Here is a 68666-nt window from a genome sequence, read left to right on the forward strand (position 1 = left end):
ATCAGATCCCCTGGGGCTAGAGTTGCAGGTGGTTGAGCTGGGAACTTAGCTCAGGCCCTCTGTAACAGCAGAAAGCATTCTTTACCACTAGAGCCATCTGTCTAGTCCCTGCCTCTACCTTTTGTTCAAGTGCTGGGATAATAGTTGTGTGTCAATGAGTCTGTACATATATCTTATTTACTATGTTTTTCTGGAATTTATGATCTTCCTGCCTCAATCTCCTGAATTCTGGGATAATAGGGGTTTGTTACCACACCTGGATACATGTTATTGTGAGCTTGGGAGTCAACTGAATTTCTCAAATAGTGCCCATGTCTTGTGTATAGCATAATTTCATATTCTGTATGAACATAGATGTTTTAGGTCAAACTTTAAGGTTTAGGATCCAGCTAATTAATTCCTAGATAATGTAGCTTGTTTAGATCAAGTTATATACTTTCTTTTTTGTTAAATTTTATTTATTTTTAACTTTTTTTTTTTTTCAGGCCCTTGCGTTTGTTAGGCAAGTGCTCTACCACTGAGCTAAATCCCCAACCCCTTTTTGGGTCTTTTTGAGACAGGGCCTCCCTATAACCCTAGCTAGCCTGTAACTCACTACATAGACCAGGCTGGCCTTGAACTCACAGAGATCTGCCTGCCTCTGCCTCCCAAGTGCTGGAATTAAAGGCATGTAGCCACTATACCCAGCTTGCTTTATTTATTTATTTATTTATTTATTTATTTATTTATACCTTATGTGTGTGTTTTGCCTGCATCTACGTAAGTGCACCTGTGTCATGCAATGCCCAGAGAGGCCAGAAGAGGGCATTGGACACCCTGGAATTGGAGTTACAGTTGTTAGCCACCATGTGGGTGCTGGGAATTGAACCCAGGTCTTCCGCAAGAACAGCCAGTGTTCTTAACCCTGAGCCATCTCTCCAGTCCCGGCACCTGCCATTTTGATAGGTGTGATTCTGCTGTTGTGGAAATGGTGCCTGTGGTGGGTGATACCGGCTCCCTCCCTCCAGACCCACAGCACAGGGTTTTCTGTTCCTTGGTGACAGCTGCTCCAACTTGTCTGACATGTGACCCAAGTCTAGGTATCACCTTCTGTTTTGAGGACACCCACTTACTCAGTTCCTCCACTGCTTCCCTGACCAAGCCACCCACAAAAAAATGCAGTCAGCTAGTGAGACTCATCCTTCTCTGTGCCAGGCCACGGTGGTTATCTATCCAGAGTCTTCTGCCTCCAGCTACTGTCAGAGCCCTGACATTCACCAAGGGGCACTGCATGCAGATGGAATACTTGGCACTTCCAAAACTCTTCAGCAGAAAGGTTGGTTACACAGCACAGACCCAGTTAACACCAGGTGTGCCTTGGAGTAGATGTCTCTTCAAAATCCAAGCAAAATCTGTGGGAATCAGGTTTGCCCTTTCCCCTTCTGCCTGAAATTTCTCATTTCATCATCACATTTGGCCAGCAAGGCAGGCATGGTTCCTCCTAAGTGTGGGGACCCCAGAGCCTTGCACATGCTCACTTATGCTCTACACTGAGTTACATCTCAGCTCTAGCCCTATTTTATAGATAAGAAAGTAAAGGCCCAAAGAAATGAACTGACTTCTGAAGGTTGTAGACATCTCCTGCACGAAGGTGGAAAGATAATCAATGCTACTGAGATCAACTGGCCTTTTTTGGCCAGGCTGCTGGGAAGCTCAGAGGTCTAGCTCAATCAAGGCTGGAATTAACCTTCAAACATTCTGCAGAGGCTTTGCCATCTCGTCTTTTCCCTCATTGCCTGTTATGGGGCTAGAGATTGCAAATCCTCCTTGAAAACCATCTCACATTCTCTTTTGGAAAAACGGGGGTGGCTAGTCTGCTGCGTGTCTTCGTCAATATCTCTACTATCTCTCTGCTCTGTGCCGGGCAGCTGGAAATAACATGAGCAGACTATTTGTTTTCTACATGGTTCAGCTAACAGGCAGCACTAGTTGGAGGGAATGAGGTTCCAGCTTGTCTCACCAGGAGTATTTGCCACATCTAGGATCCTGCTGGATCCCCCATGCCCAGTCAATCCTTCTGCCCTGCCTCAAGCTTCAGGTGTTGGCCTCTTCGCTGTTTCCTGTACCTGCAGTGTTGAACATTATCCATGTATCAGATTCTCCTCAGATTACCCAATCAGTGCGCCTGATCATGGCGCACAGATAAAAAAGCATTGTTAAATGGCCTCCTTGTGTGATCTCTGAATACTGTGTTTCCTCTTCCCTCCCCTGGAGCTCGGCTATGTCTTCTCACCCGTGCCTGATAGCACAGCCAGCTCCTGATTGGGCTCCTGCCTCACCTCAGTTCCTTTCTTCCTGCCTAGAATTCCTGCACTTTCTCATTTCATTTTCACTTACGGTAGGCTGAGCAGGCATTGGGGCAGTAGGGTGGCACACCAGTGCTCTGTGAACCTCAGGCCCTGGCCTGGGCCCCAGGCAGGTGTAAGAAGCAGGTGTCAGGCCCTGCAGGAGCAGGTGCACAGGAATTTCCCATTCTCCACTTTGCTGGGTGCAGTGTGACCAGCCAACCACCGAAAGGAGAATTTAGGAATTGCAGGTGGGGGACGTGTCACATGTGCTGGGTGAAATGACAGCTGTTTCCAGGAAGGCATCGGTAGCATGAAAGAAGGTGCCAGGCTCAGCCTGGCTGGAGAACTCTTGTGACAAGTCTGAGCTGGATGCCATGGGGGAACAGAGTGAGCAAAGACTGGGAGGCATGAGAGAGCTTACAGGGTGCTTACAGGGTGCTGACTGCCACTGGTGTTCCTGAGCACTGTGAGCAGGGGAGAGGTGGACAGGCGCGGGAGTGGGCCCACTACAGACCAACAAGAAGCCTGGACCCCCAAGTCAGAGATCACAGAGAGCTTAAATACGAGAGACATCTGTCACATCCACCATTACAGCCGGACGGCAGAGCTGCACCAGAGGCTGAGGTCCCTAAATAACAGCCTGGCGTTCCTAAAGCAGGGCCTCTTCAGTCACCTATCCCCATGTCCTCCCCTTCTAAGGTTCCGAGTGGATATGGGAGTAAATGGACATTCCATTCTCCCTACTTGCCTCACCCAGTCATGAGGACATGCAGGATCCAGCCAAGGAAACACAGGCCACTAGGGAAGCCCTGCCCATCCCCCCTTGCCTCCCCTATAGACAGCACTTAACAGCCTCCATTGGATCTGTGTGTTATTTTATTTTCTTTGCTTTGGTCTATACAAAAAAAAAGAAAACCAATAACCAACATAAAGCGATCATAAAACTCTCTGTTGGGTCTCTTCCTCCCGCCGCCCCCCACACCCATGTGCAGTGGGTCTAAAACAGGAAGGAGAAGAAAAAAGCCCCTCACCACACACCAGAGGGGTCAGCAAGAGCACTTCTGCAGATCAGCTGGGCCAGTGTGGGGCAGGGTTGGAGAGAGCTGTTCCTAGAGCTCCCCAGGGGAGAGGCAAAGCAGACTTAGCATCCTGGAGAGAGGTACCACTCCTGCAGGGGGCGCTGTCTCACAGAATCTCCATCTTCCATTCTCCTGGAAGGTCCCTCAACTTTTCAAGAGAAGCTTTGGATGTTGGGGCTTTGGGTCTTGAACCTTGGTCTTATATACCCTGAGAGGTCAGGGCATTCAGATGCTGGAGTTCAGTGAGAAAATCAGCCCCAGAAAAAATGGAAGCCCTGGAGACCCTGGAGATGGGCAGAGAGGGGTATTGTGGAGGGACACAGGCTGAGTCTAAAGCTTTAGTGGCCAGAGCCATAGGGACAGGGAGAGGGTGGCAAAAGCAGAAGACCATCCCAAGAAACCCTACGGAGGAACCCTCTGGAGCATGGGCTCAGCAGGAAGTCGAGGCTGGCTCCCACGGCTCAGGCACTTTTCTGTCTCATCCCACAGCCTGCTTGACAGCTTCCCAGGTAAGGAACAGTTCCTGTAGAGGGCACAGATACAGGGGTCAGGGGCTCAGCAGGCTGGCATCCCGCAGAAGCTCAGCTTCTACTATCCCAGAACAATGATGATCTTTCCTCAGAAGTAGCTGAAAGAGTAGGATATCAAAGGGGCAAGAAAATGGGGAGCCAAGCCCAGCAGTACAGGCCTGTCACCCCAGCTACTTAGGAACGTGGGCAGGAAGATTGCATGTTCAAGGCGTGCTTGGGCTCCCAACTGAGTTCAACAGCTTAGACAGTTTAGTGAGACCCCATCTCAAAATTAAAGGTAAAACAAGGGCTAGGGATGCAGCTTAGTGGTAGGGCACTTTGCCTAGCATCCACAAGACTCCATGTTCAACTCCCAGTGTCACAAAAAAAAAAAAAAAAAGAAAAGAAAAAGGTAGCACCAGGCACAGTGATGCACACCTATAACCCCAGCATTCAGGAGGCTAAGGTAGGGAGAAAGCCTCCTTACAATCTGAGGCTATCTTGGGCTATAGTGAGTCCTAGTCCAGTTCTGGCTACAAAGTAAAAAAAAAAAAATCCTGTCTCGATGATGATGATGCTGAGCATGGGTGCACGCCTCTAATCCCAGCACTTGATAGCAGAGGAAGGAGAATCTCTGCAGATTCAAGGCCAGCCTGGTGTACATAGGGAATTCCAAGCCAGCCAGGGCTACATAGTGAGACCCTGTCTCAAAACAAAACAAAACACAATAAAGCAAGCCAGAGCACGCTTATTTGAGGAAAATCAAAAACACAGGACTGGGGCTCAGCAGTTAAGAGCACGTACTACTCTTCCAGAGGACCTGAGTTCAGTTCCCAGCAACCATATCAGGCGGCTCACAACCACTTTATAACTCCAGCTCCTGATGAACCTGACACCTCTGGCTTCTGCAGGCACTTGCACTCACGTGCATAAACCTACATAGATACACACATATACATACAATTAAAATTTTTTTAAATTAAAAAAAAACAGGACTCTTACAGTCCTTCCTCAAAAAATGAGCCAAGTTTATAGCAGAGCATAGAAAGGCTCTATCAGAATATTCAGAGAGAAAGAAACAGAGACAGAGAGAGAACCAGGTGCCACTGCAGCCACAGCTATAGGCAGAGGGTGGGCTGCAAGGCAGGGAGGGGCCGTACTGAGGTGGAGCCGGCTAGGCCAACATGTGGTCCGCAGTAGGGTAGGGGGGCCTCAGGCCATCGCTGTAGGTGTCCATGGGGTAGTCTCCATCTATGTCCATGTGCATATCCAGGGGGTCGAGGGGTACATCGCTGGAGTACATGGGGCGGTAGGTGGCATCCATGTCTGAGGAGAAGAAGAACTTGTCCTGGGGTCTGCAGGCTACCCATGGTGGTAGGGAGGGGCAGGGCAGCCAGCCCATAGTCACCTCCTCCACCTCTACCCACTGCTAGCAACCTAACTCTCTCCCCATATACACACACTCCTACCATGGAGGGATCTAGACGGCAGCACAGGTTGAGACCACACAGTGGCTACCAGAGTGTCTGACCCTTCCTCTCACCTGCATAGCTCCCAGGCTCTGAGGTAGCAGAGCTCCTCATACTTACCATCTGCATAGGGTTCGTTGATGGGGATCATGCTCTGGGCCTGGGGAAGGACAGAGAGACATGGGAGGTATGAGAATACCCTTCTGGGCTGGCTCTCCTCCAAGGGCAGACAGGTACTCCCAAATAAGGGGTCAGGAGGTCCCTCAGAGAAGAGAATGCATGCATGTCCTCAGGCACCTCCCCAAGCCGAAGCAGCTCTGGGGAAGGAATGGAGGAAAGAGGACAGAGACAGGTTGTGGCTTGCTACACAGCACCAGTGTGCAACTTAGAACAAGACAAGCCTGGGTTAGGTGTAGCTCAGTGGCAAATACCCACCTAACATGCCCAAGGTCCTGGGTTCCATCCCCAGCACACACACACACACAAATGCCCATCCTTGCAGTACATGGTGGTACAAGCCTCAGTCACCATTCCTCTAATCCCAGCACTCAGAAGGCAGAGGCCAGGCTGGTGAAATAGCTCAGTGATCACTGAGCAGTCACTGCTGTTTCAGTGGATCTGGGTTCTATTCCCAGCACCCACATGGCAGCTAACAACCATCCATAACTCCAGTTCCAAGGGATCCGACACCCTCTTCTCACATACATGGAGGCAATACACTCATACACATAAAATAAAAATAATAAATAAAATATTTTTTAAAAAAAGGCAGAGGCAGCCAGGCGTGGTGGCGCACGCCTGTAGTCCCAGCACTTAGGAGGCAGAGGCAGGTGGATCTCTGTGAGTTCAAGGCCAGCCTGGTCTACATAGTGAGTTCTAGGACCACTGGGGCTACAAGGAGACCCTGTCTCAAAAAGACCAAAAAAAAAAAAAAAAGGCAGAGGCAGTGAATCTCTGTGAGTTTGAGGTGAGGCCAGCCTGGTCTACATAAAGAGTTCCAGGTTAGCCAGGGCTAGATAGTGAGGCCTTATCTCAAAAAAAAAAAAAAAAAAAAAAAAAAAAAAAACTAGCCATTAAACAGACACGGTAATAACCCATGTCTGTAATCCCAGCACCTAGGAGGTGGAAACAGGAAGATCATGAAGTTCAGACTGGGCAATATGAGAACCTGTTTAAAAAAACAATACACAAACCCTGAAAACTAATTAAGCCTCTCACAAAGAGCTGCCCTTGTGCAGTGTGCAGTGCACAGCCCAATATCGCCATTCAACCAGATACTCACAGCCTCCCAGGCAGCCGGGTCATGCTTGAAGAGGGAGTTGGTGAGTTCCACAGACACACGCTTACGATAATCTGGGTTCTTGTCCTCGGAGATGCGGAACAGGACAGCAGCAGCATAGGTTGCTGAATGGAGGGCAACGTTAAGTCCAAGTCAGAGGCTCCCTCTACTGGAGAGACAGGGCCAGCCTTCTCCTCCCATGCCCACTCACAACACGGCCCTCACCAGTGCCCTCATTGCGGGAGTGGAGCAGTTCCATGAGAGGGGCCGAGGCGCCCTCGGCATCAATGGCATCTGCCGCCTCCTTGTCTTGGGCCAGCTCGCACAGCACCCCGGCAGCCACACGCTGGATGTTCTCCACAGACGAGTACAGGAGCTGGGAGAGGGACATGGGTAGGTAGGGTGGGGCCGAGGAGTGAGGTAACCTGGGCAGCATACCCACAGTCCTGCGTAGCACTGTCCCATTTGGCTTATACTAGAAAAACGTGGACATCCCAGGAAAGCATAAAGAAAGGGGAAAATGCAGACCAGCCACACTTCCCTAATCAGACCCAGCCTCTTCCACAGTGGCAGGTTCCCAGTATCTTTATCACAGTCCAAGGATTATGACCCATAGATATTTTTATGCGTATGTGTGCATGTGAGTGGTGTATGTGTATATGTTTGAGCAGATGTGCATGTAGGTATGTGTACGTCAGAAGTTAAAGTTAGATGTTTTCCTCAATTGCTTCTTTACCTTATTTTGTTTATTTATTTTTTGAGACAGGGTATCCCACTGGACTTATTCCCCCCCTTGGCTAGTCTCCACTCATCCCAACACTGGGGTTACAAAAACACTGCTGCACCTAGCTTTTCCACATGAGCTCTGGGGATCCGAACGCAGGTCCTCATGGTTGCACAACAAATATTCTACTGACTGAGACATTTCCCCAGCCCCACTATGGATAGTCCTGAGTCCTCCTTTTTCCCCTGCCATGATAGAATAAGTCATTTTCCTGTATATTACTTCAAAAACTGTCCTAAAAACCTATGAGTTCAGCCGGGTGTGGTGGCACACATCTTTATTCCCAGCACTTGGGAGGCAGAGGCAGAGGCAGATGGATCTCTATGAGATCAAGGCCAGCCTGGTCTACACAGGGAGTTCTAGGCCAGCTGTGTCCACAGGAAGACCCATTCTCACAAACAAACAAACAAACAAATAACAAACATAGAAACTGTGAGTTCATATGGATAGGAGAAAAAAGACGCTAAGAAGTAAAATAAAGCAAAATAAAGTCAGTCACCATTGATGGTAGAATGGGACAAGGTCTTTACTCTGAAAACCTAATAAAAGGAAAAAATTTCAAAAATAAAAAAATTTGTATTGGGCTGGGGGAGTTCATTCCTCCAAGCACGCACAGGTCCTTGGTTCAATCGCCAGTGTCACAAAAGAAAAAATGTTCTTAAGCATCACTGCATATGGCAAGGTGACTTAATAAACCTTTTTTTTTTTCTTTTTGAGACAGGGTCTCCCTGCAGCCCCAGCTGTCCTGGAACTCACTACATAGACCAGGCTGGCCTTGAGCTCACAGAGATCTGCCTGCCTCTGCCTCCAGAGTGCTAGGATTAAAGGCGTGCGCCACCACCCAGTCTCAAACCATTCTTCTATTTGTTTTGAAAAGTAAGGTCTAGCTATCGGCCAAGACTGTCTTGCTGCCAATCCTCCAGTGTCAGGCTCAGCCTCAGCCTCTGCCCTGCCATTCCTTTTTTCTTAAGACAGGGCTTCATGTAGCCGAGGCTAGCCTTGAACTCACTGTGTAGTCCAGGCTGGCCCGGCACTGCCGATCCTCCTGTCTCCACTTCCAGAGTGTTGGAATTACAGGCATGTGCCACCACACCCAACTGTTTGTTTTGAAACCATTTCCTTATCATTGGAAGTGCTGTTTGTTTTTAAAAATTACATCTACAGTTGTTATCTCTGTGTTTAAATCTATGTCCATTTATTATTTAACCAAGAGAGTCTCAGATTTGAATTAGTGCGTCGAAGGATATGAATATTTCCTAGACTCTCTACAGATTGCAACAGGGGCTTCCAGACTGCCTTTCCCACCAGCGGAGCACAAGACTGCCCATTTCATTCAGCCCCCAAGGATCTTCCTTGGCCAATTTAACAGTGGGAAAAATGGGTTCTCATTGGGGGGTAAGTTTCACTTCTTTAAATCCCTGAGCTGAGCACTGTTTGCTCATGAGCCTCCTGGGGACCCACTTGTCGCCACAGTCCGCATTGCACTGCTGGCATGCACTGTGAATGAGCCCTTTCTGTCTGCTCTGGCACTTGCGCCTATTTTTCTAGTTTGTGCTTTTCAGATTGCTTCGTACATGCAGATGTTTTTAATGTCTGTGTGATGAATCTCAAGAGTGTTCTTTCTCATTTGTGATCTCCTCCCTCACATTTAAAAGAAAAACTTAATTTGCCATTTTTATTTTATGTGTATGAGTGTTTTGCCTGAAGGTATGTAAGTGCACCATGTGCATGCAATGCCTGCAAAAGCCAGAAGATGGTGTCAGATCCCCTAGAACTGGAGTTAAGGACGGTTGTGAGCTGCCATGTGGGTGCTGGGAATTGAACCCTTGTCATTGGAAGAACAGCAAGTGTTCTTAACTGCTGAGCCATCTCTCCAGCCCCCTCCCTCACTTCTAAGCTTGGAAAGTCATCCATCCACTCCCCTTCACAGAGCTAGCATGCCTGGCCCACATATCCCAGACTCCTCTTGGTAGTATCATCTAGGGATAGATCTCCTCTGCCCACCTGCCCCAGACTCACCTGTACAAACAGGGGAATGGTGTTGAGCCGGAAGATCTCCATGCGGTTCATCGGATCCCGGGCAAGGATGTGCAGAGCTCCGGTGCAGCCCTCCACGATCTCCTCCATCCTCACACCATCCTGCATGAGAGGAGGCATAAAGCATGGCAAAAGGTGGCCTTTGGACTCTCCCCCAACCATGACCATAACACAAATCACTGGTCCTTGGAGTTGGCACCAATCCCAACTTACCCCCTCCTATCCACACATACACTCTTAAGACATGCTGACCCCCAAAGGATGCCATCTCAGCTGCCACTAAGCTCACTCACCGTGTAAGGCTGTTGGGTACCTGCAGCCACATGGCGCTGGGCATCCTGATGGGCCTTGACCAGCAGCTGGACAAGGCGGGGAATAACCGCTGCCTCCTGCAGTGGGGCATGGTTGGCTGGGCACAGGGCCAGATTCCGGATCAGGCCGATGGTTGCCTGGCAAGGAAAGGGGGCAGCAATCAGGGGCATTCCTTGGACATCTAAGGATCCTAGAGCCCCAGCTTCAGGTATTTTATCGCCTATCATCCCTTCTGCATCCCAGGTTGGACATAGACATATTGGAAGATGTCCAGAGAATGAAACCACCCCAAGCCCAGGTCCCTGATTCCATAAGACCTGAGGATCCAGATGTCTGACTCTAACAGGGCCTTGCACATGTGAGGCAAGCCTTCTCCACGGAACCCCATCAGCCCAGGATGAAGGCTCTCTTTCTATTTTTCTCCTTTCTTTCTTCCTTTGTTTGTCTGTTTTTTGAGACAGGGTCTCACTATGTAGCACTGGCTAGCCTAGAACTCACTATGTAGATCAGGCTGGCCTCCAGCTCAAGAGATCTATCTTGCAAGTGCTGGGATTAAAAGTATGTGCCGCCATGCCTGCCCTTTCTTTTTTACTTTTCTTTCTTTCTCCTTTTTTCCTTTCTTTTTTCTTTCTTTCCTCCCTCCTATTTTTTAAAAAGATTTATTATTTTTATTAATTAAGTATATGTCTCTGTGTATGTATTGCATGTGTGAGTACAGATGCCCTCAGAGTCCAGAAGAGGGTGCTGGATCCCCTGGAAATGGAGTTACAGGTGGTTGTGAGCTACCTGACCTGGGAACTGGGAATTCAACTCAGGTCCTCAGGAAGAGTAGTACATGCTTTTAAACACTAAACCATTTCTCCAGTCCCTTTTTTTTTATTTGACAGTGTTTCATGTAGCCCAGGCTGGCCTCCAATTTGTTATGTAGCTGAGGTTGAACTTCTATTTTTATTTAATTTTGTTTTATATTTTTGAGACAGGATCTCCCTATAGCCCCAGCCAGGCTGACCTTGATTGCACAGAGATCCACCTGTCTCTGCTTCCTGAATGCTGGGATTCAAGGCATGCGCCACCACACCTGGCAGAGTTTATATTTTTAAATTTATTTATGTATTTAGTGTGTATGTGTGTGGGCATGAGTGTGCCACAGCACATGTGTGGAGGTCAGAGGACAACTTGGGTGAATCTGTTCCGTCCTTCTACCATGTGGGTCCAGGGGACCGAACCCAGATTCAGATTGTCAGGCTGGTCATCTCACCAGCCCTCTACCTCCCCCATCTTCCTTTTTATTTTTTTGAGACAGGGTCTAACATAACTTAGCCCTTGAACTTGCTATGTACCTGAATATGACCTTGAACTTGTGCTCCACCAATTGTGGACACTTGGTGTCATTCCTATCTGCACTGTTAAACTGCCTACATTTTAGCTAGATCAAGCTGCCCACAGCTGGCTTGTATACCCATTGACAAGATGTGACCAGATATCATTTTGCTTGGGTTCTTTTCTGTGTTTCTACAACCAGATAAGCAGGCAGACAGACAGATACACACACCCACATAATTCTGTCCATTTTGCCTGCCCTACTGCATTGGGAGACATCATTCACACCTCTTCCAGGCACCCCTGACAAGGCCCCTCACATTTCTGACTCCCTATGGCAGGAACAGAGTGTCCCCAGAATCCAATCTTTCGCTTATTATTCTGTACCTGTCTTGAGTTTCAGCAGGACAGATGGTCTTCTAGCAGTCACACTTTCTAACCTCCTTGCAGCTCAATGTGACCTAATGGCCAGGTTCTGGGGACTGAGCCACTGATGTTTCCCATTTTCTGGTGGCACCCATCTCTCCCCACTTCTCTAGGGCTAGGACACACGTGGTAATGTTACAGTCCAGCCACTTATGGGAGGGCAACAGTCCCCTCTAGACCCTCTGGTATAGGAATGTGCTCTATGAGCACCAGTGCTCCCTGGAGCTTGTGAGAAATGCAGAATCCCAGACCCACTGCAATGACACCATAGTGTAACAAGACCTTTGAAGATGCACAGGTAGGCAGAACTTTGAGAAGCTCTGCTCTGGCTCTGCAGGCATAGGACAGAAAGAATTTGGACATATAGTTCAGTTGGTAGAGTGCTTGCCTAGCATCATGAGGCCCCAGAATGGATGCCCAGCACTGCATAAACCAGGCATGGTAGTACACAGTGAATTCAAGGCTGGCCTGGACTACATGAGACCCCATTTGAAACAGGGTCTAGTGTTTCTTCGAAATCTGGATCTAGCTGGTTGAAGTGATACATGCCTGTAATCTCAGCACTCAAGAGCTAGAGGCAGGAGGACGGCAAGTTTAAGGCCAGCCTGGGCTACATGTCAAAAAAAAATATCTCAAAAAAACAGATAAAAGGTGTTGCACACCTTTAATCTCAACACTTAGGAGACAGAAGCAGGCATCTCTGTGAGTTCTAGGTCAGCCTGGTCTACATAGCAAGTTCCAGGCTAGTCAGGGCTACATAGTGAGACCCTGTCTCAAAACAACAACAACTACTACGACAAAAAGATAAAAAAAGAATCTGGGTCTCTAGAGTAGAGACAGTGTTGAAATGGAAACTGCTATATGAGAACTACACAAATTTCTGTTATCTGAGCCTACAGCAGTCCTGCAACCTTGCACAGCCCCCCACCCCAATCTAATCCTCACAGCAGTGGCCATGGCCAGTCGTGAGTACCTTGACCAGTGGCCACTGGTTGGGCTGGTTGAGCAATTTGACAATGGCTGGGATGCCGTAGTTGAGGCGCACAGAGTTCTGGGCCATCTCAGCCTCAGGATGGCGGCTGGTGAGGTGGCGCAGGGCACAGACAGCAGGCTCTGTGATATCATCCTTGTCACCAGCACGCAGGATGGCATGGATGAGCGCCTCCACACCACTGTTCTGTGTTACCAGTGTCTTGTTTTTGCTGTTGTTGCAGGTCAGGTTGGAGAGGGTGCCTGTGGCACAGGTAAGGACGTTGACATCATCCACACTCAGCTGGTTGACCAGGACCTTCAGCACACTCTCCAGGCCCTCCTAAGACAAGGACAGCATGGAAAGTAAGGGACACGCCAGCATCCAAACATCACCAGTAGGTCCAAGGGGAAGGAGATAGCCTGAAGAGCTCGGCTCTACCTTTATGAGACGGAATCTTCATCCCATGACCTGCCTGGGGGTTGGTGTTACTAGTCCCTGGAGCAGTAAGGCCATGAGGCTAGGAAAGTTTGGAGGCCTGTTCACAGATTCAGAGCTGCAGGCCTGCCTCTAAGCCTGTGCTTTTTCCTTTACCCCATCCATCAGCTCCCTGTTGGCTACAGGATGCCTCGGAGCCAAGAGGAAGTTTCTAAGGAGGCCACAGGTTTCAGTGGTCAGCTGGCCCACACACACTTCTAACCTTGCAGGGCCTTTGCCGTCCCACCAGGGCTCCCCAAGCTAAATCCACCCCCAAGAAAAAAATCCCAAATTCAGAAGTTTCCTTTCTCAGAAGGAGAGTCGTGTGGAATTCAGAAATTCAGAAGTTTCCTTTCTCGGAAGGAGAGTCGTGTGGGGCGCGTATTGGGTCATAAAGGCCCAAGGTTTTAGAGACACAGAATCCCAGCTCTCTTATTTACTGGCTCTGACATGGGCTTTTTCCTAACTCTCAGGGTCTCAGTTTCTTCCACAACAAATGGAGTTGCACATTCCCCCTTCAGGTTGCTGAAAGGATTAAGTGAGCTCACATCCACAGAGCCATGCAAAGTATCAGCCCATTGGAGGATGCTTAGTCCAGGATGTGGTGATGGGTAGGCACAGGGACAGTGGCCTGTTTGGTAGGAAGTTCTGGGGACTTGGCCTGAAGCTGCAGTTCCCTCTAGTTGAGTTTTGTGCCACTTGAGTCCCAGAGCTGTCTTATGCGACACTCCTGCTCCTGTCCCAAGGGCTTAGTCCCAAATTGTTCCATTGTTGCTACCTAAACCCCAGTTTAAAGATGTCAGCCCTTTCCTCTTCCCTTCCTGAACCCTTAGTAAGGTGGGAGCCTCCCATTGAAGATATTGATGACCTTTCAGGTCTTTCTAGCCTCAGCCACAATGGAGAAGAACTCATAGGCTCCAGAGGTCAGATGCCTGGATGGGAGGCTGACAACGTGGTTTAAAAGACTGGCCCAGGCCTGGACTCCTCTCTCACCTGCTTGGTGGCCACATCCGAGAGATTGCGCAGGGTCCACAGGCAGTTCTGCACCAGACGGGGGCTGTTGCTTGTCAGGTGCTTGCCCAGAGCCTGCATCCCACCTGGGGAGGGGAACAGAGTCTTGTCAACATCACGGGAGTCAGGCTGACTATACCTGGCTGCTAGGCAGGGGCTCCACCCTGATCCTCCTGATGCTACAGGTCACTCTTTTTTTGGTTTGTTTTGTTTTTGAGAAAGGGTCTCCCTGTAGCCCCAGCTGGCCTGGAACCCACCATGTGAGTGACCAGGCTAGCCTTGATCTCGTAGAGATCTGCCTGCCTCTGCCTTTCGAGAGCTGGGATCAAACACATGCACCACCACACCCAGCCCTTAAGATTTCTTTGTATTTATGTCTATGTGTGTGCAGGCACCATTGGAGGCCAGAGCAGGGCACTGGATCCCCAGGAGCTGGAGTTACAGGGGGTTGTGAACTGCCTAATGTTGTGCTGGGAACAGAACTATGGTCTTCTGGAAGAGCAGACAGCAAGCACTCTTAATTGCTGAGCCATCTCTCAGACCCCCACTGGCCACCATGAGGCTCTCACACTCACCAGCCTCCACGATGGCAGGCTTATTGCTGGGACACACGGAGAGCACCTTGAGCACACGGCTGGTGGTCCAGAGCAGTTTCTCATAGCTGTAGCTCCTCATGATCTGCACGAGCGCCTGGGGCCCCCCATTGGCCAGGATGATCAACTGTGGGGAGAGGGAGAGTAAGTGTGAGATGTCAGATGTGGGGTAGGTGTGATAGAGTTCTCATTATTAAGTTTCCATTAAAGCCTGAATAGCTTTTTTCACTATCAAATAAGCCAAAATCTTGAGAAAATGCTGGCAAAGATGTGACAGACATGAGTGAACTCAGCCATTACCACTGATGGTAGCGTAATGTACTATACTCCCTTTGGAAAGAGATCTGACCTGCTGAGTAAAAGTCTAGAAGTGCTAAAAACATTTAGCCCTGGCACATATGGTGGTGCACACCTGAAATCCCAGTAGTTGGGAGGCCAAGGTGAGATCAAGAGTTTGACCTCAGGGGGCTGGAGAGGTGGTTCAGTGGTTAAGATAACTACACACACCCACAGCTGGTGTGTACATTTATAAATATGCACATCAACGTGACAACAGCAGATACATGAGAACTAAATTTTATCATTCTTGCTTTTTTTCTCTCAATACTGGGGATTGAACTCAGGGCCTTCAGCATGTTAAGAAAATATTCTACCACTGAGTTACATCCCCAGCCCTATTTTTTTTCTTATCCTCAAAATACTAATTCTGGGGTTGGAAAGATGGTTCAGTGGTTAAGAGCACTGGTTGTTCTTGCAGAGGACCAGGTTTGATTCCCAGGATCCACATGGTGGCTAACAAAACTGTAACTCCAATTGTCATGTGTATGAGTGTTATTCCAGTTCCAGGGGAATCCACCGCCCTCTTCTGTCCTCCTTGGGCACTGCATGACATGGGTGCACTTACACACAGGCATAACACTCATACACATAAAATAGAAATACATTTTTTTAAAAATTTAAAAAAAAACTAATTCTGAGGAATTCAAAAATGGGACAAGTACCACATTCACCTACACACACAGATATGTCTTCTCAAAGCACTGGAGGCGGGCAGTGGCCTGAAGCCTCTGATACAGAGGTATGCTGCAGGCCTTGGCAGAGAGACCCACCTTGCTCTCCTGGTTGCCATAGGCCAGAAGCTGCAGGCAATCAGTGGTGATGGCCAAAAACTTAGGGTTGTTCTTGTTGAGCAGGGGAACCATCTTCTGCAGCCCATCTGCCAGGCGCACAGCCATCTTGGCACCCTCCTGGTAGAGCAGCAGGTTGTGCAGCGTGGTGATGGCGTAGAATAGAACAGACTCCACAGGGGAACTGAGGGTGGACAGGGCCAGGTTGAGTCAGCAACCAGGGCAGCTTGCCCCAAGTCAGCACCCCCATGTGAATATCCCTTTGCTCAAATCTCATCATTCTTTGAGCCCAACCCCCAGTCCCATATGCCTCTGTGTGTGTGTGTGTGTGTGTGTGTGTGTGTGTGTGTGTGTGTGTATGTAGGCCAAAAGACAACCTTGGGTGCCATCCTCAGGAACATTATCCATGTCCTTTGAGATAGAGTCTCTTACTGGCCCTGGAGTTCACCAATTAAGCTAGACTGGCTGGCCAGCAAGTCCCAGGGATCCTCCTGTCTCTGTCTCCTCAGTCTTCCCTGTCAGTGTGATTCTGCCTCTAGGCAATCTCAGGACACAACCTACATTATATCTTGACAATCAGCCTGCTGTTTATTCCTATCTCTGGGCTAGGCTGGCACAGCTGAGCTTCAGGATGGGTGTGGTGCTCAATATATATGTCTGGAAGCTCAGAAAAGGGAGGCAGGGAGGCCCCTAGCTCCCATGCTGAGGAAGGGCAAGTACCTGAGCATGCGGACCAGGGCAGGGATGCCTCCAGACTTGAAGATGGCCAGCAGCCCCTCGCGGTGGTGGGAGAGATTATGCAGGATGCTGGTGGTACAGCGGGCTGTGTCCAGGTCACTGGTGTTCTGCATGGTGCGCACCACGGCTGCCACCAGCTGGGGTGAGCCCATCAGGGCCCGGCGAGATGCCTCCTTCTTGGACAGCTGGTTCACAATCATAGCTGCCTTGGTTACCACCACCTGGAGGATAGATTCAAGACTTGAAAAGATGGGCCAGGCTTTATTACCATGGAGACAAGGGCACGGGACAGGACACCCTTCTGCAGAGCTCAGGTGACCCAAGTCAGATTTGAGACGCTCGTAGGGTCTAGATCAGGACCTCCTTCCCCCAGGGACATGTGACTTCATTCCCACCCCACTTCCAAGTCCTTCACAGACCGGGTCCTCATCGTTGAGCAACTTGGTGAGCTCAGGCAGGGCCCGGGTGGCCAGCTCAGCATCATCCTGGTAGTTGATGAGATGCACAATGGCGGACTTGAGCAGCTGGGACGGCTCAGCCAGTCGCTGCAGGTTGGTGGTCTGTCCTTCCACCTGGGTGGCCAACAACAGGGAGCTGTCCTCACCCGTCACACCTGGGCACATGGCCTCCCGTACCCGCTTGGCTCTGGCTGTTGTGGATATCTGGTATTCCAGGTCACCTGGAGGATGAATGACAAGGGGACTGAGCTACAGGGGAAGGGTTGAGGGGAGTCTGAGGGACAGAGTAAGCCATGCAGACAGGGCTCTGGGCTGCCTTGTGCCCCACCAAAGAACGGAGCATCACTCACAGTTCTACCCCTTACCAGGGAGATCGCCATTGCCTCTGTCTCCTCATTTATAGCCCAGGGCCCACCTAGTCCACTCAGCACAGGAATTGTTATGATAACTAAATAAAATCACAGTTGTGACTTGCTCTGGAGTCGCTTGCCTGACTGACATTATGAGAACATTATGAAAATGTCAGCAGCAATTTCTTTTCTTTTCTTTTTTTCATATAGTACTAGGGATTAAAGTTAGGGCCTCATACTTGCTAGGCAGGCACTCTACCACTGAGCTATGTTTCTAGGCATTTTTTTAAAAACTTTTTTTTTTAATGTGTATGAGTGTTATGCCTGCATGCGTGTAAGTGCACCCATGTCTTGCAATGCCTGAGGAGGTCAGAAGAGGGTGTTAAATCCCCTGGAACTGGAAATATGTTGTTAGCCACCATGTGGGCACTGGGAATCGAACCTGGGTCCCCTGCAAGAGTAGCCAGTGCTCTTAGCCGCTGAGCCATCTCTCCAGCCCTAAAACGTAATTTTTTTTTTTTAAGATAGGGTCTCACTAAGTTTCCCAGGTTGACTTTGAACTTGCTCTGTTACCCAGGCAAACCTTGAACTTGCAATCCTCCTGCCTCAGCCAACCAAGGAGCTGAAACCACAGGCCTTTGCTACCATGCCCAGCTCAGCAGTAATCAAGGTCAACTTGGGCTGGAGATGTAGCTCAATTGGCAGTGTTTGCCTAACATGCACAGAACAATCCCCAACACTGCAGAAAACTAGGCATGGTGGAACACTTACATAATTCCGGCACTTTGGGGATGAAGGTAAGAGGTTCAGAAGTTCAAGGTTTTCCTTGGCTACATATCAAATTCAAGACAGCCTGGGCTACATGAGACTTTGATTCAAAACAAAAACGGGGGCTAGAGAGATGACTCAGTGATTAAGAGTGCTTGCTGCTCTGTCATGAGGACAAGAGTTTGGATCCCTGTACCCATGTTGGGCAGCTCACAAATACCAGTAACTCTAGCTCCAAGGGATCTAATGCTCTCCTCTGGCCTCCACAGGCACCCTTATACACAGGTGTGAATACATTCACACAGATACATACACACATAAATAATAAAAGGAAACCGTGTGCCTTTAATCCCACTACTCAGGAATCAGAGGTAGGTGGATCTTGGCCAGTTCACAGCCAGTCCGGGCTACATATCACGTTCCAGGCCAGCTAGGGCCATATAGTAAGAACCTGCCTTTAAATAAATAAATATTTAAAACAAAGGAGAATAGCTAGTATAGTCTTTGGGGGGTAGTTCTGTGCCTGGCAGTAGATTAAGACCCTTCTTCTATTTTCTCATTTAATCTGACAGCAATGCCACAAAGCAGATGGATTACTTCTGCACTTTGCAGAACCCTCAGCACAGAGGTCATAAGGCAGCCAGACCCCAAGCCCTGCCCCTCCTCCTGTAACCATCAGGGTAGTCATAGGATCAGATGGGCTAAACGTTGTCCTTCTAGTTATACATTCACCCCCAACAAAGCAGCAACTTTCTCCCTGCATAGACAGGCAAAATCAGGCTTAAAGCACCAACCAAGATCCCACTCAGGGATCTTGACTCAGGACCGTGGCTTTCAGAAATTAGGAGCAGACAGAGACATCGGGTTCTACTTCAGGTAGGCATCCCATAATAAAGGCCCAGAAAGCCCTTCCCTGGCACATGTCCCAATGCCTCAGACGAGAGGCGGGCAGATGGTTGTCCTCTAATTAATGGGGCAAGAGGAGACGTCCACATGGCCTTCCCACCTGGATGCTATGTTCTTAGTTCTCAGTGGGCACGTGTACCCCCTACCCCCCACCAGGCACAGAAGCTTCTGTCTATGGGCAGGTAGGAAACGTGGAACATGAGGAATGGTTCATAGAGCTTCAGTCAGTTACAGCTCATCCTGCATATGTCCAGGCCCCAAAACTCATCGCCCTGGAGTATTCGGGGCCTTGGAAGCATCTGTGAATGACAGGTGTACCCCTGTCCCAGAAGGGAAGGGGCACCTGAACTAGTGGAGCATCCCTCTTTGTGAAAGAAACCCAGAACTGACTTAGCCACTCATCCTGTCCCCATGCATCTGTACATCACATGCTGGCCCAGTCTAGGCTTGAGCATTGCACCTCCTCCACCAGACTGGGGGCCCCCCGACTTTTCCATTACACATGAAGCTCCTGGAGTGGAAAAGGATGTGCCTTCCCATAATCCCCAGCTTCCCCGAGGGCAACAGTTAAGTCTTATTATGCTCCTAAGCTCCCGGAAGGCAAGAACTGCGGTTCGTCTTCTGACCAGTGGCACCCTAGGGCAGAGGTCTCTGCCTCCCTTCATACTCAGGGGTTCACAGACTGCAACTGTCCCTAGAGGAGCCACACCTCCCCCTTTGGACTTCCTGAGTTCCCAAGAGTGAGAATTCTGCCACTGCCTTCAAACCAGGGCACACACCCCCCCCCTTGACTCAACCTCCCTCCAAGTCCCAAACAGATTTTCTGCCCCATGGAAAAGCCCCCGGAGGTCCTGACCTTGGTTCTGGGGTGCCCCTTGTGTATAGGTGGTGGTCTTCTTGAGCGTGTACTGCCTCCCACAGGCCTCATCGTCCTCCAGGATGCCCTTGCTGCTGACTGAGGGCACACAGGTGTTGGCACCGGAGTGGATGCCTGAGTCGTAGGTATACGTCTGCTGCCACTCGGTCACCTTGATGGGTTGTTCAATCAGGTTCATCACCTCCATGATGGCTGCTGGGGACACAAAGCAAGGACATATTGTCAGCTGGCTGGATGAGTATCCCTAACCCCAGATTTCAACACAGCCCAGGCCCTTCTCCCCTCACTCCACCATAACTCCAAAGGCCTCAGAGTTGCAGACAGCAAGGTGAAGGGGTGGAGAAGGGGCCCGCCCACAAGAAGATGGCTTGGGCACTGTAGAGCTGAAGAGAGGCACGTCCAACTCTGGTGTGTGGGGACAGGAAAGAATCAGATGCCTCAGCTTGGTCTGGGCTCACTCCCATGGCCATCCCAACCCAACACTTCCAGTAGCAGAAGGTACACGGCCTCCAGCAGCTTCTGGGGCCCTGCAGACCTGCTCTGGCCTACACTGGGGCTCCCTGGGAAAAGCTACAGAGGCAGAGGCACCCAGCCAGCTACTGGATGAGGGACTGGGTGGAGTAAGGAAGCGGTCAGACAGGTTTCTCTGGGGCGCCCCTGGCTCCAGGCTCAAGAGTTCCTGAATCTCACTTTCCAGAAGGTCAAGCCCAATCAAGAGCTCCACTCTTTTCAGTGCTCAGCTTTCCCAGCATTCTGAGCATCACAGACCTGTTCAAATCTCAGTGGCTTATTCCCCAGCCAATTCCACACCCCTGTTGAGTGTCAGCGACAGTAAACCAGGTTCCACCACCTCTGTCACAGGTTGCTATGAGTACTGTGCTCAAGAAGGACCCACTATGGCACTGGTACACAGTAGATGCTCAGTGTTGAGGGCTAGGGTGTTGCCGTTGGTACTGTCTTGTCCCTTGGGTGCTTGCTTAGCTTCTTCTTCCTGGAACCCTGGCTAATGGTATGGAGTGGAGCAAGCCTCTGGGGTGGTCACTGCTATTCAGGAATCTCACCCTGCTCTGCTGAGAACTTGGAGCCACTTGAAGGATCATAAGCATCTGGACCTACTTTGAAGCTTCCCACTTGGTCTGTTTTGCCCCACTGTCCTGGGCACTGACCCTCAGACACAGCAGCCAGGGAGAGACAAGGGAAGCTCCAAGGGCCTACTACGTGCCCAAACCTCTCAGAAATGCCCACAAGACCCCTCACATAAGCTGCCAGCCCCATCGCAAATGCCTCCAGACCCCTCACAAACGCCTCCAGGCCCCTCACAAATGCCTCCAGACTCCTCACAAATGCCTCCAGACCCCTCACAAATGCCTCCAGACCCTTCACAAAAGCCTCCAGATCCCTGATAAATGTCTCCAGACCCCTCACAAATGCCTTGAGGCCCCTCACAGATGCCATCATCCTCACACATAGTTTTCAAAGCACATGCTCTGTTCTCCAATTTATAGATGTGGAAACTGGTTAGAAATGGGTCCAGAGAAGGAACCAAGCATAGGCAAGCATGATACCTAAGTCTGTGGCCTCTGCACTCCCAGTGTGGCCCCAGATACAAGCAGACCCCAGGCTAGTCCATTCATGAAACAGGGTGGCTCCCAGCATCACAAACAGGTTATTCCACCATGAAGGGGGACCTGTGAGAATAAGGGTGGGACAGCTGGTACACTGGGGTGCCACTGGGGTCTCTTCTGAGTGACAGCCACCTTCACGGAGCATGACAAGAGAGGGGCATGGTAGGACACACCTGTCAAGCCAGCTACCTAGGAGACTGGAGTGAGAAGATCAGGAGTTGGAAGCCAGTTTAGGCTACATGGAGGAGAGAGAGAGACAGAGAGAGAGAAAGAGACAGAGAGAGAGAGAGAGAGAGAGAGAGAGAGAGAGAGAGACCTTGACAAATGTTCTTCCTACCTTTCATAGGCCACATAGCCCCTCCCCTTCCACAAGTGAACTCCTAAAACAGACAGAGGCAGGAGCGGGACCAGCTCCCAGCTGCCTCTTTCCCCTACTCCCGTCACCCTGGTGACTCAGAGTTTCGTTTGGGGCTGATAAACAGAAGCAGGCCCAGGCTACTGACAGCAGGCTCTGTGCCACCAGTTGTGCACAGCTGCTCCCAGACACTTGCCAGGAGAAGCTATTTCAGGAGGGACCCACATCCCCACCCTCTCACAATCCCTCCCCCAGCCCTAGCAGCAGAGAAAGGCCAATGGCAGGAAATCAGGGGGTTGGAGGAGGCAGATTCGGGAAAATCCTGCCTGGAGCTTCCCCTGCCTCCCGCATCCTGCCCCCTGCCCCAAGGGTAGATCTCAAGAGAGAATCTAGAAGCTTGGGAGGAATAGGTGGGTCACAGAAGCCATCCCCAGAAGGGGAGGGAGGAAACTAGACCCCTAAGCACTAGAGAAGGTGAAGCCTGGTGGCACCCACCCTCCAGATACCCTGCCACGTGGAGTCCTTGAGGAGGCTGTGCACTGATCAGGGGTCAGGATGAGCTGTCAGTCAATAGCCCTGGTAGGCATCAACTCCCCAGTCTGACCAGAAATCTGCCTTCCAGAGAGACAGTGATCTAATTCTGGGGCCCAGTGAGACAGGAAGCAGGGGCTACACCAAATCACAGGACCAACCTCAGGTTAGCAGCAAATATTTGCAGTCAAGGCTGGCCACAGGAGAGGGGTTTGCTTGCAGGACAGTCCTCAGTTCCAGCTGCCCAGGCCTGGAGCCAAAGGAACCAGAGGGTTGGACAACTGCCCAGGGCAAGGCAAAGGTCAAAGGATATCAGGGGCCTGGCATCCAGTTGCTTTAATAGCCAGTGAATCTGAACCATGCTTATTCACAACTATTCTCCAAAGTGGGGAAACTGAGGCTCCACATTCTGGAAACGGTGGCACTCTACTCAAAACTGGATCTGCCTTACTGGAGAACCAGCACTTAGTCTACCATTGGAATTTAGGGGAAGCTGAGCCTTCTGGCCAAGGGGAGGAGGGGGGAGGGTGATATGACCGTGGGTGCTCACAGGTGGAGGAAGAACACCTGGAGGTACAGTGGTCACCTCAGGATCTGTTCTCAGCTCTGCCACACATACGCTGAGGGTCCCTGAGTGATTTCTTACCCTCTCTGCACTTCACCTACAGAAAGGCTGGCCCCATGATCTCAAAGAAGCACTGATGCCTCTGATTCTGAGATGAACAGGATTCCCATGTGAGTGAAGGGAAGACTGAGCACGGGCAGGGCCAGAGAGGGGACTCGCATCACAACTCTCCAAAGGCAATTATTCTTTTTTTTTTTCTCTCTCTCTCCCTGTAGCCCCAGCTGACCTGGAACTCACTATGTAGACCAGGCTGGCCTGGAACTCACAAAGATTCACCTGCCTCTGCCTCCCAAGTGTTGGGACTAAAGGCGTGCGCCACTACACCTGACAAAGACAACTATTCTTACAACAGCAAGACTGGTAGTCAGCCATCAGGTAGGATTGTCAATCAACTTCAACCCTCTCCCTGCCAACTCTGCAGGAAAACCTGGGAAATTCTTCCACAAGAAACAAAAGCACAGGTTTGGTCATTCCAAGGTGGAGGGACCACACCCAGTTTGGTCTCGGCCCTCTCCACCCTGGACGCAGAGCTAGACCTTCTGTAATGCCCATGAACAGAACCAGGGTGGAAGTGGAAGAGACAGTGTCGGGGCCTGGCCCAGGCACCAGGCCAGAGACAGAGACAGAGACAGGGCGGGTTTCCGAGTTGAATGGTGGGCCTTTGTTTAGCTGCAGGGCTCTGCTCCATTGTTGGCATCAGAGAGGAAGAAGCCAGCTTAGAGATCACAGGGTGGAGTGGGGGGCAGCTCAAGGACAGGAAGAGAGAAGACACAGGCCCTTAGAGGTATGCAAAGGACCCTTCCCTCACCACTTCCAGACTGGGGAAGAGCCAATGTCCTTCATGCCTGTCTCCCTTCTGAACAGCCAGTCAGGCCACAAACATCAGGCACCCTCAATCCAAACTGTCTTGCAGACTGATGTCCAGTTATGACTTTAAAAATAACTCCACCAGAGTGACAGCAGTCTCTGGCCCAGCCAGCACCTGCCAGGACAGTCAGCAACAGGCACAGCTGGGCTGCCAATGACAGTAAGACACCTGGAAACGAGGGCAGGAAGGAGAGGCTGCCCTGGACCCAGTTGCAGAAATGAGGCAAGGCTGGGCTCCCTTGAGGGGTCCCTGGAATCCTGTGCACATCCACAGCAAGCTCAGACCACACGAGGGGAAAGGTGAGTGGGCAACACAGGGTACAGTCTCCATTAGAATCTACCCCGCCAAAACACACACACAGACTGGCTGTGGGCCTTTTGACAAGACAAACCATTTCCTTAGCTACCATGTGGCCCCTTTCTTCAGACTGTGTGTGGAAGTCTTCTGTGGGCAGGAAAACCCCCATCAAGCATTCTCACATTATGGCAGAGGAGGGTTCAGCAAAGAGAGAGGAGCCAGGCCTGACTTTGGGGACTTGGGTACCAGGGCAAGACCTGGGGCATCCCTTGGTTCCCTTGGTTGACCACTTGGGTACAGGCTAGGAGGAAAGCTACCTCCAGCACCTAGGCTCCAGCCCCTACAGAGGCTGTGAGCAGACACAGTTGGAAAAATTGATGTCCAGTCTAGGGCATGAAGAGGTTGCTCCTGCAACAGGGGCAGCTGGCAAGCCAGGCTAAGGTGGTCCCCACAGAACAGCCCCTGGGGGATGGGGGGAGATGGACTTAGAAGGGCCACCTTCCAGCCCCAATTTTCCTTCTCCACTGCCTCTAGCTCCAACTAAGCAGTCCCAAGGACAGAAACAAACAGACTCATGGTAAAGACAGTCAGACTCATGTGCTTCCTAACAAGGCTTCATCTCTCAGACTGGAGGTTCTAGGATGGAACTCCCCCCAACCCCCACTGTGTTCCTGGGCAGACATAGTGGTCTCTACTGGCAGAGTGGTCCAGGAAGAGAGACTGGAATGGAAGCCATGCATGGCTAGTGCTGAGGATAGGAGAAGACACGGGAAGCTTCCAGAGGAAAACCCTCACTTCCAGCCTGGAGGAAAGCTCAGGCCAGGCTGTGGCTGAGAAGTGTCGTGGAGTGGAGGAGGCTCAGGCCACGACCCAGCTGCTGTTTGTTCTCCTCCTCTGGGCTGCTTCCCAAAGCAAACAGAGCAGGGTGGGAAATGAAGGAGATTTGTAGCAGAGGGAAATGGCCTGGCCAAGTGTCTTGACCCAGGGAACTTCAGGGCTCCCCTGCAGAGGGCTCCAGCTGCAGCTGCATCTCTGAGGAGGCCCCTTTGCAGAACAATATCCCAAGCCAGCAGATGAGCTCAAACCAGGACTCCTGGGAATGGAAAATCACTCCAGCAGCTGCAAGTCACTGGCTTGCATTGGTGATGGAACTTGATACACAAGTCCTCTGAATGTGCCGCCCTTAGCCTGCACCAGTGGGGCTTAGGAAGCCTGGTCAATAGGAGCTGGACCCCGGTCTGTGTCCCCTTCTTAGGGTATGATGTAGCAGGGATGGGGCTGGGACAGTCTCCTGAGAGAACAGGAGGGAGCTGACCACCTATTCCCTGTTCAACACCTACTGCAGGAAGCAGGGCTTTGCAAGAAGTCTTCACAAGAACTTGCTGTGGTTTGGACCATTGAGATGGCTCAGTGGATACAGGTGTTTGTTGCCTAGCCTGATGATCTGAGCTTGATTCCTGGGACCCACATGGTGGAAGAAGAGAACTGACTCTTAGAAGTTGTCCTCTGACTTCTAGAAGTGCTTGCATAGCATGCAGGAGGCCCTCCCTAAGTTCTAATCCCTGTACTGGAGAGGAATAAAACCAACTCACCACAGTCTACTGAGCACATGCTCATCCAGATAGAAGCTAGAGATCAAGGGACATATGGGTAGGGGAAGGGAGCTCATGGCAGCTGCTTCACAAAGGCATTATTAAGGACATTTTCTTCTCGACAACTTTTGTAAATTTCTCTCTGTCTCTGTCTCTCTCTCTGTGTCTCTCTGTCTCTGTCTCTGTCGCTCTCTTTCTCTCTCTCTCTCTCTCTGAGACAGGGTCTCACTATATAGTTCTGGCTAGCCTGGGACTCACTATATAGACCAGGTTGATTTCAAACTCATAGCAATCTGGCTGCCTCTACCTCCTGAGTGCTGGGATTAAAGGCGAGTGCCACCACATGCAACTAAATTTCTCAGTTTTAAAAAATAACAAGGTTCTGGACAGATGGCTCAAAGGTTAATAGCACTGGTTGCTCTTGCAGAGGGCACAGGGTTTAGTTCCCAGCATCTATATGGTGGATAACAACCATCAGTAGCTCCAATTCCAGGAGATATGACACCCTTTTCTGGCCTCTTAAGGCATTTCATGTACATGGTGTACATACATAGATGCAGACAAAACGCTCATACACGTAAAATAAAAATAAATTCTTCTTAAAATAATAATAATAGTGAGCTATGGCTTTCTCAATGAAAGGTGGCAGAATGACACCCCTCCTCCCCACAACGAGGCAGCTTGTTGACTACCCTCCCAAGGCTGCCTCCACCTTGGGGAAAGGTTGAAAAAGCTGAACTTCCTGCTCTGGGGCTGCCCAAAGGCTGAGAGGTCAGGAGGCTAGCATAGTAGAGTCAGTGGGTGCTCTCGTCTGGCCAAACCCAAAAAGTTGCTGGGAAATGAGACAGTCCATGTGCCCAGATCTCCATCACAGTCCACTATGTCCCAGGAGAGAGGCCTCGGGTGTCATCTGCAGGAACACAAATCCCAGTGACCTGCCCTGGCCACTCTCACCTCTTTTTCATCAGAGGGTTACTAAGCCAGACTGCCCCGGATGTCTGTCTCCCTTACAGCCCTGTGGTTCTTTTGTCACAAGTTACAAAACAAAGGGTCTGCTCCAAGGACTCAGCAGGCCTCACCCACAGGGAGCCTTGCCTCCTAGGCAGGATGGCCTTCTTTAAAGGAGACTCAACTATGAGCCTCCATCTGTTCCTCTTATTCTCGTTCCAGTTAAAACATCCTGTCCAATGAATAGGAAGTCCTTCTTTCTGTCTAGCCTGCCTTCCTTCCATAAAGATATCAGTCCCCTTAGTTCCTATGGCCTCAGGGTGCTGGAAAGCTGCAAGCCCACCACCCTATCTGGCAGTCAGCCAGAATGGCTTCATTCTCCTGTTTCTATCAGGTCAAGGCCCCTTGCTTAGTGTTCTCTTCTCCAGGATCAGTAATCACTATGTTGAGGTTACGTCATGTCCTCAAAGATACAATCTGGTAGTAAGAGCCTCAGTCCTCAGGACGCAACAGCTGAACTTAGTCTTAGACCCCACTTCCAGGCTCATTCTGCTGTCAGGTATCAGGCTGGCAGAGGGGCCCAAATCAGGCAGATCTGAGAAGACTATGTGCCATCAGCTCCTCCCTTGACAGCCAAGGCTCTGGCTGGCAGAAAGTTCCCACAACTCCTCACCTCATACCCATCAAGACCCTCCAGCAGCAGCCGTAACAGTCTAGATCTCAGAGTCTCCAGCCAGGACAGCGAGTTCCTTCTAAGCACAGCCTGGCTGGGCTGCCTGGCATGATCCAACAGGACATGCACCCAAGCCTAAATCTGACTCATGTCTCTCCACTCCCCAGGGAGCACCCCCCTTCATTTTGGCAAAGTCCCAGGCCCTGAGCAAAGAAAGTAACTCCCACTTCCTATCCAGGGTCGATTCCAGAAAGTTCTGGCCTCTGCTCTCCTTCTCTCTGACATGCCCTAACACCCCCATTCCATTCCCTGGCCTTGAGGAGCTGCCTAGACACCAGCCACTGGGGAGGTTTCAGAGTGCTGGTGGCTAGGATGATGAGTCACCCCCACTTGACAAACCTGTCCCTGCCTTCACCACCCACACAGGCCTTGCTGGACTTTTCTGAATTCCTGTCTCCCTGTGAAGCTGAGGCTCTCTAAAACGGACAACAGAAAAATTCCATCCAGGAATGAGAATGTAGTTTACTTGGTAGAGTGCTTGCCTAGTATGTATGAAGGCTTGGGTTCAAGCCCTGTATCAACCAGATGCAGTGTTGCATGCCTGTAAGCCCAGCCCCTTGGAGGTGGAGGCAGGAGAATCACAAGTTCAAGGTCTGATCTGGTGAGATGGTTGAATTTGGTCCACAGGACACATGGTGGAAGGAGAGAAATGACACCTACAAGTTGTCCTCTGACCTCTCCAAGTGTGCTGTGGTCTGCACATACCCAAACATACACATACACGAGAAAGAAGGAGAGAGAGAGAGAGAGAGAGAGAGAGAGAGAGAAGGGAAGGAGGGGGAGGGGAGGGGAGGGAAGGGAGGAGAGAAAGAGAAAAAAGTTTAAGGTCAACCTCAGCTATGTAGCAAGTTTGAGGCCAGCTTGGGCTACTTGAGACTGTCAGGAAAGAAAAAGAGAGGGGGGGGGAAGGAGGGAGAGGGGAAGGAAGGAAGAACTAAAGAAAGAAGGAAGAGGGGGATAGAGAGAGGAGGGAAGGGAGAGGAAAAAAGAAAACTTCCATCCAAGGCTGAGGATGGGGCTTCATGGGAGCGAACTTGCTTAGCATGTGTAAGGCCCTGGGTTTGATCCCCAACATTTCAAAGAAAATGAAAAACAGTAAAAAAAAAAAAAAAAAAAAGCCGGCGTGGTGCCACACACCTTTAATCCCAGCATTCAGGAGGCAGAGGCAGGCAGATCTCTGTGAGTTCAAGGCCATCCTGGTCTACATAGTGAGTTCCAGGCCAGCTGGGGAAACCCTGTCTCAGAAAGACCAAAAAAAAAAAATTCTTCCAGAATTGTGGAGCCAAACAGCAGAATGAGCTCTGAACTTAGAACAGAAGGTTCTCTGCTTGAGTCTAGCTGTGTATCACAGAGCAAGTTCCAGGAGTTCCCTGAGTCGCACCTGCCTATAAGGTAACTGTGACTAAGAAAGAAGGATGGTGAAAGTGCTTGGTACCGTAGAGTCTTCTGGTTAGTCTTCCGAGTTATCATCAACTGAGTCCCTACTGGGTAGATTGCTTTTATTATTTCTATTTGCCAAAGAGGTCACCAAGGCTCAAAGAGGCAAGGCACCTTGACCAAAGTAATGAGATCCTGCACAGAGACAAGCCAGCTCCGTTCCAAACCCACATCCCAGTGCTCAGAACTGCCCCACTAGCCCATGTCTCCAGATCACTGTCCTTCTGTGGGCTGGCCAAATGTGCCAACTTGTTCTAAAGTAGCTCTGAATGGGAACAGACCTTCTTCTCATGGGCCCCAGCCTATGGGCCCCCAGGAAGGGAAACAGGCCACCAGGCCCAGCCTGACCTTCTGCTCCCACACGCTACATTCTCCAAGCTCAATCCTGGCAGGCCAGACAACAGCTCCAAAGGGAACAGGGTGGAGCCCGGGTGTGGGGGAGGCTCCTGTCACCCAAGCCCAGACTTGATCTGGCAAGAAATGACTAATTGGATCCTACCTTCACTTCCCCCTCCCTCCTGTCCAGTCAGAAGCCAGTGTGGGCCAGGCACCTCCTAGCCATACTTCCTCAGTATTATCTCTTCAACACAGCCACAAACCAGATTAGCTCAAGTAATCATTTAACCAACATAATTACAATGCCTTCCCCTCCTCCACCTTGGCACAGAGAAGAGGGAAGACAGGTTGCCTGGGCCCAAACTTCATGCCCTTAGTGCTGCCTAGAGGTGCAAGCACATACCTTACCATCCCCAGGGCTGAGCCTGATCCCCACTGGAGAGGTTAGTCCAAGGTAGAGTCTGACCTCCACCTCCATCATGCCATCTGCAACCAAGCATCAGGGCTTCCCAGGTGAGTCAGAGCAAGCAGCTTGGACAACCGCAACCCCCTTTCCTCTAACCCAGACTGAGCAGGCCAGCTCTGGTATTCCTACTCTGTCTCCCAAGGAGACTGGGTGCCAATTGCTGGCGAAAAGACCCCAATTTAGAATTTATAAACCAATGCAGTAAGCAAAGTGGACATTTCCAGTTCTAGTCAGTGATGGGCTGAGATGCCAGCTCTCAACACACCAGGAGCAAGGGGAGGGCTCTCACAGTTCTGCCTGAGGGTGCCTTTCATGGAGGAAACCCTCCTCCAGTAAACCCTTCCTCCTGTCCTCCTTTCCCCACAAAACAGTGGGTGGGAGAAGGGACTCTTGGCAAAACCTCCAGAAGGAATGTACCTTCATAATTCAGTAATCCAATGGCAAGCAAGAGTCCCGTGGAGCACTCCGGCCTCAATTGTCAGTCAGCTAAATACGTGGGGAACCGAAAGGCGGGGAGGGTGGACAGGATAATCTTCCTCAGTTTGACCCAGCCCTGCCGGACTCCCGTTCCTGGGGAAGGGGCAGAGCTGGAGAAGGAGAAGCACTTTGCAGGCTTTTCCAACGGGTGTGATGGTCCTGGAGGAGGCAGAAGAGAAGAAGACTTCCCTTCGTAGTCCTCCCCCAACCCCCATCTTCCTTCCCCAGCTCAGGCCTCAGGGGCCCAGCAAACAGGATGAATGTGGGGGGCAGGGAGAAGAGGGTCAGAGAGCAGACACTGGCCTAGGTTCAGCCTGAGGCTAGCTGGGGGAAAGGGGCTTTCCCCCAAGAGGGAACCCCCCAAAGCTTGAGAGCTGCTCTGGGGTAAGGAGACAGGAAAATCCCAGAGAAAGCGGCAGCAAACTCCTGCAAAGTTTGTTTGGGTTGATTTTTCAATAAGGGCTTAGAGAAAAAGGTATTGTTGCTTTCATGTCAACACTCTGGAAACCACAGCTATTGAAAACTGAGTGAATGACCCTGAATTCTCTCTACCCATGCGTATATGGCTCCCCTTCCAGACCCCAGGCCAAGACACCAATGCCAGACATCAGTGGGGCACTGAACCCAGACCCTGCCCCAGTCTCCCTGTCACCCCATCCCACCTCCACCGGAGGAGGCATGAACCCGCACCCACCGGAGTGGAGGGAGGCGCCGCAACCTCAACTTGGAGGGCAGGGCCTCGGTCCTCCCGAGCGCTCACCTGCTCAGCAGGTGGGGCCCGCGAAGCTGGGAAAATGTGCGCTCTGCCCCCACAGTTGGGTAAGCTGGGTGCAGACAATAGGGCCCCACCCAGGCCTAGGGGAGTAGAGAGGGAGGCCAAGCGAGGATGACGCGTGGGGTGGGGTGAGGGTGGCCCCAAAGAGACCAAGCAGCAAGTTTCCCGAGTGGTAAATTCCTGACACAGAGTGTAAGCTCTAGGACGCAGGCGGAGCTGGTCAAAGTCTGCCCCGGCCCGCTCAGGGCGCGAGTCAGGGACGGTGCGTGGGACAAGCTGCGCGGAGCCCTGGGGAGGAGCGCCCCAGGAGGCACCTGCCCTGCTCCCTCCCCGCCCTTCTCAGATCTGGGGTTCACCGAGCCTGGATGGGGCGCTCCACCCAAACCGAGCTACCCTGGGTCGCCGCGCCCAGGACTCCAGCGCGCCACCTGTCGCCGGTGCAGGATGGCGCTGTCTGGCACCCGCCCTCACCTGCCCGGGAGACGACTGCACCCGGCCTCTCAGTCGCTGGGCAGCCCCTTCCCTCTCCGCTGTGATACCTGCCCGGATCGTGCGTACCTGCGAGTGGAGCCTAGCCTGGGTCGGGCCGGGTAGGAGCCGGAGCGGGCAGCGAACTGAGCTCGGCGCGCTCGGGCGGCGGCTGCTCCGGACTCTGGCCAAGGCAGCAACTCAGTAACCGAACAAAAGGCGAAGGGACCTGACAGCCAAGCCACACCTCTCGCTCCCTCGAAGCTCCGCCCTTAGGGAGACGCCCACCCGCAAATGCTAGCTCACTGGATGTCCCGCCTGACTGTCCCATCAAGGGGCGGAGCCTCGCGCCCAGACCTCTTCCACGGCCGCCTCTGTTTATGCGCTCACCATTGGCCCCAGGGACTGCCAGTCGGCTCTGGGTGGACTCCAACTTAAGGTCTCATCCTCATTTTGCATCTATTGGCAGATAGACAGTTTCCTCCTTCTGATTGGACAAGGGACTGTCAGTAAGACTAGGGAAAAAGCCAATGGAACAGGTGGGGTGTGCCTTGCCCCACCCTAGCCCTGAGCAGGTAGGACTCGTAACTCTCCCCTTCCCCCTACCTGTTCAACAGGTGAGTCAGGGAGCGCCATGAGAAAGGACTGACGCCTTTACTGGCCAGCCAACTCAGCGTCGGGCTTATTCATCCTTGCCTCAATGTAGTAATAACATGTTTGTAAAGCGTTTCGTAGGCTTTGTGTTAGGTTGGGATCTTTTTCACCAAAGATGGAGTATCCCTGGAATTTAGAATTAGGAGACTTGGGTTTGGGTTCTGCCAGTTCATCTGTGTATGACTTTAGGCCAATTAATTTCTCTTCCTCTCTGTTTCTCCTCATCTTTAAAGTGAGTATATTAGCTTTATCTGTCTTAGGGTACAGGAATTAAATGAAGTAAGCTTTGTAAAAGTACTTAAAGAGCAACAGAATGTCAGAATTTAAAGGAACGATATGGTCTAAGTTCTCCTGGCAGATCTAAAAAAAACACCATTACAGCAACAAAATGATCTTTATTTTGAAGATTTAAAACAACAACAGCAACTGAGGGTCAGAGTGTAAAGGTGTTTGAAGACAAACCTGTCCACCTGAGTTCCATCCTGGACCAACATGATAGAAGGAGACAACCAGTTCCTGTAGATTGTCCTCTGACCTCCATAGGTGCACTGTGGCATGTGTGCACCCCCATTACCTGCACACACATAAACAAAGTAATCAAATAAATAAATAAATTTCAACCCTGGTCAGTTGAGATGGCTCAGCAGGTAACGGTGCTTACTGTACAAACTGGGAAACCTGAGTTTTTGATCCCTGATCCCTGGGACTTACATGGTGGAGGGAGAGAACCAGCTCTCACAGGTGGTGCTCTGACCTCCACTCTTGAGCTATAGCATGAAAGCCCACACATACACACACACACACACACACGCGAAACCCCAGAGAAAGACTTTGACTACCAAATGTCAGAGCATTGGAGAAGGGGCAGGGAAAGGGAAAACAGTGCTCTAGGGAGAGATAGAAGAGCAGCAATTCCATCAAAGATTAAGTGCTGCTATATGGAAGCTTGGTGGATTCAGAAAATAATCAGGCATCAGATGGAAAGAAAGTGAAGCTGGAGCCTAAAAGGGAGGGACAAGCTCCACCATGGGTGAAAGATGCTTGTGAAGACCTGGGTATTTCCTTCTATGGTTGATGAAATGAATGCCATCATGGCTGCCACGAGGCAAGGATCCTATAGGCATTCATTCACCACTTGAATATTAAGCACCAACTGTATGCTAGGCACCAGTTTAGACCCTGATGACACAGAAAGTAGAAGATCTCAACTTTCAGAGAGCTTACACATGGACAAGAATAAACAACCTACGTGGGTAGGTATTGGAGGAGTGGCTGTTTAGAAAAGGGTTTCCTTGACAGACATACAACACACCACACACACACACACACACACACACACCACACACTTTGTAGACCAAATTGAGTACACAGGATAGGCTAGAATAACTCTAGATGAAGATAGCCTATCAATGTCTGACCACATTCCCCAGTAGAGAACAGAATGAGGCTTACTTAATACGTGTGCCAACCAAGAAGTCTTCCTGGAAGGGGCAGGGAGATAGCAACGTCTGGATCTAGTTGCTGCTCCACATGCCAGGATGCCAGGGCCACTCCCCTTTGCCCTGTTCCCCTGACTCCTGTACTCCCCTAGCTTATCTGGAGATCTTTATCTCTACTTCTCCCCTGCTCCACCTGCCTATGCACCATCCTCCACGTAGTGCAGTGGTCAGCCCAGAACTCACCATCCCAAGCTGCAGCCTCTGCTAAGGTTCCACCTCTGCCCACACCCATGCACCCTTCCCACCCCACCCCCACCCAGACATACACCACTTCTGAGCCCCTGCCAGGCTTCTCTTCTGCCTGTCTCCTGACTTCAACCAAAAAACAAGGGAGGGCTGCAGAGAGGGGTGGAGAGGCCTAGGTGGAACGGAGAAGGGGAGGAATTGGGTCTTTGAAATAAAGTCTGTGTGTCCCCAAAAGGCACCCCTGCTTGTTTTAGCATGGAACAAGCTCCTACATGCCAGGGCCAATGCTAAACTCCCTCCCAGGCTGGGATTGGGTGGAGGCTCCATCCAGCAGCAGAAGCAGCAGTGCAATCAGAGGAGAACCAGTACCTCCCAGATGGATGGATTTCCTTCGTTCTTCCCAAACTTCCACTATGCGCCTGCCAGGCACTGAGGCTTTGTCTGCATCTGCGCATACAGAAAGGGATCAGAAAACAGTCTTTCCTGGAGTCAGCTGTCTACACAGGGGATTTAGTCTCTTGGGGAGAGGGAGGTACCTAGGAACAGAGACACGTACTGCTGTGACCATGGTCTTCCCTGTAGCTTGAACTTGAAGGAAAGGCCACAAGGCCATCTTACTCAATCTTCTGTTTCTAAGCCTTTAAAGGCAAGAATTTCTGTGTTTGACAAATCTCCAAAAAAGGGAAATTCTCCAGCCTCCCTTAGAGCAAATGCCCGGGTCTCCTTTCTCTGACAGTGGTGGGTTTCTTCTGATGTTTAGCGTCACTTCGTATTCCTGCAGTTTAACCTCATTTCTCTTACCTGGAGCTCAGCAACAGTGGAGGCCTTGGGCCACCAAGACATATTAACTGATTAACTCAACCTTGTAACTTTCTGGGGCCAGAGAGTCAGAAGTGAAAGAAAGGGTACCCAGTGGCCCATCCCAAGCTGCCCCAGAGTCAGAAATCAATGATGACAAGGAGGGACTGTTGGCTGGAGAGGCACTTTTACAAGGAAAAGGTGAGCATCAATCAGCCAGTGTTTCAGGAAAGCCAGGCCACCTCCCAGACTGATGTCATTTCTCCCTCACCATGAGGCCTCTGGGCCATAATAAGGAGGTAGGAGAGTTTCTGTTCTTTTTTTAAAATCTCTTTTTAATTATTTGTGCGCGTGTGTGTGTGTGTGTGTGTGTGTGTGTGTGTGTGTGTGTGCCATAGCACACCTGTAGAGACTCAGAGGACAACTACTTTGTGGAGTTGGTTCTCTCCTTCTACCTTTATGTGGATTCTGGGGATCAAACTCAGGTCACCAGACTTACACAGCTTACCTTATCCAGCCTGAGTTTCTGTTTTTTGTTTTCTTTTCTTTTGCTTTTGTCTTTTTTATATAGCCCCAGCTTACCTGAAACTCGCTATGTAGACCAGGCTGGCCTCAATCTCACAGAGATTCGCCTGCCTCTACCTCCCAAGTGCTGGGATTAAAGGCATTTCCCACACCTGGCAAGTTTCTGTTCTTTATTTAAAACTAATCCTTATGTTGTGGGGAGCCCTCCTGAGGAACTGGCAGTGATTTTTTTCTACAAAACACACACACACTCGCATGCACGCATGTACACACAGCCTCCCTCTCTTTTCAGCCTCAGGTGGCCTAAGAGAAGGCCACTTTTAGAAAGGTCAATGCAAGCTTATGATTATATCTTTTAATCACCCAGGGGTCTCTGCCCTGACTTTCCAACAGCAACAAAGAACCAACCACTGACAGCTGAGGTTCTGAGAGCAGACCAGAATCAAAGACAATACTGAAAGCTAAAAGCATAGTTAGCATGGTCATCTATCACCCCAGTGGCAAAGCCATTCTTAAAGCCAGGGGAAGAAGCCTTCCGGCCTGGGTCCTACCCCTTAAAAGCCCTGTCCTTCCACCTCTGACCTGGCCTTCCTGGAGCTGTGACTCTCCACACAGGGCCAAGGAACAGGAGAAGGTTGCACAGAATTCACACCCCTTCTGAACCAGGTACCAGAAACCCTGGAGTCCCTTACCCAGCACTGACTCTGCTTCTAGACCTGTGAGCTTCGTACTGTGGTCCTTTGTCCCAGAGGTCCTGGCACATGTAGTGGTAGGCCAAAGAAGTGATAAATTTTTCTGTGAGATCTGTGGCAGGATGGAAGGAAGGGCACGGCTTGGACACCAACACCTATGTGTGGGGTGGGAAGAGGCTTTGTTGGATGGGCAAAGACAGAGGTGGGGAGGGAAGGCTGGGGCTGGGGGCAGCTCTGCCTGGAGTTGTTATGTTCTGACAGTGAGAATTCTAAATTTCCCTTTGGTTTTTTGGGGCCATCGTGGAGTTCCCTTGTACTGCGATCCCTTAGTTAATGGCTTGCTCGCTAGGAAACTGATGGCTCTCTGGCATTCGCTCTCCACTCTTCCTCTAGCCCCTGCATATGATGTTCAGGGTAGTGGGCTGACTGCAGAGGAACCTGGAGACCCCCAGACCCCCTGATGAAGAGATTCCCCACTTCAGCCAGAACTGGAACAGAGAGAGGGGTGGAACAAAGCTCTAGAGGATGTATGCAAGGGACAGACTCGCCTACTTTGCTGCACTTGATCCAGGGGAGGAGCCTTGAGGCCAGAAGCTGCCCACAGCTGGTCCTGTGGGTGTGTGCCCAGCCAAGGAAGGTTCCTAATTACAGAGGTAGCTTCAGCGACAGACATGACACTTCACAGCAAGGCATGTGGGCGGGATGGAATGCCCAAAGGAAAACAGGGAGCTGAGAAAACAGAGATAGGAAGGCCAGAAATAGTACAGTCCAGGGCTAGATACCAGAGGTGCGGGAAGGGGAGCCAGGAGGGGCTCAGCATCTCTTCAGAGAATGTCTGTTCTGGCCTGTCCCCCTTTACCCACCACAACTGCTTCAGAGTGAAGTCCCAGGTCAGCTGCTCCCCCTTTAGCCCTGCCACCAGTAAAGTGCCAGGGCAGGTTTCTGACATGCTCTGAAGTGGGTCTCATGAGAGCATCCCCTGAACAACCTGCAGCTGTTTCCCATCCTGTGAGGGGAGTGAAGGGAGGGGCCTGTGAGACCTTCCACCTGAGTCACTCTGCTTCCTGCTTCTGGCTTGGGCGACTCCAGGCACAGGCTGACATACTTGGGGCCCCACCTGCCCTGCCAACCTTTCCCTCCCCACTTCCCTCCACAATCCCGGAGAGATTCCTGCACTGACAAGGAGCTCTTCCCAGAGAGAGAGAGAGGCCACCACCCCTGAGCGCCTGAGTGCATAGTGCATCTAGGTGTGGTCATATCTGCATCTGCATATCTGCATCACACACACACACACACACACACACACACAAAGGACTTTCTCTCCCACCTGTGAAAAGTTCTTAGGAAGAAGGAGGGATTGACTAAGCAGAGCCTCCTGCCCTTGCTCACATGAGAAAACTGAGGCTGGATCCAGGAGGGGGCTTTGTCCCAGACCAGTGAGCCAGAGCCTTTGTCTCCTGCATACCAGCCCCGCCCCACATTTGAGATCTCTTTCCACCCCAGGGAAGGTGAGGTTTAGTAGGGAGGAACCGAGGAATGGTTTTTCAGGCTTTATTTGTCAGCTGAGGTGAAACTTCAGGAACACTGTGGAGTTAGAGACATGGCAGAAAACACTGGACAGCTGCTGGTGCCAGGGGTGCCCTCCCTGGGGACCCAAACCAGTAACCTAGACCTAAGCCACCACCTTTGGCACCAAGCATAACCACCACGAGAGAAGAGGCAAAGAGACCACCACATACACACCTCCCTAGTCTCTGTGCCCTGCCCCGACTCAGTAGGAACTGGGGCAGGACTTGGAGTCTTGGGCCAGATTCCTCCTTTGGCCCCCAGGGAATCTGAGAATTGAGATCCTTAAATATTTCATCAGCACTTCAGCTCCAGTTGAAGCAGCAGCCAACGTACTGCTCATGGGTAATTTATGACCCCAACAGAGAACCTGGAAGTAGTGAAGGGGAGGGGCGAGGAAGGGTGATGGAGAGAAGCCAGCTGGATAGGAGTGTGTGTGAGGTCAAGGGCAGGGGCTCCAGCACCAGAGACATTTCCATTGTTGAGGACACCAATGTATTAAAAATAAATAAACAAAGCAACGATATCAGAATAACTGTGCTAGAGGTTCAAGTAATACAACAAGCATTTTCTGACTTCCAGGCCAGGGCTGTGACTATGTCTAGGACGGAGTGTAAAATCTCATTCCAAGATAACAAAAAAATGTAATGGGAGGTTCTCTGTGACTGTGAGGCCCTCACATAAACCCCTACTCCCAACACGCGCCAGGCAGGGGAGAATAGCCAGACTTCCCATTTGGACTGGCTTGAACCAGGTCCTTTCTCAGCCTCCTCTTCCAGCAACACAAAACAGACTTTAGCCAAGTGGCCAAGGGTAAAAAGAGGGAATCAGGCCTGGCCCCCTCTGTCTTGACCCAGGGAACATGACATCATAACATCATACTCCTTTTTTTTCAGACAGTTTCATACAGTCTAGGTTGGCCTCAGATTTGCTGTGCAGTAACAGATAACCTTGAACTCTTGATTCTCCTGCCTCCAGCTCTCAAGTGCTGGGATTATAGGTATGTACTACCACACCCGGTTTACGTGGTACTGAGGAGAGAACCTGGGGCCTTATGGATGTTAGGCAAGCACTCTTCCAACTGAGCTTCATCTTTCGGAAGACGAGAATGACCCAGAGTGGAAAATGTCTTTTCTTGGCCTCCACTTTGATCATAAGAGTGAGTTCTTCCATGTAGTCAAGAGGTCAAGCATGTCGATGTGGGGAGGGCAAACAAGCACATCCTCCGCCCTCTCCTCAGTTTCCCCACCCGAGTCATTTGCAGAACAGGTGCTCTCATCCCAAGGGCTGTTTCAGGGGACAAAAGAGATGGTATCCAAGCACACTGGCGCCAGCTGGGGCCCAAGCGGGTGGTGATTACGGGGTGATGGTCCACAGGTCCGATCTAGGGTTTCCACTGAGGTTGCTTGCTGTGGCCCCCAGCACACTTTCATCTGATTCCCAGTCTTCCTGGAACGTGATCATGAACGGAGTCAGTCAGAACTGTGTTTCAGCTCAGCTCAGAGTAGGCACCAGTCTTAGAGTCTAACATAGACTATTGGGGTCTCAGTTTCCCATCCATGAAATCAGGGCTATCTGCCAGGGAAGCCCTGGGAGAGATGCTACAAAAGAAGGCCTGGAGGAAGGTGGAAGATTAGAGGAACAAGGTCCTGTTGTTGCCAAGTCTCCCCCAGTCAGGTTAAGGTATTGACTTTAGAACCAGCTGGACACAACCATCTGACATAGGGAAGGGGTCCCCTTTTTGTTCCCAGGGGAGACCCTATTCCCTCAGAGGACAAGCAACATCAGAGAATGACTTTCAGAATTCTTTTCAAGGCTGGACCCATGGTAATGGGTTGTCACTACTAACATTAATGTCATGAAAGTTGTCAACAACCCCCACTGCTAAATTTGACTGAGTTTTAAAAGGGGAGGAGCTAGAGAGAAGGCTCAGCAGTTAAGAGCACTTGATGCTCTTGAAGAGAAACAGGGTTCAGCTCCCAACATCTATTTAGTGGCTCATAGCTATTGTAACTCCAGTCCCAGGGGACCCAATGCCCTCTTCTGGGCATCAGGCACACGTGGTGCACATGCATATATTCAAGCAAACACATTACATACAATAAAATAATCTAGTTGGGTGTGGTGTCTAGTTGGGTGGAGGGGGCAGGGCGGGTAAAGGCCAGCCTAGTCTATATAGTAAGTTCCAGGCCAGCCAGGGTTATGTAGTAAGACTCTGTCCCCAAAAAACTAAAAAAAAAAAAAAAAAAAAAAAAAAAAAAAAAAAAAAAATAAATTAGATATGCTTTATATAAGTGCTTTTTCAAGCTGAGAAGGGAATTTCTTCCATTGGCGTTTACTAGAATTTGGGGTACCATGGGACTCTCTTACCTCCCCTGACCAACACTCTCAGGATTTAGGAAGTTACTATCCTGTGACCCCAACAACTCTGTCCCAGGTCTTCCAACATGAGACTTCTATCCCACGGACCTGACAATGGCCCCTCCCTACCTCCCTGTCTCTTTTGCCCCCTTTTCTCCCCCTCTTCCCTTCCTCACTCTTCCTTTTCAAACTCCTTGCAGGCTGTACACAGGGGCTTCATCTATTGTTCTTCCCCACTTCTCCTTTGGCCCCAGCTGAGAGTCCAAAGGGACAAGGTCAACTCCACGCCCCAGGCCACCCTTTCACTCCCTCCCTCCCTCTGAGCAGCATTGATTTGGGGAGAAAAACTCCAACACCAGCTCAACAACCACACCTGCCACCCCAAGGAACCTAGGACAAGCTGCCTCTCATTCCTTAGACACACCTGGAGCAGAGAGTACAGTATTTGACAATGGTTGAATGCCTTGCATTTGGGAAGCACTCTGAGTTGTAAAAATATGCTTTCATTTGGATGGGGACTTTCTGGATCCAGGGCACTTCTGCGACATATCTGGGTTTGGACTGTGAGGTCACATCCCAGTGTGTTTTACCCATCCCTACCCCTCCACCCATCATACTAGCCAGAACTGAAGAGGAGCTGGTGGGGTCCTGTGGGAAGGGTGAGGACAGGTGAGAGCATCTGGGCTGGGTGGGGCTGTGAGGCTGGGCTGGAAGGCCCAAGCGGAGACTGGCTGGGACTCTGTCTCACCGGTTTGGGGAGCTAGCTGACTGGGCAAGGGAGAGGCTGGCATCAGGAAGAGGTGGGAGGGGCCAGTAGCTCCCTGGGAAAGGGGAACTGAGGCATGCTGGACTGACAGAAAGCCTGGAAGGGGTTCCCTGGATAAACACGTGCACTCACATCAGCACACTTGGATTTGCGCATTCAGACATACAGCCATCCTTAAACCCTTCAGCGCTCTGGATGCCTCTTATGCAGCTGTTTCTCATCTGAAAAATCTAGCATAACTGTTTTGCTTTTTTAAGAGGGGGACTCCCTGTAGCCCCATATGACCTGGAACTCACTATGTAGACCAAGTTGGTCTCAAACTCACAGAAATCTGTCTGCTTCTGCCTGGGATTAAAGGTATGTGCCACCCCACCAAGCCCCCCCCCTTTTTTGAGACAGGGTCTCCCTATGCCCTATGTAGCCCTGGCTGGCCTGACGTTTGCTATATAGGCTTTTTATATAGATTAGGCTGGCCTGGAACTTATGAGGAGCCTCCTCCCCCTGCCTCCTGAGTGCTGAGATACTAGCAATTTATATAACATCTATTGTTCACTACCTGTCTCCAGTGGAACACAAGCTCTGTGAGGGCGGGGTGATTGGCCTGTTTTGCTCATGATCATATGCCCAGCACCTGCAGCAGGCCTGGTACATAACAGGTACTCAGTGAATATGTAAATGAATGAAGTCCTCCACATTCAGGTATGCACTCATATATGGACACACACACATTCAGACATGTGGACACCACAGGTTCATGGTTGTCATTGATTCACAACTGCCACAGAGTCCTCAGACATCTGCACATAGGAACACACACACACACACACACACACACACACACACACACACACGATCTTTGTACTCTGACCCACAGGCACTTTCAGACCCACACCCAACTGCCCAGATTCCAGAGCTAGTGCTCACAGCAGCACACATCTGTGCAGACACGCTCAGGCACATCCTGCTCCCCACACTGTGTGGTGCCAGTCCTGGAGGACAGCCCCTCCCTGGAGCAGGGGTGGGCTACTGGACGCTGACAACACAACAGCCTGTGAGGGACAGGGTGGGCCAGGCTACCCTAGTACCTGGGAACTGTCAGGGAACATTACACAGCAAACCCTTCTATGGCAGGGAGGGAGGCTAAGGGAGGAGGGAGGAAAGAAGTTCCCTAGCCTGGACCCAGTCCTCCCTCCAGACACCAAGAGACTTGGACCAGAGCCTTGGGAAGGGGTAGAGCCTGCAGCAGTCCTCTAGGGCACAGAAGTGGGTGTGTCCTGAGCCAGTCATCTAGCACCTGGGGAGAGGGGTGTGGCAATGTGACTGCCCTTCCCTGGTCAACTTCACACACCCTCCATTAGAGAGGCCTCTGCCCTCTAGGAGCCTGGCAGTGAGACAGAACTGTCACCTGGGTTGTCTTGACCCCTGCTCTCCTACTGAATGGGTTCATTTTACCCCCACCTCCCTGGCTACAGAGTGGTAATGGGAGCAGGGATACTGGGGGCACCATCTTTGCCCCCACATTTCCAGAGTCCTGCCCCCTCCCAGACAATGCAAAAATTGGCCAAGAGGACCCTGGCTATCCCACTGTGCTTCAAGAACGCCCATGTCATCAAATTACAGCCCTAGGGTTCCTCTGGCTATTGAACTGGGGCTCCAGCCAGCTCTGAATAGGGAATGGCCAGGCGCAGGACTGGGTACACTTAACTCTAGGGAAATTCCAAGAAAGAAAAACAATGGAGACAAAGGTCCTTTGGTCTCCTCATTGCAGAGCCACAAGCCCAAAGAATGACCGGAACTAGGAAAATACAATTATCTCCACTTAGGAATTTGAAACCACAAACCTTCCCAAGGCTACAGGGAATACTGTGTCTTCACGCCCTCTGGTGGCAGATCTAAGATGGCACACTGCTCACAGGGATCTCCAGCTCTCAGAACTCAGGGGTGTAGAAGACTTTCCAGGGTCACATGGTTGGTCAGCTTGCTTTATAAACAGATGAGGGGAGGGGAGGAGGGCTGGAAGCTAGGACCCGCACCCATACAGCTCTCAACCTTGGGAGACGGGCCCAGGTGTGGCAACTCAACACACGTTTTATTGAGCACCCACTTTGGCCTTTATTGAGTGCCAGAACTCCAGGCCTAGTGTTCTTTATGACCCCACTGGCCCTCTGCAGCTCAGGCTGGGATTCTAGCTGGTAACTTCTTCAAGAGACTGTCCATCTTGGTAGAGCAACAGGGAGGAGAGCCCCTCAACAGCTCACTTGCCAGTCAGCAGCTTGGTCACCACCCTATGGACCCAGGACACAGAAGAGGCAGGGCAGGGTCTGAGCCAGCTATGTCCATTTTAAGTTTTTAATAAATAGTTCTTGCTTCTGGTCTGCACCCTGAGCTCAAGGGTTGTTCAGTGAACCCTTTCTCACGCCAGTTCAGGTTCTGGCTCTGAAAAGGAAGGAGAAAGCAAGTGGTTAGTTCTGCCATTCCAGCAGGTGTTTGAGCACTGCCTGAACAGGAGGCTGGAAGCCCTTAAACCTGGGGTCCCAGCCCCCACCCACATACTACTGGCACCTTAGCCCACGGAGACACTCTTTGCTCCAGGTGTTCATCCCACATTGTGTCCCAATCCCTTCATCATGACCCATTACTGACCAGCCTCAGCCTCGTCACCCTTGGCATCTGGTTCCTGCCACCAGTCTGCATAGAGGCCTTCCTCGTAGTCACCCTCCCCCTCAAATTCAGCATCAGACAGGGGTTCCTCGGGCTCCAGGGGTGCTTCTGTCTCCTCCAGTTCCATCTAGAGCAGTCCAGGGTTGGGGGAGATGAGTCATAGTTGGGCCCACATCTAGATGGGCTCCCTTTGCATTAGAAGACCTCTGGCCCCATCTTTCAGCCCCACCCACTCTAGCAGTTTCCTGGTAGTGTTTTGCTAAGTGGGTAGGAAGGCCTGAGCACCCCCAGGAACACAGTCAGTGTCAGCATCTACCATGAGGGCAATGTGAGGGTTTGTCTCATTCTGAAACTGCTTCCTTAAGTGACACCTGGGACTCCACCAGCAGAGGCGGGGTGCTGGCATCAGCACCACAGGCACCTGAGCCCCACCTTCATCATCACACCCGATGAGAACACTGCTGGTCTGTGCATTTTTGTCTGCTCAAACTGCTACCCTGCCAGGAATGCCTTTGTTCCCCTAACCTGGGAGGGCTTGTAGAGTCCGCCAAAGCCACACAGCCACTCCAAGCTGAGGCCCTTGAGTATCACCCTGGCTGGGCTGGGAGCCTTCCACTCTACTGTCACCCATGCCGACCTCTGCAGCTAGAGTACGGGCCTCCCACATGAGATCCCTGGGAGACAGACCGCGCCTCTCATCTGCTTACCGCAGCCCCAAGCCTGGAGTCTGGCAAACAGTAGCGGTAGGTAACAGCCATCAAAACTGCTGCCAGTGTCCTGAGCACCTAATGTGTACCAGTGGTATACTCCATGCTTTGTACACTTTATCTCAGCAAAAGGCAAAGGGCATTATTTTCCTCATTCAATGGACAAGGAAGCAGAAGTATGAGACGTTACCTAAGACTGTCCTGGAGGCCACTCAGCTGCCCAGTGATGGAGCTGGATATGACCAGCACCTAGGCAAGGTGTGACAGTGCAAATACTATCTCTGAGTTCACTGAGTTGGGGATACAGCATATGCACGAAGGGAAGATGCATAAACAAGCCTGAACAGCAGCCCTTCAAGGAATTCAGACCACTGAACCCTCATTCAGAACTAGTGTACAGCTGGGCATGGTGGTACACGCTTTTGATCCCAGCACTCGGGAAGCAGAGGCAGGTAGATCTCTGTGAGTTCCAGGTCAGCCAGAGCTACATAATAAGACCCTGTCTCAAAAAACCAAAACAACAAAAAATAACAACATGCTGGGTGTGGGATCACACGCCTTTAGTCCCAGCACTCGGGAGGCAGAGGCGCGCGAATCTCTATGAGTTCAAGGCCAGCCTGGTCTACATATCGAGTTCCAGGCCAGCTACTGGGAGACCCTGTCTCAAAAACGACACTCTGATGTACACTATGGCCCTTCCCAGCATTCTGCATTCATTCAGTCATTCAGCAACTGGCTTATTTCAAACTTAGTTCCTAAGCATTATGCCAGGCACTATAGCAAAGCTGAAAATAATTCAGTCTCCTATCCTGGAGTGTGGTTGTGGAGGAGGCCAGCTGGCCAGGGCAAAATGGATGAGGATTACAAGTAACTCCATGTCCCAGACCAGATGGCCAGGCAGGAGGAAGGTCAGTGCTGGCAGTGCAAGCCCAGGAGAAGCCAGGACATGCAGCAAGGGCTCCCTGGAGAGCCACCATCTGAGCTGGGACCAGCAGGCACAGGCCTAGGACAGAGAAAGGGTCACAGGAACACTGAGGTCGGGAGAGGGGGAAGGTACAGATGAGAGACAGGAAACTCTTGTTTGCCAACAGCTGGGGCTGCCTCACATGGTTGCCTCAGGAAAGGGCCCAAAGTGTCCCAGTCATGGCCAGCCTCTCACTGGGAGCCACTTACCTCATCATCTGACTGCAGGTACATGTGTGTGAACTCCAGCAACTCCCGAAGCTCAGAGGTCTGGTTGTGGTAAAGCATGGCCTCCTGGGAGAAGGGAAGGAAGGATGGGGGTGAACTGGACCCCGCTACCAGATGGCAGGGAGACAGGGTTCCTAAGATCCCAACCCACTGGTCCTTTTCCAGCTCAGGAATCTAGGAAAACATATCAGCTCACAGAATAATCCTAGATACCTGGAACACTGGATTAAGGATTCTGAGGGTTCAGGGAGGAAGAGTGCTTCAGTCCTTTAGTAATGTCTGCCATGGGCAAGGAAAGCAGGTGTGGCACTATGGGGCCCATGTTTTCCAGCCTTGCCCTACACCCACAGAGGTTTTCTCATTGGTTCAGGCTAGCAGTTCCCTGGGGAAGCTCAGAGGGCCACAGTGAGGTGGGGAAGCAGGCAAGTGTGGTCGCTCAAGCCTGGACTCTAACCACAGCCCATAATAGTTCTCTTGCTTTCCTTTTCTGCCTTCCAAAGAAGCCAGGAGTTTTCTTTTCTTTTTCTTTCCTTTTTTTTTTTTTTTTCACCAAGCCACAAAACTGCACAAGTAGCAAATGCTCCCAAAGGCAGTGCCCACCTCCCGGGGCTGGAAGTCCTCCTCTTCAAGGCCCCAGCGAGCCCGATGGAATCGGTAATACACCAGGTTCTGCTGCATGACACTGTCCTTGGGGTCGAAGAGCATGTAGCTAGCAGCGCTTCGGGCAGCCTGGCGCACATCGTTCACTGGACACACGTTAGAGAAGGGTAGCCCTGAAGTTTCCCTTTAAAGGCAGCCCACTCAGCCCACTCCATGCCCACTTCCTAACTCAGTCTGATACCCCTGTTCCTAGCTGCTTCCCAGAATGCCTACTGGCTCCTCACCCCACCCGAAAGAATGCAATTTAGCAGGCCCTGGGTGTACCCTACGTGACTCACCACTGCCTCATTCATTACCACTGCATTTTATAGACGAGAGATGGGAGGCGGGGGTGGAGGGAGTAGATAAACTGCATTGGCTGGTATTGCTGAAGACTGACAGTGTGGGAGAATTAGAGGTCCTCAGGTCCATGGTCTCCTGGTCCCTGGGCCTCAGCCCTTCCACACACAGCTCTAGCCCCTGAAGCCTGGCATTCCTGGGGTATAGGAAACCTGGACTGTACCCCAATGCCAGCCGATGGCAGGACCTCTACATGAGGAGAGTCCCAGGTTCCTGTTACAAGGCTAATTAATAATCCCTTGCCCTCTAGGAGCTTCGGTTTAATCTGAAGAATGTGTCCAGGAATGTCAATGGCATGGTGCTGACCTAGTCTATAGGCTGAGAGATCCTCTAATTCTTCACTAAGACTTCTCACCTGCTCTAGACCCCCTGAGTTTCTTCCCACGTCCCCACTAGCCCAGCCTTTCCTGCCCTTCCCCAGGGTCTTCAATCTGAGGACAGCTCCCCATGACTCCAGGAGGCCCCAGTCTGTCCTTTCCAATACCCCTTATCCCCACCAGCACCACCCAACCCACTCAGGAAGCTTACATTTATAGTAGGCAAATTGCAGGTAGTGATACATGGTGGCCATGAACTTATCGACAAAGTAGCCACCTACGTTGGGGGTGAGACTGGCCTCACAGTCCACCTTGCACTGCAGGGACTCTGCAAAGAGATCTGGACAGGAAATGACAGTGAGGGGCTGGTGGTGTGCTAACCCCGTTACCCTGGTGAAGACCAAAGCCCGGCTCTGCCTATGGAACCTGCTTCCCGTCCAGAAAGTACCGCCTTGTTGAGATTATTGCATTACTCTTAACGTGTGTGAAGTGCATGGCACACACAATGTGATTTGGGCTGGGAAGTACTTTTTATTCCCAGCTCAACCCCCCATCCAACATCAGAAAGAGTTCTGGGAAAATAACAGGAGGGCTTTGAGGTGAGACAGGGCCCAGACAGAGAGGCTAAGGACAGCCCTTTCTTCCTTGTCTTCAAACCCTTTGAGGGACCCTAGGGTTAGGGGTCCAGAGACCAGCTGTGATTTCTCCCCCAAATACTTTCTACACAGAGGTAACAAGTATCAACTCAGCATCTTTTGATTTTGTTTTTGAAACAGGGTCTCACACTGTAGCCCAAGCTGGAACTAACTATGTAGGCCCTCAGGCTAGCCTTAAACTCAGCAATCCTCCTAGCTCAGTTTCCCAGGTGTTGGGATTACAGGTGTGAGCCACCAAACCCAGCTATAGCATCTTTTTGAATCTGCATTGCTCTTAGCCTGGAAAGTCTGTGACCCCCAAGCTTTCCAGACCCTTCTGGAGTGTCCCTGCCTCTTCATGATGCCCAGACCCCGTGTACCCAGCATCTCTATCAGCTGACAGAAGGCTCCTTGGGAACTGAGGGAAAAAACTTCTAACTCCTGTGTATCTCCCAAACACCTTGTAGAGGCACCATACATGTTACAGGTCATGTGGGTGAGCTATGCCCTCAGGGGTCTGAGTGGAGATACCTGCTATGGCTGGGTAGAAGTCCTTGAAGTCCACCTGCTCGTGGGCCCCCTCACAGCCAGCCAGACACCGAGCAAAGACTGCTAGGTATTCGGCCAGGGCCCGCTCCATGTCCTCTGTGCTGCTGCGGAAGTCTCCGCTGTTGTATAGCTTCACAGCCCGGAGGAATACGGCCTGTGGGTAAGCATGGCAGGGGGGAAACAGGGGAACCCCGATGGCTCCTTAAGTATGTCAAGTTTAGGGGAGGGTACTAGGAGCGCACATCAGGGCCAGCCCTCCCTCGCTCTCCCCCAACCTCGTAGGGCTGAGCCTCCAGGTCCGTGAGGGACTCATCCCCGATGTCCAGCATCCCCCGGTAGTAGCCGAGATACTTGGCAGTCAGCTGGTGCTTCGGGTTCCTCTGCAGGAAGGTGTAGGCCGCCGCCACCGCCTTCTCCAGCCGGTTCGCCTGGTGGAGGGGCGTGGGGAGCGGGTCAGTGGGGCCTTGGATGCCCCGTGGGCCGCGAGCTCTGGGGACACTGGACGCCGGGCCCGGGCGACGCCCACCTTGAACTGTGCATAGTGCAAGTACTGGTAGGGCAGGCGGCTCTGGAAGTCGCGCAGCAGCTGGCGCGGCGGGTAGGGGACCTGGAAGGCGGGCAGCGTCCGCTTGCAGCGTCGCAGGCAGGCGGCGCGCTCCAGGACGTGGCCGAAGAGCCGCAGCTCGCGTGCCCAGTCTTCGCCGCCGTCGTGGCCGTGGCCGTCGGGGCCCAGCGCGGGCTGCGAGGTGGCCGGGCCGCTGCAGTTGGCGTGGCAGAAGGCCTCGCTGTCCCGCAGCAGCCGGTGCAGCCGCAGCGCCGCCTCCAGGTAGCGCGCGCTCTCGCGCCAGCTCTCGCCCTCGTACTTCTCCAGCGCGTGGCCATAGGCCGCGGCCAGGGGCATCAGGTCCTCGGGGGGGAAGCCCCGGAAGCTGTACTTCTCGTACTGCGCGCCCGCGCTGCCCAGCAGCAGCCACAGCAGCCCCCACGCCGCGGGAGCCATGCCCCGCCGACTGCCCCGAGGCTCCCGGAGCAGACACGGCCCTGCCGGGCAGGCGGAGGGACGGCCAGGGCCCACGGCGCGCCTGCTGGGTCTTAGCGCCGGGCACCCGGAGAGGAGGGGGTGGGGTGGCTGGGTCTCCCCTCGATCAGCTGGCCAGATGATGCCCCAGTCCGCTACGTGGGCCGACTTTCTGCACTGGGAGTCTTCCTCTCGGCCCACGGGGGCGGGTGGGGCTACTCTTCACGCCTAGAAAGCCCCTTAATGCAGCCCCAGAATCTGGTCCTTTCTCCCAGCGCCCCCTTTGCACCCTCTCCGCCGTCGGGAGACGCGCACTTGGCTTTATCCGTACACCTGGCATAGACAACACCAACCTCGATCCCGGTGTCCCCAAAGTTTTCCTTGCAACCTGGCTTTTGCAGGACAAAGCTGCCTTTCACCTAGAGTCCCGCCCCCACACATAAACATCACCTCCCCCGCAGACGTCCCCCCCGCAGAAGGAGAGCTCGAGTGGGGTAGCGCTGAAATATCCCTCAGGTTACCCCCCTCATCATCGGCCAGAGGGGCCTAGATTTGGGGTGCCTGGGAAAGAAGCAAGGGATGCCTCCGCCCGGCTTTAGGACCCAGGGACTCTGGAAAAAAGACTTTTTCTTTTTGGAAGTTCACTCAAGCTTCTCATCTTTCCCGAACCTTCTTCCCGGCCAGGCCCCGGGTCTCAGCCCCGGAGGGACCCGGGGTGTGTGTTGGGAGGGTGGGGGGGACACTGAGATCTTTGTGGCCAATTCCTGGGACTCCATAAACTCTCAGCATGGCCCCCTCCTCCTATTCCACAAACATCACCCCGCCCCGGCCAGCTCAGTCTCCCCAGCCCCCATTCCACGTGGACCCGCCAGGGCTGGGTGGGGAAAGAGGACAGGAAGGGGGGGAGTCTGCTCCGGGAGGAGGGGGAAGGAGGTTGGCTGCTGGCGTTCTCCCTCACCGCCAGCGTCCTCGCTCCGGGCACCATGTTCGCTCCAGGGTCCCCCAGCCACACCCTCTGCCGGTTCCCCCTGCTGCCGTTGCTGCTGCTGTTCCTGCTGCAGGCCTTGGAGAGGGGGCTGGGCCGTTCCAGCCCGGCTGGAGCCCCCTTGGAAGATGTGGTCATTGAGAGGTACCACATCCCCAGGGCCTGTCCCCGAGAAGTGCAGATGGGGGACTTTGTGCGGTACCACTACAATGGCACTTTTGAGGATGGGAAAAGGTTCGATTCGAGGTAAGGGGTTGGGCACCCCCAGACTCACCACCCCTTTCCTGAGCTTCCAGGACATATTGCTCCCTTTTAAGCTCTGCATCCTTGTATTCATTCCATAATTCCTAACCCCAAGCGACACCCGGGGTGGGGGGGGGCTCGAATGCTCTCAAAGATGTCTTCCACCCTCAACTCCACACCTTCAACTCTCTCGAAAGGCCCCACACCAGCTCCCAGCTCCCAGAATAGTTGATAAATCAGGCGAAGTTCTCCATTTATCCACCAGTGCCTTATTTAAGGACATGGGTGTACCCTGGTACACAGTGTTGTGGGGAAGGGGACTACTACATGTGAAACCTGGGATGACTGGATGGACAGTCAGCCTGGGACCACCTACCTTAACACACGCCCTGGCTCCCTGTCTGGTTCTATGCCAGAGTTTTCTGTGCCTTTGTAGTTAAAAGAGAATTAACTTTTTTTTTTTTTTTTTTTTTTTCCTTAAGGGCCTGGGGGCTTAGAGCAGCCAGGGCAAGCCTTAAGCAGAATGGGCATTATAATTTAGAAGTAGGCCATAGCTGCTGCTTTGACCAGCTATCCACGTGTCACTAGGTCTGACATGCCACCCTGGGCGCCTGGAAGGGTTTTTCTGCCTCCTCCAGGGCTCCTGGAGCTCCCAGCTCCTCTACTTTAGCTCTAACAACCAGCACGGCCTCCTGTCTTGTCCACTTTGGCTTGATAGATGGGCTTCTAGTCTGACTCAGGCTCTTGGTAAATCCCCCTTGATGGTTGGCAAGGTAGAGCTATGTACCAGCCTCCTGCCAGGCTGTGGGGTAAACTTCAGGCTTTATCACACTCAAACCTCTATACCAGGGAGTCACCCTTCAAACGTTTTCTTCTCTGAAACACACAACTCAGCCCACAGGCAATTAGTGGTCATGACTTTGGAGACAGACTGTATATTGAACTAGAATACCATCACCATAGTGTAAGACCCTGGGTTCAAATCCAGGCTATGACAAAAGAGGAGGAATTTTCTTTCTTTTTTAAAAATTTATTTATTTTTTTTAAAATTTTATGTGTATGTGTGTATTGCCTGCATGTAGGTAAGTGCGCCCATGTCCTACAGTGCCCTCGGAGGTCAGAAGAGGCTGTCGGATCCCCTGGGACTGGAGTTATGGACAGTTGTAAGCTGCCATGTGGGTGCTGGGATTCAAACCTGAGTCTTTTGCAAGAATAACCAGTGTTCTTAACCGCTGAGCCATCCCTCCAGCCCGGGAATTTTGTCTCTTTAATCTTCACTCTTTGTCTGAAACTTGGGCATAGGAAAGGCACCTACATCCCAGGCTGACATACAAGTGAGAAAGGTGAGTGACAGCTTCCACAGTGGTGCAGTGATTGGGGGCAGCTCTCAAGCCTGGCCAAGATCTGGTTTCTAAGTGTTGAGTACTTAGCATGCACAAAGTCCTGGGTTTGGTTCCCAGCACCACATAAACTACAAGAGGTGATACATACCACACATGTAATCCTAGTTCTTCCAGTAGCCTGGAAGATCAGAAGTTCAAGATCATTCTTGGCTATATAGGGAGTTTGAGGCCTTCCTGGGATACATGAAACCCTATCAAAAAAGAACAATGCAGGCACACCTTTAATCCAAGTACTCGGGAGGCAGAGGCAGGTGGATCTCTGTGACTTTGAGGCTAGCCTGGTCTACATAGTGAGACCCTGTCTCAGAAAAAAAGAAAAAAGAGGGGCTAGCGAGATGGTTCAGGGGTTACAGTCTCTTGCTGTGCAATCATGAAGACCAGAGTTTGGATCCCAACAAGCATATAAGAAGCTGGTCATCCTATACACACCCACATCAGAGAAAGAGCCTAACTCAAAAGAATAGGCACATAGAGACCAAGAAGGACACCCAGTGTCCTTTTCTGACCTCTGCATGTGCACTCAGATGCACACATACATGTGCATGCATTCATACAGACATAAACACAAATATTTTTTAAAAGTTTTGTTTGTTTTTTGGTCTTTTTGAGACAGGGTCTCCCTGTAGCCCCAGCTGGCCTAGAACTCGTAGACTAGGCTGGCCTCGAACTCACAGACCTCCTCCTGCCTCTGCCTCCCGAGTGCTGGGATTAAAGGCATGTGCCACCAGGCCCAGCCATTTTTAAAGTTTTAAAAAATAAAATATATATTTTTAATGTTATGTGTTTGAGTGTATTGCCTGCATGTAAGTATACCATGTTGTGCAATTCCTGCAGAGGTCAGAAGAGGGCACTGGATCTCCTGGAACTGGAGTTACAGATGGTGTTAGCTGCCATATGGGTGCATTGAACCCAGGTTCTCTGCAAGTGGACCAGTGCTCTTAACTGCTGAACAATCTCTGCAGCTCCCATTAAAAATTTTTTTTAAATATTTTATTTATTATTTTTATTTTATATGTATGAGTGTATTGCCTGCATGTATGTGAGTGCACCCATGTTGTGCAATGCCACAGAGGTCAGAAGAGGGCTTCGTCAGATTCCCCTGGAACTGGAGGTAAGGACCGTTCAAAGCTGCCATGTGGGTGCTGGGAATCGAACCTGGGTCTTTTGCAAGAGCAGTCACTGCTCTTTACCCCTGAGCCATCTCTCCAGTTCCCATTAAAAAGTGGGTTTTTTTTGTTTTTTTGTTTTTTTTTTAAATAAAAAAGCCTCCTCTTTACTGCAGACAGTGGATGAGAGGAGCTGGGGCAGGGTTTGTGCAGGCCTTCTTTTTAGGAAGGCTGCTCTACAACTCACCTCTGGCCAGTTCTGCTTCCCAGCCCTGCCTTGGAGAACAGATGGTCAGTGGCAAAAACAGGAACTGTGACCTTAGGCAGGTTGCTGAGTCCGTCAGGTCTTAATTTTTCTCTTAAGGAAAATTAAAACAGGGCCGGGATATAGGTTTGTGGCAGGGCACTTTGCCTAGCATATGCGAGGCCCTAGATTTAGTCCCCAGCATCCCACCCCCACACGCACAACAACAACCACCACAACAAAACACTAAAAACATGGGGAGGCAATTCAGTAAGGTAACAAATATAAAGTGCCAAGCACTTGATCTAGCATATAGTAAGTGCTCAATAAATGCCCCTTTGCTTTCTGAGCTATGCTGTTGGCAATAGCAATAGAGGTAGCAGGCAGGCCTGTCTGCTCCACCCTACTCTTCTTGAGGGGAGTAAAAGCCTCTGACCTCCTCTGGGACTTCCCTCTTGTTATCCTAAGATGGGCATCAGGGCTGGCCCAGGAGAAGGACTTGGAGAGGAAGAGAGGAGCACGTGTATCTGGAACACGCCTAGCGAAGTGACTAGCGTGTTTGCACACTTGTATGTATGAGACTGTGGACAAAGGGCATCCTGTGGCTGTGGGCACACTTACCTATCCCCTTACCTATCCCCCAGCTATGACCGCAGCACCCTGGTGGCCATCGTGGTGGGCGTGGGTCGCCTCATCACTGGCATGGATCGTGGCCTCATGGGCATGTGTGTCAACGAGCGCCGCCGCCTCATCGTGCCTCCCCATCTGGGCTATGGCAGCATTGGTGTCGGTAAGGAGGCCAGGACACAGGCATGGGGCTAGGGTGAGAAGCAGGAACAGAGTCAGAAAGCAGAAGCTCAGTGGTGTTGAATGACTTGGCTGGGGTCATGCTGTGCATGCCATCTGAATGGTGTCAGCTGTGGCCAGCATTTCCATCTCCCCTCTCTGAGAAGAGAGCTGTTGGATACAGGGCCCAGGGTGGAGTCACAGCTTGCCTAGGAAGGAACTGGTAGCTGGGAGCAGAGGTACTGTAGGAGTTGTTGAAGAAGGTGTGAAGTTGGGTAGAAGGGCTCTCAGACCTCCACGCCTCTGCTGAGGGGGCAGGGGCTGCTGCAAACTTAGCTGCTGCTGCTTCCCCACAGCGGGGCTCATTCCCCCAGATGCCACCCTCTATTTTGATGTGGTCCTGCTGGATGTGTGGAACAAGGCAGACACAGTGCAGACGAGCATCCTTCTGCGCCCACCTCACTGCCCCCGCATGGTGCAGGACAGCGACTTTGTACGCTACCACTACAACGGCACCCTGCTGGATGGCACTGCCTTTGACAGCAGGTAGGATTCCAGGGGAGCCCTGAGGGCTGGAAATCCTGATCAAGAGACGAACCCAGGTCCATCCTGCTTGGCCCACATCCAGCCACACCATCTCTGCCTCATTCTCTGCAGCTACAGTAGGGGCGGCACTTATGACACATACGTGGGCTCTGGTTGGCTGATCAAGGGCATGGACCAGGGACTGCTGAGCATGTGTCCTGGAGAGAAAAGGAAGATCATCATTCCTCCCTTCTTGGCCTATGGGGAGAAAGGCTATGGTAAGGGCAGGCAGGGACGCAAGAGAATTCTCCAGAAGAGGAGAAACCAGGACTCCACATAGAATTGTTCAGGTTGTATACTGTACATGGGCATCTGGCCATGGAGACAAGCAGAGATTGTCTCTCTCCCTAAACAGGGTTTCTTTATTTTGATTCACACAAAGGCTCAGTGTGGGCTGGTGATGGCTCTGGGGGAAACCCAACTCCCAAAGGAGGAAGATAAGAGAACCGCAGCATAGGTCTTGTTGCATGGGGCCCCTTGCTGAGCCTGGGGTTGCTCCCCACTTGTATGGTTCAAGCTCTATGCCCTCCCCAGGGACTGTGATCCCCCCTCAGGCCTCTTTGGTCTTCCATGTCCTACTGATTGATGTCCACAACCCGAAGGACACAGTCCAGCTAGAGACGCTGGAGCTGCCTACGGACTGTGACCGGCGAGCGGTGGCTGGGGACTTCATGCGTTACCACTACAATGGGTCCTTGATGGATGGCACCCTCTTTGATTCCAGGTCAGGGGATGTCTTGAGACAGGAAGATGGGGACCAGGGACAACTTTGAGCTGCCTGGAAGAGGTGGGGCCCCTTTGACTCCCTCCCCATCCCTCTCCCTGTATTGCAGCTACTCCCGCAACCACACCTACAATACCTATGTCGGGCAGGGTTACATCATCCCCGGGATGGACCAGGGGCTGCAGGGTGCGTGCATAGGGGAGCGCCGGAGGATCACCGTGCCCCCGCACCTTGCCTATGGGGAGAACGGAACTGGTAAGGTTGGTTCTCAGGCCATCTGTTCAACTCCTCTGAACTGTGCTCCTGGGATTCAGCCTCTGATGCCCCTTTCGTTATTCAAACATTCATTCCGTTTATACTTAGTCATCCATCAGATTCTCACAAGTAGACCACTCCATTCCACCAGGGCAGGCCCCATTCCCCCTCTCTTAGTAGACATGGAGTAGTTAAGGAGGAATAGACCCAGCAGAATCCCGTAGAACAAAAAGGCCTGTGGTGCTCTGGGAACTTAAAAGATGATGGGTAGAAAAGGTTTCCTGCCTCCCTGCCCCATCACCCCAACAGCAGGATGTAGGAAGCCCTCTGGCACATGCCATCTGATATGACCCCTGGGGGGAGGGAGAGGGGGTCAGTCTGAGCCCCATGGAAACAGCCAGCATCCTCTACCCAGAGCCCCGAGCTGATCCACACCCCCATCTGTTCTCAGGAGATAAGATCCCTGGCTCAGCCGTGCTCATCTTCGACGTGCTTGTCATCGACTTCCACAACCCTGAGGACCCTGTAGAAATCAAGACGCTGTTCCGGCCACCTGAGACCTGCAATGAGACCTCTAAGCTCGGAGACTTCATTCGCTACCACTACAACTGCTCTCTGTTGGATGGCACCAGGCTCTTTTCTTCGTAGGTTCCAAGGCAGGGCCAGGGCTGGGCAGGGCCAGGACTGGGAAGGTGGGCAGACTTCTAAAAGCTTGCTTACATGCTTTCCTCTCTCTGGGTCCCACAATCTCTCACTTCCTCCACAAGTATCCAACTCAGTGAGCCGTAGGGAGCCATAAGCATGGATGGCAGGAGAAGTGGGATGGGGTGGGGTAGGGTGTGTAGAGGGGTGTTGAAACTGAAGGAGGGGAGAGTACCATCCCTTTATGATGGGGAAACTGACCCTCAGGCATCCCAAGTCTGCGCCCTTTGGGCCTCTACGCTCTGCTGGTGCATGTGCACCAGGAGTGACTTGAACTGGGGCTCCTGGTGGGAAACTGCATGCTTGGGTGAGGACTGATACTGACCAGGGAATCTGTTCTCCCCCTCAGCCACGACTATGGGGCCCCCCAAGAGGCCACCCTGGGGGCCAACAAAGTGATCGAAGGCTTGGACAGGGGCCTGCAGGGCATGTGCGTGGGAGAGAGGCGGCAGCTCATTGTACCCCCACACCTGGCCCACGGGGAGAGTGGAGGTGAGGGACAATGACCCGGACCCCACAGGCGTTCCCACAACTTTGCCCCTACCGGTCTCAGGCCTTGGTGGCTGGTGGGCAGGGTCAGGAAAGCTTTCAGGATAGTTCTGTAAACATCCCATGCCCCTTTCCCTAGAAAGGGAAACCGAGGCCTGTGCTAAGACTCAGCTGCAGACCCCACTGGAACCCTGTTCTCCCCTTCGCCCTCCCTTCTTCCCTTCCTCCCTCCAGCCCGAGGTGTCCCTGGAAGTGCTGTGCTGCGTTTTGAGGTGGAGCTGGTGTCCCGGGAGGATGGCCTGCCCGAAGGCTACCTGTTTGTGTGGCACCAAAACCCTTCTGCCAATCTGTTTGAAGACATGGATCTCAACAAAGATGGAGAAGTGCCCCTGGAGGAGGTGGGTCAGGAGCTTAGTCACACCCCAACCAGGAAGCCAGCGTGCACACCCACCCTTTGGTCACCTATCCTGCTGCCCCTGTGCTGAGCTCAGGCCATCTCTTCCTGCATACTGTGCAACCTGTCCTATCTGGCTGTCATGACCCCATCTGCCTCCAAGTCATACCCTCCACTTTACCAACCTTTCCTATGTTGCCCCCCGCCACTCTGCCAGGCCTTACTGAGGTGGGAAGGCACAGGCAGGCTTACTACCTGGCCTCTACCTGGGGGGCCCTTTCCAAGGCCACCCACAGCTGGTCAGCCTCACCCCATTATCCTCTGCTCTTCCCTCCCCCAGTTCTCCTCCTTCATCAAGACTCAAGTGAATGAGGGCAAAGGACGCCTCATGCCTGGGCAGCACCCTGACAAAACCATAAGAGACATGTTCCAAAATCAGGACCGAAACCAGGACGGCAAGATCACAGCTGAGGAACTGAAGCTGAAGTCAGATGAGGATCAGGAGCGGGTCCATGAGGAGCTCTGAGGCCAAGGGGCCCAGCCTAGCCTCAGACACAAAGGCCCTCTGCTGGGGGTCAGTGGTGATAGGACTGGCCTGCCAGCCCCGCTCCCTCATCCCTCAGTGGGGTAACTCTGGGAGCCACGGTCACAGGAGACTGTTGTGGTTTTCCCACCAGCTGTGTGGCTTCCAGTCCACAGCACTGACCTCTATGCCAATTTTCCTCTTCCAACCCCAGATCTCTTCCTTAAAGTATTTGGGGTAAAAAGCCATTTTGGGGGCAGAGTACTGAAGGCTGCTTAGGACCATTCCTGACTCCACACTTAGGCCTCCCATCGGATCCCTAGACTCTTAGCAAGCCTCAGCTTCTCTGTCCTTCATTTCCCCAAATGTGCCCTTTGTTTTTTTGTTTTGTTTTGGTCTTTTTGGAACAGGGTCTCCCTGTGGCTCCAGCTGATGTGGAACTATGTAGACCAGGCTGGCCTCAAACTCACAGAGGTCCTCCTGCCTCTGCCTCCCCAGTGCTGAGATTAAAGGCGTGCCACCATGCCTGGCTTGCGCCCTTTATTTGTACTGTCCTATCCCGTCTCCCCACCCCATCCCTGTCTCCATTCCCCATCATGGCAGCTCCAGGGGCATGAATCTGAGCAAGGGGACCCTGTCCTCCTGTCTCAGCTCTGCCTGGCTCCTCAGAAAGGGGCAGTTCCAGGAGCACATACCCTGCTGGATGTGTGCAACTGCAGCCAGGTGGTCCTCACCCTAGCCTGCCTTTCAGCCTCCCAGATCAGGGCTGGGCTCTGTGTAGACTTTCATCCTTAAAAATGGCTCTTTCTCTTCAAGGAAAGGCTATTTGTGAGGAAGCTTGCCAAGATGGGTTTCAGATCTGTGAAAACCAGCATTTGGTGCTAATGTGGGTGGGAGGGAGGTAGGCAGAGTTCTGGACAAAGACTAAACTGATACCCAATCCTTTCTCCTTTTGTGAAAGATTAAACCTAAAGCCTCAAGAAGTGGTCTTTCATTTACTTATTACATGAGTATGTGTTCATGTGTGTGTAAGCCAGAGGTTGAGGTCAGGTGTCTTTGCAATCCCTCCTCCTTATTTTAATATTTTATTTATTTATTTATTTATTTATTTATTTTTTTGAGACAGGGTCTCCCTGTAGCCCCAGTCCGTCTGCCTCTGCCTCCTGAGTGCTGGGATTAAAGGCGTGCACCACCACGTCCAGCTGCTTTATTTTTGAGTATACTGCCTGCATGTATGTAAGGGCACCTGTGTTATGCAGTGCCATGGAGGAAAGAATAGGGTGTCAGATCCCCTGGAACTGGAGTTAGGACAGTTAGTAGCCACCATGTGAGTGCCGGGATTTGAGCCCAGGTCTTCTGTAAGAGCTGAGCCATCTCTCCAGCCCCTCTACCTTATTTTTTGAGACGGTCTCACATTGACTATCATAGATTAGATTGGCTGGTTAACAAACCCCAGGACCTCCCTTGAGCTAGGATTATAGGCATGTGTCATACCTTACTTTTTAAATGGATTCTGAGGTTAAAACTCAGGTCCTCATGTCTGCATCGCAGGCCTTTATTTCACTGATTGGGCCATCTCCCCAGCCTAGGAGAGGGCTTTAAAAACCCAAGGATTGGGACAGAAAGGAGACAAATCAGGCTGTTGCCATGGCCTCTGGGATCAAGATGCCAGATGGAGAGCCTCCTGCTCCCTCCTTCCTTGGGTCTAACCAGAAGCCTCTGGGTAGAAAGAGCCTTGGGCTGCTGAGGGTACATATCCACAGCGGAGGGGCCTGCAGGAGAGCATGGAGAGGAGCCTTGTCCCTCCTGGAAGGCACAAGACAAAAATCCCTGACCTCAACCAACCAGCAGAGCTCAAGAACCAAACTGAGCCACGGGACGGCCACGCAGGCCAGATGGCACTTGTTCACATGGCTGGTTCTCAGTTCTGCTGATTCCCAGCTTCCCCTTCACCTGCACACCCTTCTCCCTCTGGTTAGAGCAAAGGGAACTCTCCAGTCCTGGAGAGCTGCTTCAGCCACCAGGCAAGCTGGCTGCTCTCACTTGCCTGCCTGGCTCAGCCCACTGTGATGGAGATGCCCTGTGCCTTCCGAGGACGGGGTGGACTTTAGAGAAAACAACGGCCAGATTCACATTCCAAACTTTCCCTAAGCATCAGCTTCTTGTGCAGTGTTACAGACTGGTTCTGGAATGTCCCCCTAAGGCTTGGTCCACGACACCATTAGAAATTCATGGAGGCTTTAGAATGCTGAGCCTAGTGGGAGATTTGAGGTCATTGGGGTATGCTTTGAAGGGTATCATGTGGAACCCTGGCCTCCCTCTTTTGTACCTGGGCACCATAAGATTTAAGTGAGCCTCCTCTACCATGTGTTCCCACCTGATGTACTCTGTCACCATTACCACAGGCTCAAAGCAATGGGGCCATTGGTCATGGCCCCAGACCTCTAAACTGTGAGCCAAAATTAAATCTTTTTTCTCTTTTAGGTTCAATACCTCAGTAATGGAAAACTTCCTAACACACCCCAGGACCTTGAGACATGATTGTTGCCTAAGGTCAGTGACTGACACTCCCTGGCACCAAAGCCTCCAGAAAGCTCCTGAGGTCTGCTTGTAAATCTGGACCAGTTGTTATCTTCCTCCTGACCTCCCAAAACCTAGGATGGCCCTGCAATGAAGCTGAGAAAAAGCCAGATTGAGAACAGACACAGGCTTTGGCTAGAAGTAGCCAAACTGGGCCTGGTTCCTAGTTATGCTGTTTGGGCAAGTTATTCGTCCCATCTGAGCAATTTGCAAATGACAGGGACTCTACCTACTTGGAGATCACTGTAAGAATGAAATGGTGGGTATCTAAGTGCCCAGAATGGCATCTGCACATGGGCTTTCATTAACACTGGATTCCCCTTCCCTTCAGATCTGCAGGTAAACATCACTTCCGACAGCCAGGGGCCTGGATAGGAGGGTGTGTACGACTCTCAAAAAGGGAAAATGAGGGGAACTCCAGGTGAACTGGCACTTCTGTTTTTCTTTGGAAGGTACCTCAGAGACAAGTCAGTTCTTTTATTTTGTGTGTATGAGTGTATTGCATGTATGTAAGAGCACCCGTGTCATAAAATGCCCACCGTCAGAAGAAAGTGTTGGATTTCCACCGGAACTGGAGTTACGGACAGTTGTTAACTACCATGTGGGTGCTGGGAATCAAACTAGCCAGTGCTCTCAACCACTGAGCCATCTCTCCAGCTCCTGGAATTCAGTTAGTTCTTAAACCCTCAAGTCATCAGGGAAGAGAGGGCCAGAAGCTGCACATAATGGCTCCACAATTTCCCTGGGGGCCCAGGCCTCAAGTTCCTTTCAAGAAATCTGTGTTGGTCGCACTGGATCAAAAAACAGAGGAGGAAAGAGCCAAGGACATAAATGAAAACCCACACTCACATGGAATTTTTCTGGGTTAAAAAAGGTGTAGGGGGCAGAGAGATGGCTCAGCGGTTAAGAGCACTGACTGCTCTTGCAAGAACCAGGGTTCAGTTCCCAGCACCCACACGGTGTCTATGAACCATCCTTAACTGCAGTTCCAGGGGAATCCGAAACCCTCTTCTGACCTCCACAGCATTGCATGACACGGGTGCACTCACATATATGCAGGCAATACACTCATACACATAAGATAAAAATAATAAAATATTTTTTAAAAAAGGTATCTCTAAGCCAGGTGTGGTGGCACACGTCTTTAATCTCAGCACTCGGAAGGCAGAGGCAGGCAGATCTCTGTGAGTTCAAGGCCAGCGTGGTCTACATAGTGAGTTCCAGGACAGCTGGGGCTACAGGGATACCCTGTCTCAAAAAGACCAAAAAACAAACAACAAAAAAAAAAGGTGTCTCTGACAGGAGCCCCTCAATCCAACTGAATTTCAAGTTTGAGAGCTGCACCCATTCAAGGCAGGATCACACTCCCACCCTCCCTAAACAGCAGACACTCCAGCTGCACCACATGGGTTCTATGTTCTCAAAAGGCTCTCAAACTGTTTGGTGGAGCCCCAGAGCACAGAGTTTCCTGTGCCTCAAGAGCTCAAGTTGCCCCACCCCCCAATCAGAGCAGCTAACTTAATTTTCATCAGATTCACACATTGCATCTGTCTGATGAACAACTTCCCATTTGACTTTATTTGTTTTAATGCCCCTCCCCCCATGTGCTAGGCAGATGCTTCACCACTGAGCTCTGTATCCCCAGCTCTGAAAACTTTCTTAGAAAGAATCCATAGACTAGATGATCTGTAGAATACTAACATGCTGTGGACCACGGTTCACTTGGAACCACGCTTGCTGCCCTCCCACAAGCAGGGCCTCCCTCAAGCCTTTGAACCGGAAGAAGTCAAGGCATTAGGAAAACGAGACAGGGGTAAAAAGGGCCCAACAGGTCTAGGCTGCCCTGAACTTCTGTGCTTATAACCGAGAGGCTTGGTGGGCAGGCTTCCTCCTGTCACAGCCTGCCCATGCCTGTATCCTCAGGAGCCCTGTATCTCCATGCAGTCCCCCTGGCACAGGATGTGCTGCAGCAGCCCGTTGACCACGTCCAGTGTCTCGTCCTTCTCCAGCACAATGTCATAGGAATCCATGTAGCGCTCCCGCCGCTCCTCCACCTGTCCAGAGAAGGAGACCAACATTCCCCAAATGCCGCACCCTAGGTCTCTCACTCGCAAGCATCTGGGGGCTGAGGGAAAAAACAAAAGTACCACTCCCCAGCATAAGCCTGAAGAGTTCAAGGCTGCATACAGGGCCCAGCCCTTATATGTATGCAGGCAGATGAGGGACACAGGCTGCCACAACCAACCCTTGGCCACTGTCAAAAAGACAGTAACAAAGATTAAGAACGAAATCCCAGATGTCACCTGTGACCTGTCTGGGCTCAGTCTTCATATGTCTCTAGGATCTAGAAGATGCCAACTCCTGCTGGCCAGATCTGCCCAGCCTGACCCCTTCTTTGGACCCTTTTGACCTATGCTGTTCCCATCCCAGACAGTTTCTGCTGTTTTTGTTTCCTAATACGTCCTCTTCTTGCAGAGGACTCACCTACATGGCAGCTAACAACCATCTGTAACTCCAGTTCCAGAGGATCCGACGCACCCTCTTCTGTCCTTTGTAGGAACTGTACGACATGGGTGCACTTACACACATGCAGGCATAATACTCATACACATGTCCTGAACACTGGCATCTCCCATTTCAGTCAAGACTTCAAGGTATGAGTCAGGACTAGCAATCAGCCCTGCTGTTTCCTACACTACATCACTTTGGGTAAATTATTCAACCTCCTGGCATTGGTTTCCTGATCTGTGAAATGGGGCTAAGTCACTACTAGAGCAGAACATGGTATCACATGCCTGTAATCCCAGAGCTTGGGAGGTGGAGGCAGGAGAATGAAGAGGAGTTCAAGGTTATTCTCAGCTATACAGGGAGTTCAAGGCCCATCTGGGCTACATGATACCCTCCAAAAACAAAAACAAAACTGAAAGGGCTATATTATAAGGCTTAAATGGGCTAGCAATTGTGTGCCTAGGACGGGACCTGACACATGGTGAACACACATCATACGTGTAAGCTAGGATGATGCACTGGCATGACCCTCTTCTCTCAAGTCCTGTGTCAGGACATGTAGGGAAGCACACAGTAGTCATCACTAGGGATGGGGATGTAGCTCAGTGATAGAGCAATTGCCTAGCATCTATTAGGCTCTAGGTTCCACCTCCAGCAACACACACACACACACACACACACACACACACACACGCGTAAAAATATAAATGGACTGGGTGTGGTAGTGCACTTTTAATCCTGGCACTATAGAGGCAGAGGCAGGCAGGTCTGTGTGAGATGGAGGCCAGCCTGGTCTACATGGCGAATTCCAGGCCAGTTGGGACTACAGGGGAGACCCTGTCTTAAAAAAAACAAAACAAAATGGGGCTGGAGAAACGGTTCAGCATTAAGAACATAGGTTCTTCTTGCAGAGGACCAGGGTTCAGATCATAGCACCTATATGGCAGCTAACAACCATCTGTAACTCCAGTTCTAGAGGATCCAATGCCCTCTTCTGTCCTCAGCAGGAACGTCACAACACAGGTGCACTTACACACATGCAGGCATAATACTCATACACAGAAAAAATTAATAAATCAGAAAACAAAACAAAAGAATATAAACCCAGGCTAGGTAGGACATGACCATAATGGGTATAATCTTAGCATCTGGGGGTTTGGGGCAAGAGGAAAGGAGTTGAAGGCCAGCCTTGTCTACATAGTTTAAGGCTAGCTTGGGCTACATGAAACTCTTTCAAAAAACAAAGAGAGAATGAGAATAGGACTTAAGCTTCACCTCTGTAGTTCTAACACTTTCCACAAGTCTGGCACACAAAAGGTGTTCAAGGACATTTGTTGATAGGAATTCATGGAGAAAGCCAGAGGGGAAGGTCCAACCCCTACCCACCTTGTCATTTAGGAAGCCAATCTTGAGAATGTTCTGTACTCCAGGAACCCCGTCGGCCATAGTGAGGTCCCCCATGGAGTCTCCGAGCAGGAGGATGTTGGCTCTCCCCTGAAGCTGCTGGAAGTAACTGGAGTTCTCACACACGGAGCTGTTCTTATTGTAGGTGTGGATGAGCTGGCCCTTGAATCCTTGTAGGAAACCCTAAGCCACCAGGACAGACAGACAGCAAGGCTAGAGAGACCCATGCAGCACACTTTCTACTGTCATGTGGAAAAGGGAGTCCCTAAAACCAGAGATAACAGCAAGACTTTGCTCTAGCCTAAACTAGGGACTGGAAAACGAGGGTCCAGGCCCAGATCTGGCCAGTTTTTATAAATGTTTTCCTAGAACTCATCCAGACTCATCTGTTTACATCTTGCCTTATGGCAAAGTTGAGAGGAGGCACAATGGAGTGTAGGCCATAGAAGCCTAAATATTTAGACCTGGCCTCTTATTTTATTTATTTACTGGGCTTGAACCCAGGGTCTTAATCATGCAACCTGCAAGCACTCTACCACTGAGCTATACCCCCCCCCCTTTTTTTTTTTTTTTTTTTTTGTTGTTTTTGTGGGCGGGGTTCCCCGTGACCCCCCGCTTGTCGGGACCCCCACTATGTAGACCCGGGTGGCCCTGAACCCAAAGAGCCCCCCCTGCCTCTGCCTCCCTAGTGCTGGGATTAAAGGCGTGCGCCACCACACCCAGCTTTTTTCATTTTTGAGACAGGGTCTGCCTAAGTTTTCTAGGCTGTCCTTGAATTCATTCTTCAGCTCAGGACAGGCGGGTATGCCTTGAACTTTTGCTCCTCCTAATCTTAGTTAACTCCCATGTAGCTGGAACAATAGGCCTGTGCCACCAGGCCCAGCTTACTTGGCTTTTTCTAGGACAAGTTCCTAATTCCTGCTTTAAACTAATGATGACCATCAAATGTTACTGATTAACAATTCTGGCAGAAGCACAAAGCTTGTGCTGTAAAAGCTGTTCAGTCAGGCTGGAGGTACAGCTCACTGGTCTGCCTACCAAGCCCAAGGCCTGGGTTAGATCCCCAGCACTTGAAGAAAAAATGCTAACCATGTTTCAACTATAGGCCATGAAAAACAGGTCAAAGTGACAAAATCCCATCATTTACTTGTTTGAGACAAGGTCTCATTGCAGCTCAGTGAGCCTGATTGAACTCACTATGTATCTAAGGCTGGCTTTCAATCCCTCATCCTCCTGTCTCCATCTCACAGGTGCTAGGATTACAGGCATGTACCACACAGACAGACAGACAGACAGACAGACAGACAGACACACACACACACACACACACACACACACACACACACACACACACACATCTGTGCCCCGGTTAGTTAGACATGAAAACATAGTAAGTAGGCTGCTTGTGACTTCAGATACACAAGTCAAAGTGTAAGCCTTTTGGTACTCATAATGGTGACACAGGGCGGTGCTGACCCAAAAGCTAGAACCCCATGACAGACAGCTGACTGCTCATTAGATACTAAAGAGAAGATCCTTTGAAAGTAACCCATGCCGGGTGCAGTGGTGTAGTTTTAATTCCAGCACTCAGGGGGCAGGGGTAAGCAGATCTCTGTGAGATCGAAGCCAGCCTGGTCTACAAACCAAGCTGCAGGCCAGCCAGAGCAATACAGTGAGATGGTGTCTCAAACAAAAGACAAAGCTGGATGTGTAGCCCACGCCTTTAGTCCCAGCACTTGGGAGGCAGACGCAGGCAGACCTCTCTGAGATTCAGGCCCGCCTGGTCTATATAGAGTTCTAGGCCAGCTGGAGCTACAGGGAGACCTTGTCTCAAAAGAAAACAAATAAACAAACAGGAAAGTAACCCCATAAAGTCAAACGCCATGACCTACACCTACAGTCCCAGCTATTCAAGAGACTGAGGTGGGAGAACAGACTGAGCCCAAAAACTCAAGGTCAGCCTGGGTAATGTAGCAAAGAAAGAAGGAAAGAAGAGGGAAGTAGACAGGGGAATGAAGAGGCTTAGAAATGCCCATCAGAGGGCAAAAAAGCCAGCATGCCAAGAGGTAAAGCCCCAGGCTCCACCCGCCCTCCTGGCTCTGAGGCCAGCCAAGACTTGGCTCACGTCCTCACTGAAGTCCATGTAGTTAGACACGATGTGGATGTTCGGGTGGAACACCTTCATCTGCCGGATGATTTCTTCTAGGATATCACCGATTCCAGCAGAAAAGATGAAGAGAGGAATGTTGTTGTGGTAGAGCGTGTCGAAGAATGTCTTATACCCCTCCCTGCCAAAACAGGAGAGCCCTGAAGTGGCCAAGCCATCGCTGCTTTTTCTTTGTGTCCTTTTGAGACAGTCAGGGTCTCCCTGTAGCCCCAGCTGGCTGGAACTTACTATGTAGACCAGGCTGGCCTTGAACTCACAGAGATCCACCTGCCTCTGCCTCCTGAGTGCTGGGATTAAAGGCATGTGCTACCACGCCAAGCTTGCTACTACTTTTTATTTTCTACTTGGGCTATGTATTTTACATTTTATTTCTGTGAGTGTATGCGCAGGTGTGTATATATACACATTCGTGTGGATGCACGTGTGTGTGGGTGTACTTGTGCATGTGTAACCTAAGTATGGAGGTCAGAAATCAACCTTGGGTATCATTCCTCAGGAGCCATTCTCCTTATTTTTTATTTTTAAAATTTTATTATGTGTGTATGTATATGTGTATATGATGTGTGTGTATGGGCATGGATGTACCATGGCATACATGTGGAGTTCAAAGGACAACTATGTGGAGTCGGTTCCCTCTTCCCACCCTTACATAGGTTCTAGGGTTTGAATTAAAGTGGTCAGGCTTACATGACATGCATTTTACCTGCTGAGCCATTTCATTGACCTGCACTTTGTTTTTTGAAACAGGGTCCCTCGCTGGGACCTGGGGCTCATGGATTAGGCTAGGGTGGTTAGTTAGCCAGCCCAGGGACTAAAGGCCTATGCCACCATGCCCGGCTCCCAAAGTCTTTACTACTGTTTAATAAAGACAGATTCTGAGAGATGAAATTCTGGGCATTTTGCATGGCATCGACCCAGCAGCAGGGTCCTGGGGCCAACTCTCCTAGACACTAACTCTGTTCTATCCTCCATAGCTTCCTCTGCCTGGCCACAACAGTTTTAGACTGGCTTTAATTTTTTTTTAAAATTATTTTATTTGTTTATTTTTTTGGTCTTTTTGAGACAGGGTCTCCATGTAGCCACAGCTGGCCTGGATTCGCTATGGAGACCAGGCTGGCCTCAAACTCACAGAGATCCGCCTGCCTCTGCCTCCCGAGTGCTTGGATTAAAGGCATGCGCCACCACGCCCAGCTATATTTATTATTTTTATGTGTATGTGCGTATTGCCTGCACGTAGGTAAGTGCACCTGTGTCGTGCAATGCCCTTGGAGGACAGAAGAGGCTGGGGGATCCCCTGGAACTGGAGTTACGGGCAGCTGTTAGCTGCCATGTGGGTGCTGGGATTCGAACCCAGGTCTTCTGCAAGAACAGTCAGTGTTCTTAACCACTTAGCCATCTCTCCAGGCCCTGTCTGGCTTTAATTTTTATTTGTGTTTTTTTCAGTGCTGAGAATGGAATCCAGGAGCCTCCAGCATGCCAGGTGAGTGCTCAACCTGGGAGCTACTTCCCAGCCAGCAAGGAAGGCAATGTGGACGAGTGTGGTTGTAGTGTTTCCAGAGCAGGGCTCACCTGAGCATCGCAGTGGACTCTCCCACCACCTGTGCTATCTGGAACTTCTGAATGCTCTGCTGACACAGCAAGTTGTGTGCTTTGGTCCACCTGGGAACAAACACCCCACGAACCCCAAGTTCCAATCACCCCAGGAAGTCAAATGTCCTTTCCCTTGTCCCCTCTGGCAGCATCCTCTAAGGGTTTGGGGGGAGAGACTAGGATGACAAACATCCTGTTTCACAGAGCCATTTCCTGAAGGCCATCATTAGACAGTAAAAAAGCAAATAAAGATGGGGAAAAGAGCAGCTGACTGGGGAGGCAAAACTCTTCTGAAACTCTCCCCATGGGGTACTTGGGGCTCTGTCCTATAATACTGGGTTTTGCGGTTGTTTTGTTGAGACGGAGCTCATGTAGCCCAGGCTGGCCTACCACTTGCTATGTAGCTGGGAATAACCCTGAACTACTGATCTTTCTGCCTCCACCTCCCACATACTGGGATTACAGGCATGTACCACCATGCCCAGAGTTAGTGATATGTTTCCACTCGAGGATTAATGCAACTTGAATGTGTTCCCCAAGTTATAAACTTGATTTTCCAATGCAGGTGTTGGGCTTAATGGCAGGTGTTGGGTCACAGGGGCTCTGCCCTCATGAATGGATTAGTGCAATTATCACTAGGTTCCTTATCAAAGGTGAAGTTCAGCCCCCTTTTACCCTCCTTTGGACCTCCTGCCATAGGGTGACACGGTAAGAAAGTCCTCAACAGATGCTAATCCCTTGTCTAGGACTTTCCAAGCTCCTGAACTATGAGCCAATAAATGTCTATTCATTATACCTTATCCAGTCTGTAGTATTTGTTATAGCAACACAAAATGGACCAAAACGAGGGTCACTTTGCCACCTATCTCCCCAAACCAAGGGATTTCTAACTTATTCTAGGATTCTCTAAGGTAGGCCCAGGTACAAATGGATATTTGTTCTCACAGCTGGGCAAGTGGCATGGCCATGCAAGCCCTCAAAAAGGAGCCTCACTGAAGCTCTGGAAAAGGACGCCCATCCTGGCATTCAACTGCAGGAGCCCTTCCTTGCCAACGCCACTTACCATTGCACCATATGAGGCAACTTCTCTTTGATGGTCCGGTGTGGGTCGATCTCAATGGGATAGTAGTGGTGAAAAAGTGCTGCGAGCTGGGACAGCCACACGGGGGAAAGTCATTAGTGCACATCACATTCTCCCCAGCAAAGTCCCACAGCTAAGAGCAAAACCACTGGGGAAGCAGCTTCACGTAAAAGTTCATTCTGGGGGCTGGAGAGATAGCTCGACAGTTAAGAGCACTGGCTGGGTATTCTTGCAGAAGACCAAGGTTCGGTTCCCAGCACCCACATGACAGCTAACAGCCATCTGTAACTCTAGTTCCAGGGGAATCTGACACCTGATACCCTCTTCCAACCTCTGAGGACATTGAATGACATGGGTGCACTTACATACATGCAGGCAAAACACTCATACCCATAAAATAAAAATAATAAAATATTTTTTAAA

At 51.2% G+C, this 68666-nt stretch overlaps 4 protein-coding genes across 7 annotated transcripts in view; 1 reads left to right on the forward strand and 3 right to left on the reverse strand.

The window, feature by feature from the left end:
• Window positions 1–3185: 3185 nt before the first annotated feature.
• Window positions 3186–31593, reverse strand: Jup (junction plakoglobin). 3 transcript variants are annotated; one of them, XM_008835254.3, is made up of 15 exons: window positions 31441–31593; window positions 19797–20012; window positions 16878–17137; window positions 16441–16679; window positions 15703–15904; window positions 14576–14720; window positions 13983–14086; window positions 12516–12854; window positions 9778–9933; window positions 9467–9586; window positions 6889–7039; window positions 6667–6788; window positions 5505–5544; window positions 5076–5241; window positions 3186–3929 (listed from the first exon to the last, which is right to left on the reverse strand). In XM_008835254.3, the coding sequence occupies exons 2-14, from the start codon at window positions 20002–20004 to the stop codon at window positions 5090–5092; spliced, it is 2238 nt and encodes a 745-aa protein (XP_008833476.1). In that variant the 5' UTR covers window positions 20005–20012; window positions 31441–31593; the 3' UTR covers window positions 3186–3929; window positions 5076–5089. The 3 variants fall into 3 exon arrangements, with proteins under 3 accessions (XP_008833476.1, XP_008833478.1, XP_029420430.1); XM_008835256.3 differs by having other exon boundaries at window positions 19797–20009; window positions 31441–31588; XM_029564570.1 differs by lacking the exon at window positions 31441–31593 and adding an exon at window positions 27332–27351.
• A 10867-nt stretch (window positions 31594–42460) lies between these two features.
• On the reverse strand, window positions 42461–48858 carry P3h4 (prolyl 3-hydroxylase family member 4 (non-enzymatic)). Its single transcript, XM_008835258.3, has 8 exons — window positions 47983–48858; window positions 47732–47884; window positions 47439–47610; window positions 46484–46612; window positions 45557–45702; window positions 44939–45022; window positions 43041–43185; window positions 42461–42833 (listed from the first exon to the last, which is right to left on the reverse strand). Exons 1-8 carry the CDS (start codon window positions 48454–48456, stop codon window positions 42811–42813), a joined length of 1326 nt encoding a protein of 441 aa, XP_008833480.1. The 5' UTR covers window positions 48457–48858; the 3' UTR covers window positions 42461–42810.
• A 517-nt stretch (window positions 48859–49375) lies between these two features.
• Fkbp10 (FKBP prolyl isomerase 10) lies at window positions 49376–57893 on the forward strand. Its single transcript, XM_008835259.3, has 10 exons — window positions 49376–49705; window positions 53100–53245; window positions 53598–53787; window positions 53899–54044; window positions 54361–54550; window positions 54660–54805; window positions 55257–55449; window positions 55857–55999; window positions 56231–56394; window positions 56731–57893. The coding sequence occupies exons 1-10, from the start codon at window positions 49458–49460 to the stop codon at window positions 56914–56916; spliced, it is 1752 nt and encodes a 583-aa protein (XP_008833481.1). The 5' UTR covers window positions 49376–49457; the 3' UTR covers window positions 56917–57893.
• Window positions 57894–60679: 2786 nt separating this feature from the next.
• Window positions 60680–68666, reverse strand: part of Nt5c3b (5'-nucleotidase, cytosolic IIIB) — an 11124-nt gene continuing 3137 nt past the window's right edge. The window contains exons 4-8 of one of the 2 annotated variants that reach the window (XM_008835265.3): window positions 68226–68311; window positions 67142–67231; window positions 65531–65693; window positions 63388–63588; window positions 60680–61547 (exon numbers count right to left, since the gene is read on the reverse strand). In XM_008835265.3, coding sequence (XP_008833487.1) covers window positions 61413–61547; window positions 63388–63588; window positions 65531–65693; window positions 67142–67231; window positions 68226–68311 — 675 coding nt within the window. In that variant the 3' untranslated portion in view covers window positions 60680–61412. The remainder of the gene's footprint in view (window positions 61548–63387; window positions 63589–65530; window positions 65694–67141; window positions 67232–68225; window positions 68312–68666) is intronic. The other variant, XM_008835262.3, reaches the window with a different exon arrangement.

The sequence above is a fragment of the Nannospalax galili genome, unplaced genomic scaffold (genome assembly GCF_000622305.1).
Source record: "Nannospalax galili isolate Female #2095 unplaced genomic scaffold, S.galili_v1.0 scaffold137, whole genome shotgun sequence".
Taxonomy (NCBI): Eukaryota; Metazoa; Chordata; class Mammalia; order Rodentia; family Spalacidae; genus Nannospalax; species Nannospalax galili.

Bases quoted from the DNA above. Each gene is read 5' to 3' on its own strand.
- Jup (XM_008835254.3), bottom strand. From the start codon at position 20,004: ATGGAGGTGATGAACCTGATTGAACAACCCATCAAGGTGACCGAGTGG. The intron at 17,138-19,796 runs GTCAGGACCTCC...TTCATCCTCCAG, and splicing joins AGGGGCACCCCAGAACCAAG to GTGACCTGGAATACCAGATA. The intron at 9,934-12,515 runs GTACTCACGACT...TTTCCTTGCCAG, and splicing joins ACCAGTGGCCACTGGTCAAG to GCAACCATCGGCCTGATCCG.
- Fkbp10 (XM_008835259.3), top strand. From the start codon at position 49,458: ATGTTCGCTCCAGGGTCCCCCAGCCACACCCTCTGCCGGTTCCCCCTG. The intron at 54,045-54,360 runs GTAAGGGCAGGC...TGCCCTCCCCAG, and splicing joins CTATGGGGAGAAAGGCTATG to GGACTGTGATCCCCCCTCAG. The intron at 54,551-54,659 runs GTCAGGGGATGT...CCTGTATTGCAG, and splicing joins GGCACCCTCTTTGATTCCAG to CTACTCCCGCAACCACACCT.
- P3h4 (XM_008835258.3), bottom strand. From the start codon at position 48,456: ATGGCTCCCGCGGCGTGGGGGCTGCTGTGGCTGCTGCTGGGCAGCGCG. The intron at 47,885-47,982 runs GTGGGCGTCGCC...CCCCTCCACCAG, and splicing joins TGCACTATGCACAGTTCAAG to GCGAACCGGCTGGAGAAGGC. The intron at 45,703-46,483 runs GTAAGCTTCCTG...ACGTGTGTCCAG, and splicing joins GCAATTTGCCTACTATAAAT to TGAACGATGTGCGCCAGGCT.